The sequence below is a fragment of the Martes martes genome (genome assembly GCF_963455335.1).
Source record: "Martes martes genome assembly, chromosome: 7".
Classification (NCBI taxonomy): Eukaryota; Metazoa; Chordata; class Mammalia; order Carnivora; family Mustelidae; genus Martes; species Martes martes.
Genome location: NC_137894.1, coordinates 77,727,746 through 77,799,834, shown reverse-complemented (window position 1 = coordinate 77,799,834; position 72,089 = coordinate 77,727,746).

The following is a 72,089-nucleotide window of genomic DNA, read 5'->3' as shown; positions in this document are numbered from 1 at the left end:
TCTCACTTGAACTGTAACTCTGAAAGCATTGTAGCATGCCCACTTTTTCCATCAACCTGACACATAACTGTGAAATTATATGTACTACTTTTGGGCTTCCATAGATGGTCTGAAACATACCAGAGAGATCAGAAGGAAAAATAATGGTTTCTCACATTGTCCCAGATTGTATTGCAGCTAATGGCACTGGCAAAGTTGGTGGTCTGGTAATTAAGTAAAAATCAATCTACAGTTCATGTGTTTGCATACAGTAGTTTTCAATGAGAAATTCTAAGTGGTTACTTGAACTTTTGTGGCGGGGATCCAAATTCTTCTCTAAAATATGCACAGCAATTCTTGGTGCCTTCAACAAGCATAAATCTTATACTAAGTGGAACATTCTCCCTTTTCTCTCTCTGAAGATATGCTACAAACAATAATTTTTCAATGCCCTATAATACATTCATGGAATGAAAAGGATAGATATAAATAATGATGAAAGCCAATTCTAATGTCATTTGAAAAAGAAACCAGATGAAGTGACTGATTTCTCTCTCTCTCTCTCTCTCTCTCTTTTTTTCTCCAGGCTTATGTTTAAATAATTACATCTCGGTTTCTTAAAATGTTTTTTCGACTCTGACTTGAAAAGCAGCTCCAAATTCTTTTATTTAATTTTAGCCTTAAACAACTGTGTTGTTGCTGATAAAACATCAACTTAAACTGTGGGTTTCCTACTATATCATCTTAGTAAATAGAAGTTCTAAAACCCACTTGCATGTAGGAAGTGGATAAACTCAGATGAGTTTTGATCTAATCTGTAGGTCTTTGCTCTTTTAAATGTCTGTGAGAAAGATCATTTTAACGTCTTGGGTCACTTCTCCCCCGCTCCAAGCTATCCTCAAGTAACTACTTCAGTGTGATAAACAATTTAAGCATAACCCTTCAGACACTGGTTCTGCACTTTTCGTTTTATCTGTTGATCTTTTCATACAAAGTCATTCAGATTTCAAGTCCAAATGATAAATCAAAGTAGAGAAATTTAATTTTTATTATTGATAAAAGAAAAAGTAAATAAATGATTGAAATATATTCAATAGTCAGGAGAAATTTAAAAGAATACCTCAAATGTTGTAATTTATGTTATTTTAAGTTTTTGTATGATTGCATGAAGTAATTTCGCAAATTATTGAATGGTTCCATAGTAATAATGAAATTTAGTCCACAGCATTAAAATCCACTTATGTTTCTGATTTATGAATTGAGAATGATAACCCCTAAATCATTGTGAATAGTAGGCAAGATAGTATACAAAGCACAGTATTTTTTTTTAAAGACTTTATTTATTTATTTGTCAGAGAGAGAGAGGGAGAGAGAGCGAGCGAGCACAGGCAGACAGAGTGGCAAGCAGAGCCAGAGGGAGAGGGAGAAGCAGGCTCCCTGCTGAGCAAGGAGCCCGATGTGGGACTCAGGACGCTGGATCATAACCTGAGCCGAAGGCAGCCGCTCAACCAACTGAGCCACCCAGGCGTCCCCAAAGCACAGTATTTTTGTTTGGAATATTGTGCCATGTGCTCTGATTTTCTTATTAGAAAGAATAACGCTATAATTTTAGAATATGTAAGTCCTTGTAGCACTAAAACGTGGATAAATTTTACTGTAATCCTTCAACACAAAAGCAATTTTAAAATTTATTAAAAAAACAAAAAAAACACAAATTCTGTACTAAAAGGTAGATATTTTATCTATCAAAAAAAGTAGAAAGATAATCTTGTCTGTAAGTTGTTAAAAAGACAGGCAGAGGCCAATAAACAAGAATGTTATCTTCTAGTTAAGTAAAGGTATCTGAATTATTACATCATCTCACACCTTTTTTACGTAAAATTCTCCTGTTTTCAGTTGAAGTCACATTTTCTCTGATACCCCCCCCATGCTTTTTGCTTCCACTTTCAGTTTTTTAAAAAATTATCTAAACAGTCATCCTTTATTGAGTTCTACTGTATACCAGACATAATTGGAACCCACCAATTTTCCCAGGAAACCAGAAACACTCAGACAAGAAGTATAGTGTGGTAAGTGCAAAGTCCATATATATAAAGTCCATATATATACAGATATGTGTGTATAACAGAAAGGGGAGAGCAACCAAATCCAATGGAAGGACCAAGGAATGACTTGGCTCTATTGAGATAGTAAACAACATCAAATTCAAGTTGGGTTGCCATTCAGGAAGCCAGACTGAGCAAGCCCACCCTCTTGTAGCCTCCTTATCTGGAACACAAAGCTCAAAGTTGACCTTAACAGGGGAAAAATAGGGCAGGAGGATCACATTACTTCAGCTTATAGCCCATCGATCAGGACTTGTCAGTCAGTCTTCCCACCAGCCTCCAACCACCCCTAGGCCCAATCTACTGCAAGATGTGGCTGGGAAATACAGACAAATAGATTTCATATTTGGTAAATATTACTGTCTCTACTACATAATGCTGCAGAAAGAAGATGAAAGCTGGGCCTTAATGATTCAGTCAAATTTTGACAAAAGAAATTGTGAATAAGGGACAGCATAGGTAGGGGAAAGAATGAAATGCAAAGGCGAGAAAAATTTATAGTACTTGATGCAAAATTGTTCATCATTTCCTCTGTGCCTGCAACTAACAGTTATTCTACCAATAAATATCTCATCTCTTTTTCTATAGTAACAGAAGCTTTACCTGAGCATGGTTAATCTATCTAAATAATTCGTTGTGTAGCCCCTTTGGCATTCTGGTGTCCCATGGGAGTAGTTGGTTCTTATCTGTGAAATATGAGAGAACTGATAAGTGTAGCTTCTGGAATATGCTCCCAGAGGGAAGTACTGTGTATTCCTCTTCTCTGTTCTTTGCATCATACTGATCTACAAATACCTTGGGAAGCCATTTTGGTCAAATGTATGAGAGCAGACTCTAGTAGTAGTGGAACAAGACAGAAGTAGCAAGAATCCCTGGTACCATCAAACAGTTATACCCTTCTTGACTAGTTACCTAGGGTATATATTGGGGGTTGGGGGATGGGGGTTAACAGGCCAGTGTGCTGCCCTCGTGTTGATGTAGAGGTCATGGATTAAAAAATAAAAATGTTTCTTTTAAGGGGGATTATACTGGGGAGTGGATCTGGACAGGGGTGACTTCATTTCTCCCATGCAGCACTTTTTTCTTAAGGCAATTTTTTTGGAATCACCTTTTACAGCAGCCAAACCTGTATCTTAATACAGACTATTTTAGGTAATATCAATTCCCTCTCTCTCTCCTTGTGATATCTTTATAGCTATAAAGAGTTTTGCAATGAATATACAATTATAAATTTAAAGCTATAATTGCAAAAAATAACCCTGCTTTGAGGTTGATTACACTTTCAGTATCAGAGTTGTGAAGATATAGATTAAGCAGCACATTTTATTTCAGAAACACTACAGAAGGTTTTCAATTCCTATGCTGTGAGAATAGTATGCATACAAGGCAATGGTACAGGTTAAACAGAATAACCGTCATATTGCGGCAGGATTGTGAGAGGCCCTGTTTGAAAACATATCTGCAAAGGGGGACTGTATTACATGCTAAAAAATAGAAACCACAAGGGCTTCTGGGTGCCTCAGTCAGTTAAGCGTCTGCCTTCGGCTAAAGTGATGATGCCTGGGTCCTGGGATCGAGTCCTGTACCAGGCTCCCTGCTCAGCGGAGAGCCTGCTTCTCCCTCTCCCTCTGCCCTTCTTTGCCCCCACTTGTGCTTGCTCTCTCTTTCTGAAATAAATAAATAAAATCTTAAAAAAAAAAGAAAATAGAAATGAGAAAATGGCATTGGTGGGTGACAAGGAGGAGTGATTAGTGACTGGAGAAAATTATATGAAGTGAAAAAAAACACAGAAAAATATTAAGATGCTCTCAATCTAGAGCAGCATGATAGGCTATAATATGTCATCTTAAGAAAGGTGGGACTTATGTACATTATAATAAACCAGAATATTGGGTTAATTTTTTTAAATGATGACAATGTTATAAATATATTGCATTATCTCTCTGTAGCTTTAACATACCATCTGTAAAACAGGGATAACAAGTAATCCTATGATCTCATCATCCATTCCCATCAACTCTTGTCCCCACTGCCACTACCTGCTTCTCAGTTGTTAGTGTGGGGATAAAATACATGAAGGGGCATTTTCCAGAACACAGTTCAGCAATCGACTTAAAGCATATTAGAGCTGAGTAAAGAAAAAGAAACCCTCAGATTTATGCATATTTAGATTTCATATATCCCATAACCACACATTATTATTCTCCCTTTTATGCCCCATATGAAAACAGTTCTACTCTGCTCAAATCTCCCGCAGCTTCCCCATCACTTTCTTCCAAGGTAATCATGCATCTGCCACCTTGTTCACATTTCTGCTAATTCCACCGTGAGCAATATCATTTAAGCAGGTAGTTGTATATCATTTAATTTCCCTTGGTTCTTCCATTTTGCCAACACGCAACAGACAAAACAAAAACTCTGTTGCATTTGTGAGCTAAATAACAACTTTACAATACAACTGTTAATGATATGTCTGCATCCTAATAAAAGAAAACCAAATGTTCTGAAATAAAATTAAAATAATAAAGAGCCACTAGATCAGTATTCCACAAACCTCAGTGAACATGAGAAGCTCTGAGGAGCTTATTAGAAAGGATATCATTGGGCCCTAGCCCAAGTGATTCTAATGTATTCTCTGTGGTTAAGGTCTAAAAATTTTGCATTATTAATCATCCCCCTCCACCCTGATGATTCAGACGTAGGTGTTCCAGAGGGCACACTTAAGAAACAGCGTACTTGATTACAAATTTTGTGAAGGCATGGCTAGCTTTACCTCTGCCTCCCTTGAACAATGCCTGCGATTTAGTAGGCACAAACAAAAAATGTTTGCTCATGACCACCCCTCTACCCACACTCTGCCCCAGTCTTTGCCATCTCAGCAAATAGAAGTTTCCTCCACCAGTTGCTCAGGCCCAACTCATTAAGTCATCCCTGATTCCTGTCTTTTGTGCATACTCATTATCCAGTTCATTATCAAATTCTATCAGCAAGTCTTCAAAACAAATCTTACCTCTTCTCACCACCTCCCCATGTCACTTTAGTGCAAGCCATCCCGCTCCCCAGACTCCAGCCTCTTAGCTGGCCATCCAGGTTGTGTCTTTGCTCCCCGTATTCATTTCCTGTGACCACGTTAACAAATGACCACAAACTTAGGGGTTTAATGCAATATAAATTTATTCTCTTACCATTTCAGAGGCCCTAAATCCAAGATTAGTTTTAATCTTGGGCTAAAGTTAAGATGTTGGCAGGGCTGGTTCCTTCCAGATGATCTGAAAGAAGAATCCATATCCTTGCTTTTTATGGCTTCTAGAGGCCACCTTCATTCCTTGCCTATGACCCCTTCTTTGTATCACCCAGCTTCTTGTTTCTAGGTACACATTAGTTACTACTCACTCTGATCTCCTGACTCCCTTTTTTAAACACTGTTGTGATTATATTGATCTGCCTGATAATCCAGGATAATCCCCCCATCTCAAAATCTTTAGTTTTATCACATCTGCAAAGTCCCTTTTGCCATATAAAGTAACATTCACAAGTTCTGGATATTAGAACATGTACATACATCTTTTGGGAGGACCATTATTCATCTGATCATGCTCTTTTACAATCAATTCTCCTGAGAACTGTTAGAATTTAAAAAAATAAATAAACACAGGAGATAATCCTAGTCTCCAAATTTTCCATTTGCTTGCCATTTTACATAGCATGAAAAATGAAGAGTTTACCATAGTCTAAAGGCCCTGCATGGCCTGAGCCTTTATAACCTTTCAACATTATTTAACAGCACAGACCCTTCATTAATTGTGTTCCAGCCCTGTCAGCCTCTTTGCAGTTCCTTAAGTATGAGAAGTGCACTTTGATTTCAGGGCTTTTGCACTTGATCTTTTCTCTGCCTGGAATGTTCTACCTTCAGATATTCACATGCAGTCTTTCCAGTTTCATTCAGGTTTATGATTAAATATCATCTAATTGCATGTCTTCTGTGAGTACCCCATGGAAACCTAGCACCCCCTACTCTCAGTCACCCAACCTTTACCCTGCTTCCTTATTTTTATAGCACCTAGGTCCATCCAAAGTTATGTGTGTGTGTGTGTGTGTGTGTGTGTGTGTGTGTATATATAGACATATATATATATTTGCTTATTATCTTCCCTCCATTATGAGAATAGTGTTTTGTTATTGTTGCTGTTCACCATGACCCCAGCACCTAGAATAATGTTTGAGACAGAGATGTACTCAAGTATTATTTCTTAAATAATAAATGAAGGAATAAATGTTGAATTAATGATTTCTAAACCAGGGTTACCAGGTACCCTCTTGAAAATCTTCATTTGTTTTGCTATTTTCTCATTATTTTCTTATTAAATATAAAATGTAAAGATAATCTACCATCTCTTCTTCATGGTAAAACCAATGCCATTTTTCAATATTTTACTGCAAATGCATATCATGAGAGGGGCAGAACATTATAGGCTTGCATAGATTACTATTGACACTTGCTACAGGAAAATATGTCCCAAATTAAACATTAATAACCTTCCAATAGATTTTTGAAATATAATTTGTTTATAAGTTTATAAGACTATTGGCATATGCCTGATTCCAGAAAATACATACCATGTGTATTTATAGTTTAATCAACTAACAAGTTTGAATTCATGGGAGGTTGCTCAAAGGATACAACTGTATTGAAGTAATGATAATAATATTTAGAATTACTGTAGCACTTTACCAACATTAATTATTGCTCATTCCTTCTTTGCATTGTTATCTCTTCATAGATTTGGGGCATAGAGGATAAGGAGATGACCTACCTAAGTCACTCAGGAACCTCATGTTGAGATTAGAACTCAGTGATTTCTAGCCCTTAGAATGTGTGCTGCTACCACTAGGCCCCATTCTTCTATCCAGAGTGATATATCAACATGGAATTGTACTGGAGCAGAGATGTTAAATGGAACTATTACAAATCTATCTAGTGGGAGGGTCTGGAGAAGGCAAATCATAGGCCACCACTATATTTAGAAGTCCCCTTGACTATCCCCATGAAGTAAAGGTGGGAGAGATGAAAAATGATCTGTACTATTTAGAAAACACAGCCATCTCATACCCTTGGAAAAAGTACATTAAAACTTCTTCATATGACTTGACCTCCATTTTTATGGATAATTATTTTATAACTCACTTTCTTACCTCTTGATTGTTCTGCAGATCTAGAATGTATAAGCAAAACCTGATCAAATCCATTCATTTAATTTGAAGATTTTGCTTACATAGAAAAAATAGTAGGTTAGCATTATTTCTCTTTAATAGCATGCAAAACACTTAAGGCTATAGTCTAACTTTGACTATTGAAATTATACACAGGCATGTGTTTTTATTAAGCAATGATTCTTTATACCTTACCCTTTAGTAGACACCCACACTTCTTTAAAAATAAGTTGGGCAAACACTGACTGTGAATGTGTTTTTGTTTTCTTAATGGAATATCAATGGGAGTTGTACACACAGATCAAGAGCTGTACACATATTATTATCTCTAAATAATTAATATTTGTGTATTATTTCCCTTAGCTGGCTATACATGAATACAGAGGCACTGGTACTACTCATCCCAAAATACAATGTTAGCTAGTTCCAGGGGTGCCTTTGTGAATACTCCCCTGCCAGTGGTTGAAGGGACTAAGGAAGCACCCTGCTGAGTCCCCTCCCATCCTCCTCAGGGAGTATGTGCTAATTCTATCTTCTCCTATTGGGAAAGCAGCCAAAGGCAGAAACAGGAAGGACAGCACTGTATTCCTAGAGAGAGTAAGGTGCCAACAGTCAGGAATGGAGGAGAAAATGTGAATTTTATAGAATAAGGATAAAAGAAACAGTGATTACAGAGCTCAGTCTTTCCATTACAGTTGAAGAGGGAGGTCTCCCTCCTGTGAATGGCAGACAAGGTTAACAGTATCCAATTGCAGCCTTATGTTTGCACCACACACATGAAATAAAATAGAGAAAGGAACTCATCTGAAGGAATTAAGCCATGGGGCAGAGGCAAATGTGGGGACTGAAATGGGCTTATTACCCACTAGTGTCTGTGTCACACTTCTACAAGATCTTACCAGCTATCTGGTCTCTGCTTGCTCTTGACCTTGAAAGTTTGGCCAGTAATTTAGTCTCTATTATTGAGGGAGAAAAACTAACTATTTTTTAAGAAAAAAGATAATGGGAGTTACTTGAAAAGATAATTTATATGTGTAGATCCATTAATAGATCAAGTTTTACAAGGCATTTGGTTTTTATACAGTGGGAAAAGCATATGGGTGGGGGAAATTTCTACTTCTAAATGAACTGTCTAAAAATGAGAGAGTAAGAAATATGTCCAATGGCAAATCATCCTTCAAAAATAATACTGTCTTGTTGGAAAATATAGCTAATTATGTGTCATATATAAATTCACCTGAGCATGAATGCATTTCTGAACACCAGACCTTTTCAATATGGTATAGAAAAAAAATATGTCCCTGCAGAGCCATCTCTCAATGTTTACAGTTAAAAAGGAAAGGTGAATATTAAATCTCATTTGGAAATTACAATTCTTTACACAGCTGAAAACTTCCTTCAATATTGCAAGAACATTAAATGATCATTACGTATACAACTATATAAATGCCACAATAGATGTGGCATTTTTTTCCCTTAAGCACGCTGCTAAAAAAGAAATTCATAAAATGAGGGGAAATTAATATACAACATTCTTTTAAAATTAAAATCTTTCAGTTCCATGGTAACAATGTATAATAAAGTTAAGCAGCAATCACATGTATAATTAAAGCAGTAATTACATGTATATTTAGATCATCAATATACAGTACTCAATTTGTTAAACAGAAAACACTGCAAAAATGAGAAATTTTGTGTTTTCTTCATTTAACTCTGTACGCTCCCTAATTGTAATTTATAAATTCTATAACTTAATCCCAACCCATAATCCAGGAAAGAAAATATATAAGAAACAGAGTATTAATTCGAAGGAGGTAAAAATACTAGCTGTGTACTATTTCCAAGGCAATCAAAGAATGAAGGCACTTGAAGGTATTTGAAAGTAAAAGTTACCCATAATTTTAGGCTTTTAAATGAAAAACTCTTAAAGAGAATGTAAACTTGAAAAGCCATCCAGAGGCTCTGAAGTCTTTCCTGCATGATAGAGCTCTGAACTTAGATTCTGCATCTGCTAATTTGAAGACTTGTCACTTCAGAAACCTGGGAAGGAACTGCTGCTCTGTGGTCTGGCCTGTTTGGATTCATGAATAGAGGTATTTTAGTACCATGCAGCTAGGAAAGGTTGCTAGAAATAGTTCTCCCTGTAGAAAAGATGGCTCTACCACACCCCCCCCTTTTTTTTAAAGATTTTATTTATTTGACTGACATCACAAGTAGGCAGAGATGCAGGCAGAGAGGGGGGCAGGGAAGCAGGCTCCCTGCTGAGCAGAGAGCCCGATGCGCTGGGATTATGACCTGAGCCGAAGGCAGAGGCTTTAACCCACTGAGCTACCCAGGTGCCCCTCTACCACCCTTTTTAATGATGACAACCTGGATGGTAGATTTCAAAACAGTGGGCTGCAGGGACCAACTGTCTCAAACCGACTGTCCAAGAAGCAGACAGTCTAGACTTTGAAGTAGAATTCAAAGTAGAAGTTACGGCTCCTCACTATTCCAGCTTGGGAGAATTATCTAATCTCTCAATGCTTCAGTTTCCTTATCTACAAAATGTGGGTAATAGCAAAATGTATTTGATAGGTATTTTGAGAGGCTCAGATCAGATAATTATGGAAAAGTGTTGGAAATACAACTATTTAAAATATTGTTAATTTCATGTTTGTTATTGATGGTCTCACATTAGATTTCAAAGTGTGCTTAAGTATAATCATTTACAGTTCTAGACAAACCCATTATTTCCTGAATTAGAGGATTGTCAATACAGTATCTATGATGTAATATGATACAATACAATATAATATAACCAATAATTTTAGAACCAGAAGGAACTTTAAAGATTTTATAGCACAACACAATTACAGCTCAGCTTAGGAAGCTGTAGATGTGAAAAGTATCTTGTCCAAAAATCAAAGTTTTTTTTAAGTGTAACCAGATAAATTTCCAAAACTAGAACTTAAGTCACTTTTCCTTTCTCTCAGAATCAGTACATACTTTGAAAGCTTGCTGTTCCTTGGGACTCAATATTAACGTTTTCTACTCATTCTGTTTTCATTAATTAAAGCAATCAGCCTATGTATAAATGGGCTCATATAACAAACTATGTAAGGCCTGGTGAAGACCTGTGCTTATGTTGATAATGTCAGAAGTAGTGTTAAAGAGACATAGCTGCCCATTGGGAGCTGAGATATTTTCATATTATTAAACACAACTATAAAATTATCTTAGGAAAGTAGAATTAATATTACCACATGCATTTGAAAAATTAAATTGTTATTAGCTTCCCCAGGGCATTGATTCTTTCAATGACACCTTAAACAATTTTGTCACTGTAAACTATCACAATTTATCCTCATAAAAATTTTACCTAGTGCTTTGAAGACCTTTGTTGCTTTAAAATAAAGGATGATTATTTGCTTAACAATTAGCAGATGATTGAACTATATAAATCAAGTGTAAACAATAAAACTATGGAGATTGAGTTATACAGACCAGCATGCTTGAGCAATCAAATAAACTGGATAGATGACAACTTTCTCCATTTCGTTCCACTATCTGGTGCTGCATTCTGTTCAGTTATCACAGAATAAGTAGGAACAGATTATAACACATTCTAGTTTGAAGAAAAGTAAATATGTGAATGATGTACTTGATACTTGATAAAAAGATAGGTAGAATATAAATTTTACAATAGAAGTAAATTATTAGTAGAAAAGTTTGCATAGACTTCAGAGGATTGCAAATGTTTTAAATGTAGGACACTTCAGAATACATTACAATATTAGTGTTCAGGCTTTAGATGAAGAACATTCTCTTTGGATTATATATTGGGCTATAACTGGGTTGGGAAAGCAACCTAATGAGCTGGACAGAGAAAAGTCTGACTTAAAAGCTCAAGAAGACTCAGATTGTAACAAAATGATGGCACCTAAAGAGGAGAGAATCAATTAATGCATTCAGTCTACTACAAATAGGTAGATGAGTAGACAGATGGAAGAACAAGGATTCATACTACCTGTGACTGTATCAATAATTAACACTTCAGTCATTATAGCCACTGTTTGATCAATCATTTTTGTTAGATCAAAGTGTTTTATTCCCACCCAAATAGGGAAAGTAAACTTTTCCATGCAAATCTCCAATATAGATACATAAGGCATCATTTTTATTCCAACCAAATGTGTTAAGCTATTTTTTACTTTTTAAATTTGTTGTTGTGAATTTTTAATGAAACCAACTTTGTTAAATTTACCTAACATTTTTCAGTGCTGGCATTACCCGTCATAATATAAGGGACACGGAACAACAACAACAAAAAGTTACATATTTTCTTTTGTTTGATCGCTAATAATTCTTAATTAGTGAATTAGAATCAGTGTGAACAGGTGGACCTTTTGAAACATACATTCTTGGAAGACTTATTAGTTGTTGTCGTTATAGAGACAAAGTGCATATAAACCTGTGCCAAAGTCCTGCAAACAGATAATACAAAGTGTTCCAGTCCAAATCCTAATATATTTGCCTTCTTCCCTTCCTTCTATTTTTCCTTCCTTCTTTCCCTTCTTCATGTCTTTCTTCTTCTGTGCCTCCTCCTCCCCACACTTTTTGCTTTCACAAACATCTATTTAGTAAAGTTGAGTAACATATAGTTCTTTCAATAAAATGTTTACACTCAGTTGGGGTTACAGAAATATATTAATATGTATACAAAGAATAATGACAACACAAAAGAGATGCTGGTTATTAACTGACTCTTGGGAAGGGCTGAGGGAGGCTGCGAAAACAACTGATATGAGTTGAACATTAAAGGATAGCAAGGTGTCACCAGGAGGATGAAAGATAGAAGATTTTAGGTAGAAAGAACAATTCTTACCAAGTCTTCTCAGAGAACAGAGTGCTGTTCTTCCACAAATGCCATGTAACCAAAGTAGCCACAGTTGGGTTAAACCTTGTTCATTCAAGATAGGATATACCTTGGGTATTCTTTTTCCTCTAGCAGGCTTATTGGCTTTCTAGACTGCTCTTCTCAGGAAATGAAGCTTGAGAAGAAGTAAACAAAAGAAAGGAGATTGATTATTGTCTGTAGCTAAGTGAGAATCAATCTAAGGAATGCCATAGACTAAGAAGAGACTTGGGACAAAAATACACAAAAGTGAGAGAGAGTTAAGTTCCCAGAACTTAGCACCCCCAGTAGTCACTGCCCTTCAGTTTGTGAGAAAAATGTAAAAGAAGAAAGAAACTGATTAATTGCCAGAATTATAGAAGATATATTTGGACATGATTTACAGTGTGTTATGTTAAGATTGAATTCAGAGATTTAAGATTCAAATCAGAGAGACATTTTAAAGATTATTATAAGCCAAGATTGCCTAATCTCCTCCCAATTTTACTTTGTTCTGAATAAATGTTAAGGATGGAGCATAGGCATAGTAGTGAGATTTTAGATAACTCCAAGTAATGGTATAATAAGACAATATTATATGTATTTCTATACCCCCAAATTGTCCATTACTCTAACTCCTGTAATTTAATTATCCTCTGAGTACCACTAGGATGAGAATCTTTTCCCAAAAAGAGTATAAGACACCTTATTTTGCAGTCAGAAATCTTGCTAGCTTACTCCGTTCTCCATTCAGATGGAATCATTTGGGGGATACACACACACATACATACATACATACATACATATCCCCAAAGTTTTCCATTGAAAAACATGATACCTTTAAAAAGCCAGCTATTTTACCAGCAAAGAGTTTATTTAGGAATTGCAGAGAGCTGCACCTCAGGACAAGCAAACATTATGGCGAACCACAGGCAAGTCAGGAGAATCAGAGGAGAAGGGCTTGCTTTTATAGGCAAAAGGAGGAACCTAGGAGGGAACTGTAACAGCTTCTCATTGGCTGAGTGTGGTGGTTTCTCATTGACTGGGCTGTTGCTGGGCAAAGAAAAATTCTTCCTTCCTCATTCTTCCTGTTGGGGAATGAAAGTTGTGCTTCTTACAATGGGTGTTAATGTGTGAGCCCCTTCAGAGCTTCCTGACTCTATTTTAAATGAGGTTTCCTTTATTTATTTTCACATTCCCCCCCCCCTTTTTTTTATTTATTAAATTTTTTATTTATTTTCAGCATAACAGTATTCATTGTTTTTTCACCACACCCAGTGCTCCATGCAATCTGTGCGCTCCCTAATACCCACCACCTGGTTCCCCCAACCTCCTGCCCCCCACCCCTTCAAAACCCTCAGGTTGTTTTTCAGAGTCCATAGTCTCTCATGGTTCACCTCCCCTTCCAATTTCCCTCAACTCACATTTCCCCTTTTTGATCAATATCTTTCTTGAAAAATGTCACTGATCAAGAATCAGGGTTTTTTTGTTTTGTTTTGTTTTTGTTTTTTGTTTGTCTGTTTGTTTTGTATTCGGTAGTCTCATCCACTAGCGTGGTTTCAACCCTTGGTACCAGGAAGGACCCTTCCTTCCTGGTTGTCATGTCCCACACTGAAGGGAAAGTACGCAGTCTGGAAACAGTTGGGGCCATGTTTGAGTAACAAGAAAGGGTAAGAGGGAGAACTCTCAGGGGTTTCCTATTTGAGATCTAGATCTTGAGCATTGGAAATCATCTTGAAACTCAGAGCTAATTTCACCCTGTTGGCACATTGTTTCTATAGAATTTGACAGGCAACAGATACGGAGCCTAAAAATGATTCTACAGAATAAAATGAGGAGTATACATTCTGCAAACCTAAAGGGGTCTTTCCTAGAAGGCTTGCAAAGAAGATTTTGCTTGTTTCTGATTCTCTTGAGTACAGAGGAATAGATTAAAGATCAAGGGATCTCTGACATTATGGACAGTTGAGATTTTTTTTATATGTAAATGTCCGAAAGTTTTCCCCCCTTTGCGATAGATTGAGTGAAGAAAGAGAAGGAGGAATTAAAATAAAAAGCAAGAGTGAGAAGAAGCCTGATATATATAAGCCTGATATATATAAGCCTGATATATATAAGCCTGATCGAGTCATCTTTGGAAAGCTGTCTCCTTTAGCTATTGTCTGCTTCAATTCATGGAAATTTTTATTTTCAGGTTACCAGTTGGTATGTGGTTTGATGCTTTCTTTAGATGTGACACATGGATCCAGGAGTCGATTCCTTGCAGTTTGGTGGCCAAGGTTTGATTCCTTTCTAACAAGGTTGAAGAGAGTCTTTCTGGAGGTATCTTTTCATTAGACAAAATCTCTAGACTGGGGTGTAATATTTAAGAGATTCATCTTTTGGAAGTGTGCTGAGGAAAAATCATTCTACTAAAGCATGGCCATTCTCAATAGAAGCAAGCAGGATTTTGTAATATTGAAGTATATCTTCTTTTGCCAGCTGTGGATGAAAAGAAGCAGGAAGTATATCTTCTTTTGCCAGCTGTGGTTGAAAAGAAGCACTGGGCATCTTGTGATAATCTCAAAGAGTGAGAGTTTATGGGTTCCATAAGGGGTACACCAGAAGGACTAATGGCAGTGCTGTTGGCCAGGATATTTGAGCATCTCTACAAATTTTGAATGGCGCCATTTGTGTTCACCTAAGGATTGAGAGTGGTGGGCGCAGTGAAAGTGTTATAAAACTGGCCAAACAGCAGTCCTGACCTGTTGAAGCTTTGACTGGTGAGATGAGTTCCCTGGTCACTATGAAGTTCAAGGAAGTGAGGTCCCCAGTAAGGAATAAAATTTTAGAACATACAGACCATTAATAAGACATATTTACATGCATGAGACAGAGAAAACTGTATAAAGTCTATTTCTAAAACTTGAATAGTCCATTGGGCAATTTAAAGTGTCCTGAAGCAGACAGGTTTTCCTGAATTGTACTTCAGGCAGGTATGGCAAGCAAAGTAGACACTTTGTGCCTTGTTAATACTTCCCCACAAATACTGATTCATGAAGGTTATCATTTTATTAATAGACCAATGATTTAATATATGTACCATCATCAGTAGTGGAACTTTAGAATTTCTGGCAGGACTGGAATTATTATTTTGCCCAAGCCAGAGTTTTCTTGTTTTAATTGAGCCAAGAGCTACTAAATTTACGATATTGTTTTTCCTTTTCTGGAGCTGACTGTTGGACATCTCTAGTCATTTTCTAGATCATCATTTGGGGGAACATCCCTTTGGAACATGAATGGTTTGGTTGTTGGTTCCTTTAGAACAGTGTTGTTTATGGAAATATCAGTGAAGTGGTTTCCTTTACAGTGTAATATTTACCATTTTCACCTTTTAAATAAGAGCCATTGGTAAACCATGAGAAACATTTATCAGGAGGTAGTCTGTCTGAGTCAGACACAGTCATCAGGAGTATTGTCCAAACCACATTGGTTTGGACAAATATTACACTGAGTATTCTATTGCAACTCCTTATGAAGTTGTTGAGGCAACACCTTTCCCCTCAGCTACCTTAGCCCAAACCATATTGAGATACCACCTTACACAGTTAGAATGGCCAAAATTAACAAGACAGTAAACAATATGTGTTGGAGAGGATGTGGAGAAAGGGGAACCATCTTACACTGTTCGTGGGAATGCAAGTTGGTGCAGCCACTTTGGAAAACAGTGTGGAGATTCCTTAAGAAATTAAAAATAGAGCTTCCCTATGACCCTGCAATTGCACTATTGGGTATTTACCCCAAAGATACAGATGTAGTGAAAAGAAGGGCCATCTGTACCCCAATGTTCATAGCAACCATGGCCACAGTCACCAAACTGTGGAAAGAACCAAGATGCCCTTCAACGGACAAATGGATAAAGATGTGGTCCATATATATACTGTGGAGTACTATGCTTCCATCAGAAAGGATGAATACCCAACTTTAGTATCGACATGGAAGGAACTGGAAGAGATTATGCTAAGTGAAATAAGTCAAGCAGAGAGAGTCAATTATCATATGGTTTCACTTATTTGCGGAGCATAAGGAATAACACGGAGGACATGGGAAGATGGAGAGGAGAAGTTAGTTGGGGGAAATTGGAGGGGGAGATGAACCATGAGAGACTGTGGACTCTGAAGAACTAACTGAGGGTTTTGGAGGGGAGGGGAGTGGGAGGATGGGTGAGCCTGGTGGTGGGTATTGTGGAGGGCGTGTATTGCATGGAGCACTGGGTGTGGTGCATAAACAATGAATTCTGGAACACTGAAAAGAAATTTAAAAATAAATAAAAATTAAAAAAAAAAAAGAAAAGAAAAGGAGTATTGTCCATGGAGAAGGGAAGAACGGTGGCAGGGTTAAGATTATTACAGAGAGAAAGAGTTGTGTGAGGAACAGTTGCCAAAAGGCATTGAGTATGAGGAGAATTCAGAAGAGCTTCTACTGCATGAGGTACAGGCTTCCAGTTATGGAATGAGTAAGTCATCGGGATAAAAGGTATAGCATATGGAATATAGTCAATGATACTGTAATGTGACAGATGGTAGCATTGTGGTGAGCATTACATAAGTTATAAACCTGTAGGATCACTGTTGTACACCTGAAATTAATGTAGCACTGTGTGTCAACTATATATCAATTTCAATTTCAAAAAAATTAACAGAGAGGGGTAATACTCGGGAATTCTAAGCCTCTAGGCCAGTATCATTTCTTAAGCTGGTGGTGAATATGTGGATATTTATTTTATTATCATTGTCAAATTGTGTGTATATGTGTTCACATTTCTTTGCATATATATTCCAGAATAGAATTTTCAATTAAAACAACAACAAAAACAAAAATGGTTAGAGGGGATTCCATAGCTATCTTTTTAGTGGTCTTAATTAAAAGGGTGTTAACAGGAGTGGTTCTGAAGGGGGATATCCTTCAGATATCCACAAGGTCTGTCTGTTGGTTTTGGATTGATGGTGGTCCCCATGATTTTGTGTGAGTACCCCAAGGGTGTTCCCTTACCTTTCAAATGCAAAAAGAGAAAGAGGGGGCGTCTGGGTGGCCTTGTAGGTTAGGCACCTGCCTTCTGGCTCCAATCATGATCCCAGACTCTCTGCTCATTAGGGAGCCTGCTTCTTCCTCTCCCTCTGCCCCTGCTCTCTTGCTGTCCCTTTCTCTGTCAAATAAATAAAGAAAATCTTAAAAGAAGAAGAAAAAGAAGAAGGAGGAGGAGGAGGAAAGGGAAGTTGATCCAAGGACAGGGGGATTAATCAAACTTTTCTTTAGGGCTTGAAAGGCTAAGTCATGTTGATCTTCTGAAATACTAGGGTCATGTTTTCCCCCTTAATTTTGGGTTTGGAGAAGTTCAGGAAGCCATGATCTAAGTATAGCCCTTGTTCTGAGATTAGGTGCCCCAGTATGGAACCTGGGCTTTAACAAACTGCCGTTTCTCCTTCCAGACTTTGCATCTCTTTAAGGTTAAAAGTTTTAAAAAGTTTTAACTGTATATGCCGTCTTTCTGCAAAGAGGCCTAAGCATCCAAATCAGTTTTTAAAGTTGGGAGGAAATAGGAAGGACTTCCTTCCTTTCCAAATAAAGGCAGAGATATTGGCTGGCATTACCCAAAGGGATGCTAGAGAAGGCAGTACATAAATTAATGATAGTGAAAGAATTTGCTTTCAGTGGGGATGGAAGGTAAGGAAGTATGGGAATTTAGAACAGCAGGATGATAAGAGATACTAGTGCAGGGATAATGAGGCCCCATGCCTTATAACTTTCTATTGGGGATTTGATGCTTTACAGCTAACCCAATAGCGACAAATAGTATCCTCAAAATTAACTTTAGTGTTGTCAGAGATGGAACAAGTAGAAGATATTGAAGGGTCATTTCCTTCACCTGGTTGACTATTTTGGTTGTCACTCTCAAATTCTAGATTTATTTTCCCTTTCAGAAGAATGAAATTCTTCTAAGATAATATTCTTCTAAGAAATTGCAGCCCAATAAATGAACAGGGGTGGGGGAACTAAGGAGAACCATTTTAGTACTCCGAGAAACTGTTTAATAACAGTGTTTAATAACAGCGCCAAGACTATAGCTCCAGTGTGGCAAAGATTCACTCCCAATCTGGAGAGTTATTTCTCTAAACCAGTTAAGAAGAAGGACTGGGAAAAGTCCCTGTAACTGGTCACAGTCCTATAATTGGGCCAGTGTCCTGGCTTTTACAGTAATGACAAGGACCAGGAGGGGTTTGATTTTATTTAGGGGACTCATTTTTTGAAACTGAAAATTAAGGATTTTAATGTTCTTCCTTGTAGGTGAATCATCTAGAGGGCAGGCCAACTGATTTGCTAAATTAACTAACTCTGGTGTGGACATAGTTGCACATTCCATCCTGGCCTTTTAACTAGAAGGGAGAGATCGCAGTTCAGCCTGTTAATGAACATAGAGTTGAAGGGTACCAAGTAGATTCAACATCCTTTAGGAAGGTCAGAATTTTTCTTAAAAAGAATTTGGAGCTGACCATAATAATCAGGTATGGGCTTGGAGCTGACCATAATAATCAGGTATGGGCTTACTGAGGTTCTGAGTATTAAGCCTGAACCTTATTCTAGTCAATAGGTTTTGGGAAACCCCAAGGGATTGGCAGGTGAAGTCATTTAGTGATTGCTGAACCTGATTATATAACAAGGTTCATTTGTGACCTATTTAAAGCTCTAGAAATGTTTCGAGATCATCCCAGGTAGTTGTTTTTATCCTATGTTGGGCGTGGATTTGGGCTTGGCCTTCACCAACAAGCACGTGAACAAGCTAGTATAAATCTGGAAACTCTGGTTGGTAAGTGTGGATGATATCTTCAATTTTTCAGCAAATTGGTCAGCATTCTCAGTTACTCTGGGAAATCTGACTAAGTGGAAGATGTAGTAGGGGAAGATGTTGGTGATGGGGGGAAGGGGTTGAGGAGGGCTCTGATGCCTTTTTATTTATTTATTTTTTTCCTGTTGTTTGCCTTCGTAACTTAGAAGTGGTATTTTGTAAAGAGGTGATTTTAGGGAACTGACTAGGCTTGGAAGCTTCAAGATAACAATTGAAATAGGTTTCTATTAGTGAGAAGTGTGTATGAGGGAATAATTTTTTTTAAAGACTTATTTATTTGAGAATGAGAGCATGAGCAGAAAGGAAGGGCAGAGGGAGAAGCAGACTCCTACCGAGCAGGGAGCCCACCATGGGGCTCCATCCCAGGACCCTGAGATCATGACCTGGGCCTAAAGCAAACATTTAACCAACTGAGTCACTCAGGTGCCCCCCCAAAAATTCTGTTTCTAAACATAAAACCAGCAAGGGTCCCGGAAGGAGGATGAGAATCTAGCAGCCTGGGATCCCATTATTCAAGCCAGATTTTAAAAACAAAAACAAAACAAAACAAAAAATGAGTACCCGAGGACAAAGCCTTTAAACAGAAAGGATGCAGCTTTTAAATTCCTACTAAAGTTGGAGAGCTCAACCAAAAGGAGCAGCCTCCTTCTGAGAGGAGGCTTACCAAATCAAGGGGGAAAAAAATGACTGATGAAAGTGGAGAGCATAAAGGGCTTGACTGGGAGACTCATGTTCCAGAGATCCTTAGTTCCTTAGGGGTTTATCTCCTTCAGATCCCACTTCTGACCACCATGTAATGTTGGCCATAAGGAAACGGATATTGTCTTAGGATATAAGAAAGCTCCAGTTTTCTAATAGTTTTCCTCAGTGTTGGGAGATTGAGCTTAGTGTTTTTGGAGGAAACTTTTACAAAGAAAGCAAAGCCTTGGTTTCTAGCAAGTATTTTTATTTGCATTAAATTATCCCGATTATCTACTCAGCAAACCGTTTGGGGGCCTCCATTATGCTAGTCACTGCACTGAGTCCTGTAAATAAAATTCTTAAATTTTTCAAAATTTAAAATGAAAAAACGCTTAGGGAATTTAGTATTTGTTCAGTGAACCTTTCCCAAAGGGAAATCATGTAGTTAAACAGTCTCTCTAGGACAAGAATGGGAGATAATTTTGGAGATGCTAAGAGGTCTCTGAAGAGAAAAACAACCTGCAGCAGGGTAATGGCTTACAGCTGAGCCACTCTTTGGGTTGATCAGCTTTGTTTTGATTTAAAAAATAATTAGAACAATACTAACCTAGTAGTTTGAATCCTAGAAATGATCATATAGAAGATTCTTAAATAGTAAAATTTTTCAGAAAGGATAATATCAAAGGGCAGCATCCTTCAAGTAAGATTGAGGTAAAAAGCAGCAGCGAAAGAAATTTGCTGGTACTTTGACCTATTTACCCACAGGAGGCTTTCTTGGAGGATATTCTGAATAGATTAATGTCAGGTAACAAAACTTCACGAAAGGCAAAGCTGAATAACCCAGACTAATAGGTCCAGGCGACATCTTTGATTATCACTTTGTATATCCCTATCTCCCTGAGGTAGAGGATTATTTAAAATTCAGATATTTTGAGATCTTGTCTCTCTCTTATACACACACCAGAAAACGAAAAATACATAGGAAATGACCCAGAATTCTTACTCTCTAACTAAAGCCTTAGTTGAAATATATGGACTTTGGTGGCTAAGTCATCAGAATAGAAATCCTGGCTTTCCCATTTATTATGTGATACTTTTCTCTCATCCTCATTTTCTCATTGGTCTAAACAAGGCTAATGCTGTTTTTAGTTTTGTTTGCAAGAATTAGAAGCTATGTATATCCAGAGCTACACACAGTGCTATACCTAGTAGGTATTGATGACTATATGACTAGAGGTTATGTAGTAAACCAAAAGGTATCCTTTCAACTAATATTTTCTCGGGGAAATAGGATAGATTCAGCTTAGAGATTTTTTTTTTTTCCTACGATCCTACACAGAAATTTATCAGCTAAAATCTATGGGTAATAAGTTAACAGTGTCTGGACGTAAAAAAAATGAAAACTCTTCATTATTTGATTTCAAAGTTCACTCGTGTTGTTTTATGTTCATACTAATCTGTATTAATCACTTGGGTTTTCGAACAGTTTTTTTAGAAAAGGATTTTACAGAAGATTTGCATTTCATCCCTTAGATTCCTTTAATTTCAATTCATTTCAGAAAATGTCTAAAGTCTTTAATGAAGTACTATCTTCATTTAAGTGCACTATAATTTGATGAACTTCAGCCTAAAGTACAAGGATGACATAATCAATTATAATTGTTTCAGAAATGTTTTTTGTCTTAAATTTTTTTTGAGCTCCAAGGTAATAATAGTACTTCTCATCACCAAAATACCTTACACAGGTGAACTAATAAGAAAGGAGTGTTCTCTGCTGGCTCAAAAAGAAATTGAGAGTGAAGAGAACTAAGTTCTATTTCTGTCCCCTCCATTGACTTCAGTGATTTTAGATAAGTCACGAAACATAGGCTGTGCTCATTCCGTGTAAAATTTCCTGCTTTAAAAGAAGTCAAAGAACTACTTCTTTACTACTGCTGGGTAGAAAAATTAGATAATTCCACTCCCCATCCATTTCCCCCCACTTGTTCCTTGTCCTTTCTTCTGTTTCTTCCAGTTTTTGTATATTTTCCAGTATTTTATATATGGGGGTCGGGAGGAGCAGATAATGGTGGATATTACTCAGAAGTAAAGATTCTGGTTTGGAGACAGAAGAACATGAATTCAAATTCTGATTCTTTAATTAGCTGTATGGCCTTGAGCACATCCCTTCACTATTCTGAATTGTTTCTTTGCATTTAAGGTATAGCTGGTGATACCTGTTTCTTGGGGTTCTAAGGAGTAAATAATATTTGAGGGGCACCTGGGTAGCTCAGTCATTAAGCCTCTGCCTTCAGCTCAGGTCATGATCCCCAGCTCTTGGGATCGAGCCCCACATTAGGCTCGTTGCTCAGCAGGAAGCCTGCTTCTCCCTCTCCCACTCCCCCTGCCTGTGTTCCCTCTCTCGCTGTGTCTCCGTCAAATAAAATCTTTAAAAAAATATTTGATATGCATCATATCACCTTACTTAAAAATGCTTCTGTTCAGCTTCCCCATCTGATATAATCTTGACTAAAAACCATAAAAACTTTCCAATCGTTTATAAAAATGCACAGTCCTTACAATGAAACAACAGCACCAAATTTTCTAAACCCACTCCAACACACACACACACACACACACACACACACAGTTTCTCCTGGTCTTCATCATCTTAGATCTTGATAATTTATGATCTTTCTCACTGGTTCCTTTTTAGTCATACCGGCATCCTTGCATTCTTTTACCTTATAGAACTATGCCTGCCTGAGGGTGTTTGAGCTTACTCTTCCTTTTTTCTATAAAATTGTTACTGCATATATAGTGACCATTTACCCTCTCATTTCCTTTGGGTTTTTGCGTCCATGTTACTATCTAAGTGAATACTTTTATGACCTTGCTGTTGAAATTTGCCATCTTCTTAGTCCAGGACTTTCAGTCCTACCTATGGCTCTTCTGTACCTCTCGTCTCTCTTTCATTATCTATTATTGAAGATCATATCAAATTACCTCAAAAATCTAGTGGCTTAAAAAAAAACCCAAATATTTAAAGTTATTTTGTCACACTTTCTGAGGGCCGGGATTCCTGGCATAGTGCAGCTGGATGCCCGTGGTTCCACGTCTCTTAGGAGATTTTCAGTTGAGCTTACAGTTGCGGTTGTGGCCTTATCTGAGGTTGCCTGTAGGAAGATCACATTTCCAAGTTACTTACACAGCTGTTAGGAAGATTCAGTGCTTTGTGGACTGTTGGCCTGAGGGACTCCATTCTTTCTTGTATGTTGGCCAGAGGCCGCCACTAGTTTTGTGCCACATACACCTTTCCATAAAGCAATTACAATGTAGCAGCTTGCTTTCCTCAGAAAACAAAAAAGAGTGAGAATTCTAAGATAAAAGCCACAGTATGTTTGTAATCTCTAAAGGGACCCTTTTGCCATATTCTATTAAAATATCACTAGGTCCAGCCCACATTGAAGGGAATGGTTTTATACAAGTAGGTGAATACCAGTAAGAGGAGATCACTGGGGGGCCATCTTAGAGGCTGCCTACCACACAATACAGGTAGGGAATTTTGTTTTGCTCACTGTTCTGTCCCCAGGGCTTTTAATGATGCCTGGTGAATAGTGTTTTTTTCCATATGTTTGTTGATTGGACAAATCTAATCCAGATTCTGACATAGTGTGTAATAAAGGATTGCTACTGTTATGAGTGCTTGAATAATATGAATGACTATTATTCCTCAGATAATTTGAATTCCTATGATGTCAGTGAGTTAGACAATATGAAAGAACACCCTAGGATGCTTTCCCTAAAATTTTCATGTTTTAAAAACAATAAATTTCCTCTAGCTATCAAACCTGCAAATAATAGGAAGGCCCTAATGATTACATGAAAAACAGACCAGGAGGAAAGAAAACTAAAGACAGAGTACCTATCAAATTATACTATATAGCAGTTGTTGGGAAATGAGGTTCAGTTTGTGGGGGAGGGGGGCATTTGAAAGTTACTTATTCTTTCCCACTGTATAATTCTGTCTGTTTCTGTTTATGGAAAAGTGAATTGCTATTAAGAAATAAGTATCCATTCCTTAAAGGCTCTTCTTTGTGAAAAGACGGTCTTGCCCTCATATAGATACTGTCTACTAGGGATTTATGCCTTCTACGGAAAGAAGACCTTGGAAAATCGTAGGACTTAGAAATTAGCAGTAGGAAGAACATCCATAGCAGAAAGAACATCTTGTTCCCATTTGAAGCTAGGTGAGATTCAGCTGAAGAAAAGTGCAGTTTGATGAGCTCAACAACATCTGTTTCTCTGGTTTTTAACTGTTCTTGTGAGTAAACGAATAAATGACAGGTGCCGAAGAAGAAAAAGAATGCCAGTAAAGCCCTAACTAAGGATAAGATGCTCTCCCATCCTGAGGGGGCAGCTGTGCAATGGCAGAGAGGCTGGTGTTCCTAAGGCTGGCTCAGGAGAAGCTGGGAAAAGCCCACAGATACCCAGTGCCCATCCTGTGAGAGAGACCCTATGTGTGATCCAAGGTGGTAAGCCCTGAGGAAGAGCTGAGAAATCAGACCTAAAACGGTTCCTGAGTGGATGGGATAGGAAAACAGCCACCTTTTGCTCTGTCACTTTGGTTCTCCTTTGCTCTTTGTAGTTATTAATTACTTGAGGTTAGTGATCTTAAGTTATTCCAGAAAATGGGATAGTCCTCTGTTGAGGTACTGACATATCTACCTTTCTGTTGCACTGGAACTCAAACTGCTTAAAGATCTTGGTGGCGATTGAGCAGATGATGCTCTAATGACCATTGGCCCCAAGATATGAATACCAAAGTTTATGCCCAAAGCAGAAGGCTACAACAACTGGGTAGCCATCCTTGTGCACTTTTCTGGGCTCACTGATGCAGCATAAGCGGAATCAACTGCACAGTGTGTCCCCACTGGTGCTGATTTGGCCCATGTGAAAGCTTTAACTCCAAAGGGGTGGAGATCCCTCTCTGGAACCCAGGTGGGAGGTGGTAAGGTTGAAGCCCCCTTGACTCCCTCTGTGATCCCTGTATACAAGGGAGGCAGGGAGTGTTTCTCTAATATGCCTCCCTTGGAAGAAAAAAGACCATTGAGGTGATTAAGTGACTTTCTTAGAACGATATGGCTTATTAACACCAGAATTGTAATTTTAACCAACCAGGGAGTACTGGGAAGGAAAAGAAATGTTGAAGTGACTGTATCAAGACTAAGAATACTCGGGGCACCTAGGCGCCTGAATCATCTGCCTTCAGCTCAGGACATGATCCGTCATGATCCCAGAGTTCTGGGATCCAGCCCCACATAGGGCTCCCCACGCGGTTGGAAGCCTGCTTCTCCCTCTCCCACTCCCCCTGCTTGTGTTTCCTCTCACTATCTGTCAAATAAAATCTTTAAAAAATAGTAAGAATACTCTCTAGGAGCCATGATACTATAAATGACATTTTTTCCTCTGATATCTGGAATTTGAACTGACGTCTAAAGAATACATTTCGCTTCTCTGCAAACAATGTATTAGATCATCTTAACTATATTCCTGTGTAAACTGCAATGGCATTTGTGCAGCCGTGATGGAATTCACAAAAGTGTAAGTGCGCAGGAGTTGAAGGCTTTAATTGGAATTGGAAAACAAGAACACCAATGTACCATTCCTTTTAGAATAAATCTAGCTTCATTTAATTTAGAATTAGAAGATTTGCAAAAAAAAAAAAGAGACAAATATGGTTAGGCTAGAGGTAGCAAAAAAGTGTAAAAACAGTCAGCAAAAATATGCTAAATAAAAGCTGTTATTTACATTAGCACTTAACAGAGTAAACAAGAAAAAGATTGTTTTACTAATAAAGACAAAGGTAACAATGCAGTTCTAACAATTCAGGTTTTTAAAACTATATTTCAATCATTTAAGGGGCATTAATGAAAACTGCTGTGAAACCAAATGTAAACAACTGTGAAAGCGAAGAGGTAGTGCTGTCTAGTGGATAGAACATGGAACTGAAAACGCCTGGCCTTGGAAATTGTATTCAGCTGGCCTCTGACTCTCTCTGGAACTCAAGCAAAGGCACTTTCTCAGCAACACTGTTTTTCTTAACTGCAACACAGAACTCATGAAAACCTTAACTATATTGAACTCCTATATATACTATATGATGTCCTAGTTCAATTACAGATATGCAGAAACTTGTACAAAAGTATTAAATACATGTAGTCCTGCTATTTATTCAAAAAATAAGACCAGGGAAGCCCCGGCATATCAGACAAATCAAAATCAATTTGATCTTGTGGAAGTGAGCAATGTGCAAAACACCCTTCTACCCACTTACCTACCTGCCACTCTTCCAGCCTGGTTGTTACTAAAGGAAGTCTAACAATCCCACCATTCTGTTGATGACAGTTGAGAAACACTCTTCTTCAAGATGCCAACAGACCTTGCTTCTGGGGTTCTAGCTCTGGTTCCTACACTTATTGCCCGTGTGTTTTTGCAAACTTCATATAATCTATTTCCTCTTAGGTGAAATGGGGGTCACATCAAAAAGATAGCCTTAATAAAGATAGTGTTACAATGATTTCTGGAGTCAGGGCCCTTGACCTCCTTGGTTATTTCAGTAAAGGCATAGAATTTTGATCAAATCCGGGGCACCTGGGTGGCTCAGTGGGTTAAAGCCTCTGCCTTCGGCTCAGGTCATGATCTCAGGGTCCTGGGATAGAGCCCCACATCAGGCTCTCTGCTCAGCGGGGAGCCTGCTTCCTCCTCCCTCTCTGCTTGCCTGTCTGCCTACTTGTGATCTCTGTCAAGTAAATAAATGAGATCTTTAAAAAATTTTTTTTGATCAAATCCTTTGTTAACAGGAGAAAGAAAAGCAGAGAGGAAAAATACATTGTTCTCTACTGATAGGTTTCTGATATGGAGATTCCTCATGCCTCTCTGAACTAAGACGGATCATTGCATTCATGATTGTTGACTGGGAAAAAAAAATGACCATAAAATGAGGCAAACCCAAAAATAATTGTATTGAGAGCAATAGTGTATTATTCACATGAGCTTGGCACCCATCTATGTCTGAAGAGAACTTTAAGTTGTAAGATTCCATTCTGTATTCAAATTTTTAATCTTGTCCAGTTTCTTCATACCATCTTCCATCTGCCCACTGACTTGCACCCTCTCATGGTACCCCCTCTTCCTCCTTCCACCTTCAATTTCTTCCTTTCACCTTTGGAACTTCCCAGCTCATGTATCTAAGCTCTGATTGGTTTCTGGGTTTTCTGCAAAACTGCAGTTGACTTTATCTTAACTTTGCTCACACTAAGTTATAGCCATATAATTATACTGAAATGTGAATAATTTAGTCAGTTAAAAGAATTAATGCATAACTCTTTAGATAAGTAGCTCTTAAATGAGTAGCACCAAACTGGGTGTTGGCATTCTTCTGTACTTAAATCCCAGAAAATTAAGATCATCAAAAGAGAGCAGTTCAACTGTCACTAATACATTATTACTCCTGTCCTGACCAACACTTCTTTGTGTAACATTCACTTTATTATAATTATGACTAAACAATAGACCTTGCATTAGCAGTCTTTATCAGATCTTATTAAGGTATTTTGAACTAAATGCCTTTAAATTGTTTGAATGTAAAAATAAGAGTTGTTTCCAATTGTGTAGGTGACATCTTTTTCACTTGAAAAATATCAAAACAAAAATTCTTAAATTTTAAACTTAAATCTTTTTTCAAATGAATGCAGAACATTTTTTAATATACATGAAAGATTTCATCATGTTTTCTACAAAAACTTCAAAGTCTAATATATATTTTATATATTTATATATTTATATATTTTTAAATATACTTAGTAAACAACCTGTAAGTAACTCCATTAAGGATAAACACTCAGGCTGGAGTTAAAAGAAGTACATTGAGAAATATGGTAAATTTTAGGGGGCACCTGGGTGACTCAGTGGGTTAAAGCCTCTGCTTTTGCCTCAGGTCCTGATCCCAGGGTCCTGGGATTGGGCCCTGCATCCGCTCTCTGCTCAGCAGGGAGCCTGCTTCCACCTCTTTCTCTGCCTGCCTCTCTGCCTACTTGTGATCTCTGTCAAATTTTTTTAAAAATCTTTAAAAAAATTTTTTAAAGAAAAATAAGGTGATTTTTAGTTATACCTTGGGAAACATTTTTGTTAGTGATTGTGTTAACATTGGCTATAAATAGCACTGCATAAGTCTTCAATTTCTTAAACTTCTGTCCTAATTACTTCTGATTAATTTTAAATCCTACTGTCACTAAAGGGAAGCACTAATTGGTGTCAAATACTCGAAGAGAGATAGCAGTGTCCACCCATATCATTGAGTTCATTTTCCATTATTATCTTATAAAATATCATTATCAATGTAAATACTATGATCAAAATATGGGGAAATGATATCAGAATTCAGTGTGAGTAGTGGCCAAAGGTGGGATGGCTCAGTTTAACACAAAAGTTACTATAACAAAACCTTGAAAATATTACTGGGTTCTTTTCTCTCCATTCTTTCTAAACAAAGTTCCCCTCATCCAGAGTTCTTTTCAGATCTTATTCTGCTGTAATGCGAACACATTTTCACATCCTCCTTCTTTGGTCTTCACATCTAGTGGGCCGTTGTAATAGGTTCATTCAAACGTGACCTTCTAACCTGAACACTTCCAAGTGAATAGGAAAGACATTAGCCACCCACCTTTGATACTACTGAAGGACAACAGCTGGTAAATGGTGCTCCCTTTTTCTAGTTGCATAGTTTCAGGGAATTCACCTCAAAAATAAAAAAGTGTGTTCCACTAGTCACCTTGGAATAGAATTTTTAGAGAGAAGCATCCGTTATACACTTGCACTGTTCAGTGCAGCACCTAGCACTTCTTGGGTGCTTAATAAATATTGAACAACCCAGCAATCAAGCCTTCCAGGCAATGGCTGCAGTTGTTAGTTGACACATACACAGACTGTACACAGTAGGAATTGCCAATCAAACAGCCAGATCTGAACACACAGAAAATAGCAGAGACAATAACAGCAGCATCACCTTCAAATACAAAGGACAATTTATATGTATATATTGTGCCACAGATGAATTTAAAAGTATTCATAGTTTTTACATAACTTATGGTGTGTGAAATTAGCCAAATGCACACTCTTGCCTTCAGTTAATGCGCTTTGCAAAAGGTCAACAGTCTCAAATTATTTCTAAAGTAAGGCCTCTGCCTGAACTAAATCCAAAATTGTCCTGGGTGCAGGGTGTCTAACTCTTTTATGCCCTAAGATGTGGAATTGCTTTTAACTCTATAGACTTTGAATTACTCACTTGTGAGTCCATGGTGTGAACTCACTGTCTTCACTAACATGTCCACATAAGAATTAGAGGTGTAAACCTTACCTTTAGCACAAGGTGGTTACTTTGAATTTCAAGCCTTTGTAATGAAAATTCTCATTTGTGTTTCAGACCATTAAGGTGCTATTAACATGGTAAATAGTGTTGTTGCCTTTTTCGTAACACCATTTTCCTGGTGGCTCCAAAGAGTTAATGACTCTCCCTACCCCTAAGTTTTGCGCAAAAGCCTCGCTTTTCCTAGGGGATCTGACCCAGTTATTAAAAAAAAAATAAAGGGTAGATGGAGAGGAGAAGGGAGTTGAGGGAAATTGAAAGAAGAGGTGAACCATGAGAGACTATGGACTCTGAAAAACAACCTGAGGGTTTTGAAGGGGCGGGGGGTGGGAGGTTGGGGGAACCAGGTGGTGGGTATTAGGGAGGGCACGTATTGCATGGAGCACTGGGTGTGGTGAAAAAACAATGAATACTGTTACACTGAAAAGAAATAAAAAATTAAAAAAATAAAAATAAAAATTGAACCCCATGTAAAAAAGCAAGATAAATGAGGGTATGACTGTACTGAGATGATGGGAAAAGCCTTTGCATGTGTATCATTGTTCTTCTCACCTACTTTTTCCTGTGATCCTTGTTCTTGTGTCAACCCTTTAGTGAATACTGCTTGAGCTGCTTAAAATTATATATTCAATGTCAGCTTTATGCTCTAAGGAATATTTAAAATGAGACATCATTCACTTTTGCATAGAAATTAGCTCTGCAGTGTGAAAACTGGCCTCAGGTGAATTCTACTTTAAAAAAAAGAAAACTGTAAATGAGAACAGGAAGGACCTGGAAGCAAGTACCACAGTCTTAAGAGAATCACCACTAGCAGGTGGAGAGTCCAGTCTATTCAGAAAATTATATTCAGATGAATAGAGGCTATTTACAAAAAAGCTACATTCAAATTAAGGAAAAGAAGAGTCCTGGTATATCTAAGGCATGCATAGAATATTTTTTCTACCGTAAATTCTCAGGAACATTATGAACTTGATTCACCCTTTGACATTTAAGAAGTCACTCAAAAACACTGAACATACTGAGTAGCTAGTCTTTTATTTGCTCTCTAAAATGTATCTTGATATATATTTTTTTAAGATTTTATTTATTTATTTGACAGAGAGTGAGAGAGATCACAAGTAGACAGAGAGGCAGGCAGAGAGAGAGAGAGAGGAGGAAGCAGGCTCCCTGCCGAGCAGAGAGCCCAATATGGGGCTCGATCCCAGGTCCCTGGGATCATGACTCGAGCCGAAGGCAGAGGCTTAACCCACTGAGCCACTCAGGCGCCCCATCTTGATATATTCTTATTTGTCCTGACCAGCAGTTAATATTGAGTCCACTCACCCAAACGCAGCACTTGGCTTGACTTGGATTCAGCATACACGTACAGATCATTACAATGCAATGTGGTAAAGGCTAAAATAAAAGCATGAACAAGTTTTTTGGAAGCACAGAGCAGGGAACAGTTAATCAGGGATGGCCAATGAGAAGGCAAAGAAAGAAGGTTTTGAAGACATTTGAAAGAATGAGCAAATTCCAAGCAGAGAAAGCAGTTATCTACATCCTCAAAGGCCTTTTCCACAGTTCTTTCAGAATATCTCATTGTAGGGCCACACAGATCTCCCTCTCAAGTGGATGGGGGTACGGAGGGATTCTTCACTCTAAAGAGTAAAAATACTTTTGGGATATCTCTGAAGGCCCTGATATTAATCTTTTTGCTACTTGCTAGCAGTGGGATTTCTACTGATTTCACCTAACATAAGCAAAAGTGGTAGAGGTCATTTTAAGCTTGGTACTAGATATATAAAGATGAGTAGAATTTGGCCTGTGATCTCTAGAAGCTTGAGGTACAGGAGAGCAACAAACATAATTGAATACCAGCGCTATTTGTTAAGTGTGGTTATAGAGAAAGGCATTGGGTGCAACAGGAACATAAAAGAAGGAAAATTAGCCCTTCTAGAAAGGCATTAGAGAAGCAAAGTGTCTTTGAGCATATGGTGCTTGACCAGAGTCTTAAAGGCTAAGACATGGACAAAAAAAGATTGAATGGGAAACCAAGGAGAGGGAATAAAGTGGCACATGGAAGTATCAAACAGCATTGCCTGTATCAAACTCGTCGAAAAGTTAAGGATCATGGAATATAAAGAAGAGGGCAGGAAGGAGGAATGAACCTGGGGAGGTAAACAGACAACACATACTTGGGAGCTATGATATGATTTCAGAAAGACCTCTATGTCGAATTGTAACTGGTGAACAGGCATTTTATAAATGAGAAAACTGATACCTCGAAGAGTTGAGTGACTTGTCAGGGTTGCAGAAGTAAATAGCAGAGCCAGAGGTTAGATTCAGGTCTGTCATCTTGCAGAGCCCACTCTCTTGACCACTACTCCATAAATGACCATCTTAGAGTTGGGGAGCTGTTTCACATCTTCTATGAACTTAACTCTCAGTTTCATTCCTCTTGTTATCTATCCATCTATGCTAGGATAGAAGGAGTAGGGTTGTGGAGGGAGAAGGTCCTGCTATACCAGCAATGTGTTTGGGATTTACAAATATGGCAGATGCAAAATTGTGGGGAAAAAGCATGCCACACAAGTCCTGATGTGGTATCAGAAGCCAGTGATTTTATTTTCCCACTAAAGCAACAGGGTATTATGAAATTAAAGTCCTAATTGGGCCCAGAATGTTAATAGGTACAGCTGTATAACCCAATCAGTAAACAAAGAAGATGATAGAGAGAAAGGAAATCAAATGTAAGAATGCATGACAACTAAATATGCAGCCTAGATAATTTGAAGAGGAAGAGGGATGGATGTAATGTTAGCGTAAAATATATAAGATAATGCTTCTCAGATGGAGGGAGTTATTTTTATTCTCTGGCAATGATATAATCAAATACTGGATTTAAGTTGGTAGAGGACACTAATTTACATAGTAGAAAACACTTTGACAGAAAGGTCCACCACTGAATACAAAACCTTGGATATTTGTGAAAGAAAAAAACACTTAAATTTTTAATTTTTTAGTTTTTCAGGCTAATTGGCTCTATCCTGTACCCCCCGAAATCCGTCAACATTCTGCAGGCTGATGCATGTGGTTGACATCACAGGGGCCCTATCTGCCTTAAGTTTTCAGTGTTGCTGTGACATCATATCAAGTTTCACTAAAATACTGTCCAGGAAAATGGTTTTGCTGCACTCTTTGAAAGAGCAACATCATGTCAATAATAGCTGACAATTGAAGGAAATCATGATTACTCTCGAACACAAGGACAACCCACCTGTCTCTCTTCCTCCTCCTCTGAGTGAAATGTAGGAGGAACAAAAAGGTATCAAAGTTAAAACAGGAATTAAAATCTGCAGGAGCTACACATGCTCTTTTGAGCTTATGTTACTTAACATCTCCTCTGTCCAGTAATTGATCAGGTTAAAAATCTGAGAGGAGTGGAGTTAAGTATCTTCATGAGGAATGGAGTTTGAAAGCTTCCGGTTTGAACGCAAAACATGTGTTATTAAGCTGGGTTTGTCAAAGAGGAACATCCTCCTGAAATCATTTGCTATGGATTCATTTGAAAATGTAATGACAAATGCTCTGTTGAAGACCAGCATTTCAATCTGTGCATACATATTCATCAATTTCTTTAGGAAAACATTGCAGGTGGCACTAAAAGAAATTTGTGTTTTGGCGCTGATCTCATTCATTTCTTAGATGCCACATGTTATCTACAGAGGCTAGGTCAGTTGGACTACAAGTCATTCTCAGTTGAGAACATTGAGTGCCTTGTTATTTTAAAGGTATTGTTAAGGACAGCAGAGCACATGATAAAGTATAAGACGTCATCTGTGTCCTCGAGCAACTTAGAAAATTTGGGAAGGCATAGCTGAATGCAATACAAAATTTTTTTTTTTTTTTAAAGATTTTATTTATTTATTTGACAGACAGAGATCACAAATAGGCAGAGAGACAGGCAGAGAGAGAGGAAGGGAAGCAGGCTCCCGGCCGAGCAGAGAGCCCGATGCGGGGCTCGATCCCAGGACCCTGAGATCATGACCTGAGCCGAAGGCAGAGGCTTTAACCCGCTGAGCCACCCAGGCGCCCCGCAATACAAAATTTTTATGTGAAATAGAACAAGTTATTGATACAGAAAATAAGAGTCAGTAGAGGGATAAAGACAATAATTCTTCAGACTCTGATTCAATCCACATAAAATAAGAGTGGTTTGATCCTACATGTGCAAATCTCAACTAGACTTAATTGCCTAAGGATGTTCACTTTCAAGGTTCCAAAACAGGCCTTTGGCATCTTTTCTTTCTCCTCAAACCATCTGCTCCCCACCCTAGCTCATCCCCTTCCTTCATTAACAAAAAAGAAACCCTCATACTTCAGATGACATCACTTTCCCACCTATAACTATATAATAGCTTCCCACTCCTTTAAAGTAGAATCCAGACTTCTACCATGTCTACAGAATCGCAGATGGTATGTCACCTGCCTGCCTCTAGTACCCTTCTCTACCTCTTTCTACTTTGCACTCTTGACTCCAGCCTCATCAACCTGTTTCATGTCCTGAACAGTCCCTACTTGTTACTGTTTTGTGCCTTTACACCTGTAGTTGCCTCTGCCTGGATCATCCTTCCCCTAGACTTTCTCAGGCTCGGCCTTTTCTCATCCTTCAGTTTGCAACTCAAATGTCATCTCTTAAGAAAGGCTTCCCCTTACCATCTTATCTAAAGATGTTCCCACAGAACCCCTTCCTCTAAACCAAGCATTTTCTACCACATAAGCTTTTTTAAAAAAAATCCAAACTGAGGTTTTATTGGAACAATTTTGGTCAGTTTTTTTGACATTAAAACATAGGAGAAAAACAGTAAGTAATTCCCTCACTATAAAATGAATCCATTATTTCAAAATTTATAGATCTCCTGTTTCTCTTTACTCCTCAATATCTCATCAGTCTATTCCCCAAAATTTCTGTAGCATTTATAACTGTTTTTACATAAAAATTGAACATATTTAACATATAGAGCATGTTTTGTTATAGTGAAATTATTATTACAGTCAAGCTAATTAGCATATCCATCTTCTCAGGTAGTTACCATTTGTGTGTGCCCATGTGTGATGAGAACACTTGCGATCTACTCTTAATAAACTTCCAGTATATAGTATAATACTAACTGTAGTAATCACGTTGTACCTTTGATCTCTGAAACGTATTTCTTTTAAATAATTGTGACTTTGGGGGTGCCTGGGTGGCTCAGTGGGTTAAAGCCTCTGCTTTCAGCCCAGGTCATGATCCCAGGGTCCTGGAATCGAGCCCTGCATCGGGCTTTCTGCTCAGCAGGGAGCCTGCTTCCCCCCCTCTCTCTGTGCCTGCCTCTCTGCCTACTTGTAATCTCTGTCTGTCAAATAAATAAATAAAATCTTTAAAAATAATAATAATAATTGTGACTTTGTACTCTTTGACCAACATCTCATTTTCTCCACCTCTCCTCCCCTTGTAACCACTGTACTATTCTCTGCTTCTACGAATTTGACTTCTTTAGATTCCACATATGGGATTGTGCAGTATTTTTCTTTCTGTGTCTGGCTTATATCTTGTTTTCTCCTGAGCACTATAGTTCTCTTTTGCCTGCCTTATCCTTTTGGAATGGAAATTCTAGTGGGAGAGGGACCTTTCTGACTTCCTCAATTCCTCACCCTATGCCTGGCATTCAGGGCTCAAAGTACACCTGCTGTTTGGATGAATCAATGCATAATTTTAAAAATAGCGAAACTTGAAAGTATATGTGCAAAAGAAAAAAAGTTAGAAAGTACATTATTTGCAGGTTCATCCTTACACAGGGCTTAGAGCCATATAGGCTTCCAACTCTTCTATTCAGGTGTGGAAAAAGTATTCCACCTTTGGTGTTTGTTGTATGCATGGTTATTCTAAAGCATTAGATAAATCCACCGTATGTGTGGTTTGAGTTGATGGAGAATCAAAAGGATCAAAGAATATTTGTAAAATGATAGACTTTAATTTCTACCCACTAATTTTCCATCCATGTATTTTTGGTGAGGTTTCCTGCTGTCCAACTGAGCTGGACAGATCATCTACCAATAACTAATTTGTGAGTGTGATATAGCACAATGACCTATTCATAAGTATGCTGAAGAATGCAAACACTGTTGAGTAACTAATATTCTATTACCCAGCAACCAATGGTGTGACACCCTCCTCTAAGCCCCTAAAAAAGAAGTGGATTCTAACTTAACAAAGCTATGCTACCAAATAAGAGTATTTACTGTTGCAGTGTATCCTGGGACTTAATGCTTTTCTTAATAGGAATGAAGATGACAGTCCCTAAAATATGTGTCCCTTTTAATATTTCCTAATTTAAGATTTAACATTCATTTAAGTGGACTTAGGAGAAGAAAAATGAAGTCTAAAGGGTCTGATTCAGAGCAAGTAGTCAAGGTTATTAAAATAATTCTCTACACATTTTTTTCTTTGCACACATTTAATTTAACTTGAATCTTGACAGTAGCTTTGAAGAGTATCTTTTAAGAGACTTTTAGTTACTTTTAGAACCACTCTCTGGGTCCTTCTAGTCACTTTAAAAATTAAGGTGGCTTGGGGGAAAACTCCTATCATTCCTGAAAAGAAGCTTTTTTAAGTAAAAAATCTTTTTCTTTTCTTAATTTTATTCTTCAGCTATTTCCTTTAATGTGCTTACTGATATAATGTAGGATAATGTTGCTCCTAAGTTCTGAACATGTAGTTATGGACTGATAATTTCATAGGTTAGAACATTCGGTCAGAACACTCATTAGATTAGCATGTCCTCTCTCCTATTCTATAATTTTTCATATATCCATATGTCTATCTAAACACAAAAGACAGTGGCTGCTCTCTGCTGAGAGATGAAACGGAAATCTCCATTACAATACATTGTCTCCTGTATGAATGCTCTACATTTTCAGCTGTCTTCACTGTATTAACTGATGTCATCTTGCAGATTTTTAGCCTTGTCTAAACTGCTCTTGCAATGACACTAATAATGAAAAGATAAATCATGAGGAGCAGTTATTAATATATAGCACTAATTCATAAGATACTGTTTTGCCTGGCACTACCATATTACATGAAAAACTGCCCTATCATGTTCATTTAATGTCAACATAGTCTATACATGGAGGAATATATTTTGAAAGGGAAGTTCGTTAACTCTTTTTAAAGTCTTATGAAAAGTGGTTTTGAAATTACTATATATCACCAACCAAGCCATTACATAAATTTGCTTTTGTGAATGAAGATCAATCTGAGAAGCAAAAGTTTAATGATACAAAATGAATATGAATTATTCAAAAAGGAGCAGGCATTTAATGTTTTCCTTTAATGAAAATGCTGATAATAAAATTGGAAACATCTTACCAATTTGGAGCTTTTTGCAGTTTTGTACTTCCCACTCATACGAGTATAACAAAATACACTGTAATGGGGAAAGAGCATAGAAATCACCATATTGAAACATACTGAATCAATATATGCCTTTATTGGCTATAATTTTTTTAAGATTTTATTTATTTATTTGACAGAGATAGCAAGTAGGCAGAGAGGCAGGCAGGGGGAGGGGGGGAAGTAGGCTCTCCACTGAGCAGAGCCCGATGTGGGGCTCGATCCCAGGACGCTGGGACCATGATCTGAGCCGAAGGCAGAGGCTTTAACCCACTGAGCCACCCAGTACCCCTATTGACTATAATTTTTCTTGCTAATTGTATACTCGAACCTTTTACAGTCAAGCAATAGAAAGGGAGACAATGTAACACATTTTATTAATCAGTAACTAATAGTAGAAGATGAAATGTTTAAAGTTGTGTTAGGGACCCCAGTGAAATGTGTAAAATGGTCATGGCCTTTAAGAAACTAATTTTTTTAGTAAGCCCGGCCCACTCTAACAAGGCCACAGAGGGACTGTGTAAAAAAGCACTCCAGTTTTGGGCACCAGAATTCCCTTACTCTCTCCCACATCTCTGTCCCACTATTTCTCACCACTGGCTTTCCTGGTTTCACTACCTTCTAATTCTTAAAGTTTAAACATCAGATCACAATCACTGCCTGCTCCTGTGGTTTGGCAAAGTGGTTTCAATTAGTTATCCTTGCCAAGTTCAGCACCCTGAAGGTCATCATTTCCAGTGCCTACCTGGTGACTTTATGAACTCTAATCATAGGCAAGAGGGAAGGTTTTCCCCCCTCATGGTCCTTTCAACTCCTCCCCATAGGCCCTCCTCACTCCAGCCACTTCTGTTCTCCTCTAATTGGTCCTAGATGGTCTTTTTTCGTATGATAGTGAGGAACAAACAAACACATGGAAGTTCTGAGGGTGGTAGAGCCCTCTCTAAGGGCTGTGATTTAAGTAGAGGGCTATCTCAGGAGCATTCTCAGAATACATAATGGGTAGATGGGTACTTGATTAGAGGCTGAGGAATTTCTGGTGACTCAAACACATACTTTACTAATAGAGAAGAAATGTGTTATAACTATCTGCAAATGTCATATGAGGCAAATGAGTGAAAGTTCTGCAGAAGAAAACGGCAAACAACAGGACTCCATTTCCATAAAAATGCTACTTATGATATGGTTTAGATTAAATGATGTATTTTTCAGTCTAGAGCAAAAAATTGACCTCTGGCTCAGGTTGTATCTGAGTAGAAAGAAGATTCAAGCAAACATTGCTTGATGAACTATGAGCCTAAATAATTTTCTATCTCTAGCGCTTAGCACAGACCTGATATACAAAGGGTACCTACCAAGTTAATAAGTGCTACATAAAAATAATGGAATGAAAACAAGGTTGGAATCTAAGAAGAAAACTGTAATTTCAATAAGGTCATTGAAGATTATATTTTCCAAATAAATAATAAAGAAATTACATAGATCTCATTTAGATATTAAAGCAAGAAGAAAATAATATATGTAGGCAGAAATAAAGGCGGTCATCGTTTTAAAATCAAGGAGTTAAGCTATAGAACTGGCTATAAAAATGGATGTGGCATAATGTTCTTTTTAATCCTGTTGGCAGATTAACTAACTTTTATTTATTCTGTGTACTCTGAAAGGCTGAAATCTGAGGAGGTAAATTCAGTAAGGCTAAAGAATCTGTGAGTCACTAAAAAAAAAAAAATCAAAGAGAAAGATGAATTTTGATTGGCGTAAGTGTGTATCTCTCAGAACCCCTTTGAAAGAAATAATTATACTCCATACCTATCTCAAAGATGTAGCTTGTTGTAAAATTTTTAATTCAACAAATATTTCCAAGTAGCTAAAAAGATTGTAACTTTATCGGTCTAATAAGTTCTGTGTCAGGACTGATTCATTTGCTATTTATTGTATTAGCTCATTTGCTATTCAGTGCTATTTGTACTTTTATCATCATAACTTAGCATTAATTACCACAGCATTAAAATAAAATGCCATTGTAATTCTATATCCAGACCATAAATGTCTCAAAGTGACATCCATGCTTAGCAGTTCATCTACCAAAGAGAAGTCCATTTATACTTTGAAGACCTGTCCTATAAATTAGTGTCGTGATTATTTTTACTTATCTGACAATATAGATACTAATATATTTTATACTTTTAAAAATTAGTTAAAAAATAGGGGACCAGAATTTCATCATTAATTGAATCTTGGTGCTACAAGTAAGGAAGAGAAAATAGTTTGCTTTTGGGGAAGAGCATTATCTTTTTCTCCCTGGAATACATTTAGTTAATTTATACTTGGTTAGAGAATAGAATTATCTTCTCCAGTGATATTTTCAGTATGACTTAGAGGTGCTCTTAAGATTAAATCCTACTATAATTCACCTCCATTTTATGATTACCTATTAAAAGCATGAAATTCAATATATTCACTGTTCCTCTTAATCTGTTCTTTATTTTGGTCTCCATTTTGTCTGCAAACATGATTAGTCAACATATTGCTTAATTTTTGCCTGACTCTAATTTTAATTCAATAATATAGCTCTATCAGATATTGGGGTCTATATCACAGTGGGACTTGCTTATTGAGAATCCCATTTTGTGAGTAATTCCTGGGCTGTTCCGTACTTCTGGACTGGGGAAACCAAAAAGCACCATGTCACTGATGAATATCAGTTGGGCCAAGCGTCCAGATCCAGGAGAATTTGACTAGCAATCTCTTCATACTGATCTCCACCCACTGTCTAAAAGTGCTGTATTATGGAACCTTTAACCGTCTCTCATTTTTCTGTTAGTAATTAATGAACTGTGTAGTGCGAATCACCAACTTCCACTGCCAGAAGTTCTGATACATTGGTCTGGTGGGTAAGGTCCAGGAGCTGCTTTTCTAACAATGAGTTCTATAACACCAATGCTGCTGAGTAATGCTCACCAAATCAAGAAATATCCTAAAACTCTAGCAAGTAAAGGTATTTTACTGGAATAAAGCCATTTTATGAAGATATGCAAATGAATCCTGTTTTAGCTTCTTGTAAGACTAAACTACAGTTTCGTCACATTGCTCAGGGCTTCATAACAGGCTAACGGGAGGAGCTGCAGAAAGGCACTTGGTCCCAAAGTAAGAACCTGGTTTCTGAACCTGAAGAGAAACCTAGAGTTCAGAAGAATTCTTATGAAAGACCCATCCCTTCTCCATCTACTAAGTTACTTGGGCGTATCTAAAACTAGTTTTAGGGGCGCCTGGGTGGCTCAGTGGGTTAAGCCTCTGCCTTCGGCTCAGGTCGTGATCTCAGGGTCTTAGGATCGAGCCCCACATCGGGCTCTCTGCTCAGCAGGGAGCCTGCTTCCTCCTCTCTCTCTGCCTGCCTCTCTGCCTACTTGTGATCTCTGTCTGTCAAATAAATAAATAAAATCTTTAAAAAAAAATAAAACTAGTTTTAAAACCCAAGAATAGACAAGACTCAAGAGACTCTTGTCTATGACTCTAAACTTTTCCAAATAATTTTGAGAAAATGACATATGCTTAAAGCTTTTAAGTATCAGTGATATTAATTGACAAATATTACAGCACTCTGTAGAACATAGCGTGAAGACTTACACCAAGTGTGTGTGAATGCATTCGTCAGTCCTGCCGCCTCAGTTTTAAGATGTGTTATCTGCTATGATTTACAGGTACAAGGACCTAAAAAGAAGACAACACCACTTCACACTATGAAATGGTCCAGTTATACCCTGTTATCTGTATTAGCAATTGACAATTGCAGAGACATAAAGATATGAGTCTACAGTTCTACATTGTTAATTGATTTATGTGTGAATATGCTAATACAATCCTGATGTTGTTTTAAGGTTTCTAGTGAGATTGAACTTGATACTGTTTGTGACCTAAGATATTTTAAAATAAGATTGATAATCTACAGCTACTATTCTGCTTTTCCTAAAACATAAACATTGTTTAGCTAAAGCTAAATATGTCTCCTTAAGCTAAAATAAAATGCTTACAATCCAAGTGAGTTAGATGAGTAAATATGATAAATAAGAAAAATCAATTCAGTAGGCATGTAATAATTCATTTAATTTCTGGGAGAATTCATTTAATTACTGGCAGTTTCTCCTTTTAAGAACTGGATAGATGTAGGCAGCAATTTAAGAGTTGACTGGTATATTCTAAAGCATTTTCCCCAAATAAACTATACATTTTGATGCATATGTGTATGTGACTATATATATATATATATATATATATGGTATATGATATTATATACCATATATATGTATATAGTCCTATTGATCACTTTTATCTTCATATAAGTCTATATAGATATATAAGTATAATAGTCATATTGATCATTTTATACCATTTTATAGATATTATAATCTTATATGGATTGTTAATAATGTCTTAAAATCTTGGGCCAGATTAGCCCAAAACACCAACCAAGATATAAACAAAATTCATGAAACTTATTTTGGAATAAAATTACCAGATATTTTAAAAGCAGTGTTAGGAACAAGGTAATATTATGATCTGTTTTTCTCTCTTATGAAGAGATTTGACTTCCTGAAGACCACTAGGCAGAAAGGAGAAATAAAAGAATCAATTACTGCCTAAATGTTCTTTAAAAAATATCTTTAAAAAACTAATTGGCTAAAGATAATTAGTCATACAAAGTGTTGTCCATGGAATTAGGTAGCCAATCTCTCAATGAACTGGCATGGGAAAACTTCATTTAGGAAGCTACTACAAGAGAGACAAGAACAGAACACAGAGAACTTAGTGAAGAACTATGAAGAGACCCAAATAAGGGCCTCAGGAGCAAGATAATGGGGTGGCCCATTGCAAACATAATATGATATTAAAATCTTGGTTGTCAAATGAAGAAATTCAAGTTGGACAGGGAGGCTTGCCTGGCAGAACCAAAATTAAGATCTAGGGTAAAGCAAGAAATAAAACCTGTTGAATAATTGGGGAACATACTGGGGAAAAAAGGATTTTATGCCATTTTGAATGATAAACAAAAAACCAGTTCATCACCTTTGGCTTTTAGAATTGGATGACCTATGACCTGAACTAAAAATAATGTTGTTGTGGTAAAATTAAATGGTGTGGTAGGTAGAATGGACCAACACTCAGTATCCATCCCACCTTCCTTCCAGCGCATTGTGTTTTCCAGACTCCCTTGCAGCTAGGATCTAGATATGTTCTGAATTAAAAGAATCAGAGGCACTTACATGACAATTTGGAGGCAGAAGAAGGGTGAAGCTCTGCTTCCCTTACTTCTGCTCTTTTGGTAGCAAGCATGATCATGGTGGCATTGTATTTCCCCGTGGCAGCACTGGCTGCCTGTCAAATCAACTTCCATAGATGTTGAGAGGTAAGGTGTCAGACATTGATTTTGGTGCATCTTCTCCTATGTGAATTTATAATGTGGAATTTGATGGTGTCTCCTCTTGCAAAAATTTCCTTGTTCTCACAATTTCGACCTCTACTAGTTTAGGAGCTATAATATCCAAGAAAATAATGTTTATGCCAGATGACACACTGGTTTCTAGACCTGGAAAATGAGTCTGCTGTAAACCATTTCTGGGTTCTTTATGACCTTAAAGTAACGGGAGAAGAAGAGAGGTTTCTCTGTTGGATAAGATTAATGTTAATTTTACAGTGACATAGACCTGCTACTAAGATGTGTCAGGGACAGTAATATGTGAGTATCTGAAATGGAAGGGATATGTACAGATGTGTCTCTATATTACTGTGTCCTGAGGCATGAATTCATATACAATTCCAGTAATCCAAAAAAGGCATGGCCGGTAATGGCTCAGGCTCATCAGGAATGAAGGTTTGCTTTAACTCACCGGTCATTACCGGTCATTTAACCTCAAACAGCTGAGGGCAATGGAAACCTGAAATTCAGAATATGTAAAAGGATGTTCTAAATAGCAAACATAGTTTTATAACCATTTGGTGAAACAAAAGCTGGAATAGCCTCTTGTTCTTTTATTTATATCCATGTAAATTTATTTCCTTTCTCCCACTCACTTTCCTGCATTCTATATTGTAAATTATTCTTTGATAACTTTATTAGATATGTAGATGGGAAGGTTAGTGAACTAGAGGAGGAAGGAGCATCATCTAGGGAATGATTCTATGACTAATAGAAGCTTAGATTTCTTCTCTTGGGGGCAATGTAATATATTTTCATCTCTATGTGTTGGATGAAAATCAGTTGTTGCTGCTACTGCTGGGAAATTTATGTATGGGAAGAGAAACATGAATGGTCACAGAACATTGCTGGATAGTGGGAGTTATCCTGCTTTATTGCTCAATATCCACTCACCCTTTTTCTAGTGTGCTTTCTGATGCTATTGCAGTTGAGAAGCTAAAAATCTGCATTTATAGGTCTCTTTTGCAAACAGGGCTCAGAATGTGGTTTAGATTTGGACAGTTAGACAACATTCATGTCTAAGGAAGGCAGAGTAATGTGGAGGCCTCTGGTCTACCATTTCAGCCATTTTTTTTTTTTTTTTGGTCATCATATTCATACAGGCCCTGGATTTTCTTGCAATATCAGTTGCAGAGATCCCAGCGCTATAAAATTAATTTGTGAATATTGAGAAGACTCAGGGCATCCATTTTTGCCAATATGTAGGTGTAATGTGACTCTGGAGTCAACATACAGTTTTCTAACCTAGAGACTGCAACAGCTAAAAAAGTACATTCCTGGATTCTATGGTTGCAGTGACAGTGCTCTAAATTCTTAATTATAATAGAGGAAGAGATTCACCTGGTGGATTCCTTCTATGGTATTGGGACCTGTCCACCAGGCTTTCCAATAAGTTTGCACGAACTGAGTTCTTTTATTAAATCCTTTTCTGCTTAAAATAACCAGAGTAGTTTCAGTTATCGTCAACTTAACCCTGACTCAGACAGATGGTATATTGAGAAAGAAACACAATTAACCAAAGTAAACTATTCAGTGTGTTGAAAATCCATTCTCTGTGAGCATAACATGAACTGGAAACAATCATGTATTGGAAGAAGAGAGAATTTCAGTATGAAGGGTGTTAACTAATTTATTAAGACCCCAAGTGTAGTTTGTAATATTCAATAAGTTCTTGCTTTTTTTCTTATTGTCTTACAGGCACAGCTAGGTAAAATGGCTTCACCTGGAGAAATAGTTCATTCCTAAGTTTGAATCTGGGCTGTCAGCTTTATCTGTTAGAAAGCACATGCATGGGGCACCTGGGTGGCTCAGTGGGTTAAAGCTGCTGCCTTTGGCTCAGGTCATGATCCCATCGTCCTGGGATCAAGCCCGGCATCGGGCTCTCTGCTCAGCAGGGAGCCTGCTTCCTCCCTTCTCTCTCTGCCTGCCTCTATGCCTATTTGTGATCTGTCTGTCAAATAAATAAATAAAATCTTTAAAAAAGCACATGCATTTTTATTTTTCATATTAGTTTAATAGTCACAGTTGTTTACTTGCCACTTGTAAGCTTCATATAAACTATATATTTATCAACAAGTTTTGACACCTGAAAAGCAATGATGAGTATCCATATGGATGTTTTCATAGTATATAGATGAAAAGATATATGTCATATAGATGATAAAATCTAATAGTTTAGGAGAAAACTTCCTCAGAAAGAAAACTCAAAGTTAGATTCAACTAAGATCAAGCATTAAATCTTTATATATTTTGATTTATTTTTGTTGTAATCGCATCCGTTTTTAAGTTAGACTGGGATATTTAAAGAGACAGACACAGTCATGGGTCATGTACATTTCTGAAATAGTGGCCGATTACAAAGGTCCAATCTAGGAATAGGTAGGTAGGGTAAGTCACCCATACTTTACTCAAGAGATCAATGTCTGATCAATCTATGAGCTAATCAAGTACAATGTAGTATACTGTAGATTTTGTCTAGCTCTCCTGCTTTCACTTCTTTCCTTCTCAAGGATGCCAAAAACGTCGAGTTGTGCAATCTTTATATACTGTTGAGGTACATAGAATCACAGGTATTTGAGCCATTTGGTTGGGGGGAGCATATATTCACTTTACTTAGCTTTGCAAACCTGACCTGAAACAGAATTGACTTTCAGATCTAAATTGAAAAAGGCGTAAACACCCACCTTCAGTTGCAATTCAGAATCTATTCTCCACAGATTCTGAAAACCCATATTACTGGTAATTCTAGCATAGAAACAATTCTGGTCACCAGAAATTGTGCATTTAAACATCATTCACCGACATCATAACTGTGGGATATTTTCCATCTTTCCCATATAGTATCTAATATGTTGTGTCCTCTATACTTAGAGTTACATGTAATGACTGATATATTCACTCTTGTTATAATTTATCAGGCTGACTTATTTTTCTGTTCTCTGGGGAGCATAGGCATGTATATGTATTTGGGAGGCAGCAGTTTCTTTTTAATTATAGGTACAAATAAATTTGTCCTTTTTGAGCCAGACAAATTACTTGTGAAAGGTGAAAGTTTTAATACATTATTAAGTTTATTTCCTATTTTGCTATTTATTACTAGAAGCATAACATGAGAAAAAAAATGCTATAATTTTAAAAAAGGGTAAAAAGCAATTATTAGAATATTTCTTGGAAATAAAAAGAGAAAACATTTTATATAAACAGAAGTCAAAAATCCCCCCCCCAAAAACCAGCCCATAGACATGAAATAATTAGATGTTGAATAAATGAAAAGTATATCATTAGAAGAGATTTTTATACAATGGATCCAGGGACTGTTACTTCACCCGAAGCTTTGTTTCATTTCAGAGGTTTCTGGCTGCTTAGAGTATAGAAATAAATTTTATGATAAAATTACTTCTAAATATCGTAGAGCAAACAGTATTCACTGTGACTTCGTGTTTTCTCATCCCTCTGTGTCCACAGACAGCAGGAAATCCTCTTGTTGACTAAGGCTGTATTTGATAATAACCTTTCTCTCCTTGTTATATTACTTGGAGTGCTCATCATTTGAGATATATAATGTGTTGGGAATCTCCTACAGTCCACTTCAATTGCCAGGCACCATACCTTCCATATTCTCTCTGCACGCCATTTTTTAAAATCCAACTTTCCAGCTGAGTAGATTGAGGCACACACTATTTCTGAGTATCCCATGAATTTCACATATGGAATTGGCAAGAAAATGTGTGCTGACCTGTCACCCCCTGCATATAGTCATACAGGATGAAAAAAATTTTTTCACTTGATATTTTCCCCCTTTATCCAGAGTGCCTCCAAACACTTCAGAAGGTTAAATAACATGTTTGAAAGAGGGAAAAAAAATGAAACTAGAAGAAAATTAAGTTGCCTAACTCCCAGGGAGAAATAGCTTTTAAGATGAGATTTTTAAAAAATTAGGAGTAAATGGAGATGTGCCTAGGAGGTGTGGACCTGGAACTTTTGGCACCAAACGTGGTGTAGCTGTCTGAATAATTACGTGGCAATTCAGTTTCTGGCTAGCTAGTCAAAAAAACAATTCTATTGAAAGAGACCTATCTAGACTCTTCTGGAAGTGGGTAACAAAGTATAATTTTGGTATAGATTCTAAAGACAAGATATAACTGATATACGGCATCTTTAAATTATCAACACACAACTCTGTTTATACACCTTGTGGGCTAGGGAAAGGTAATTGTGATTTGCTCCTGAGTCCTTACTCAACTGCACATAAACATGCAAGCATGTATAAAAAACTTATGCACATATTAACACACACATAGACACAAACACGTTTATATGCGCACATTTGCCCACACTTAAACACTCACCCATATATACACATACACACATAGTACACATACATATATACCCAGACTTGCATTGCACTCTCTCTCTCAAAAGAATGTATGGTAAGGTATTGGCCTAGCCCTAGGTTTATGTCTTTCTAAAAGCTTTATTCCTCCTCTTCACCCTCCCTAGATATTTTATATCACTAAGATCAGCAGTCAGTAAATCTCAACCTATGGGCCAAATCCAGTCTGCCACCCATGGCCTCTAGTATTTTTATTACCAGTGCATATGCATTATGTTAAAACAGAAGAAGGGAAAATTGGACTTAACGCTGTATTTTTAAGACACAGTAGAGTAGAGATTATTTTGTTACTGACTTAGATCAATAAATAAGAAATTTTAAAAACAAAGCTTCAACTTCATGCTGGAAATTCCTCACAAGAAAAAAGATCCAAGATGTAGCCACAGTAGTTTATTTTTGCTGTTTTTTCTTTTCCCTCGGGAGGCATATCTAGAAAAATGTTGCTATGGTCAATGTCAGAGAAATTACTGCCTGTGCTTACTTCTAGGATTTTTATGGCATCAGGTCTCACATGTTGGTCTTTAATCCACTTTGAGTTTATTTGTGTGTTTGGTATAAGAAAGTGGTCCAGTTTCATTATTTTGTATGTAGCTGTTTTCCCAACACCATTTTTGAAAAGACTGCCTTTTCGCCACTATATCAAAATAAAAATCTTCTGCACAGCAAAGGAAACAATCAACAAAATAAAAGGCAACCTATGCAATGGGAGAAGATATTTGCAAATGACCTATCCAGTAAAGAGTTAGCATCCAAAATATATAAAGACCTTCTACAAATTAAATCAAATCAAAAAATAGGCAGAAGATATGAACAGACACTTCTCCAAAGAAGACATACAGATAGCCAGCAGACATATGAAAAGATGCTCAGCATCACTCATCCTCAGGGAAATGCAGATCAAAACCACAATTCAATGTCACCTCACACCTGTCAGAACAGCTAAACTCAAAAACAAGTATTGACACAAATGTGAAGAAAAAGGAACCCTTGTACACTGCTGTGAATGCGAACTGGTCAGCCATTGTGGAAGGCAGTATGGCGATTCCTCAAAAAATTAAAAGTAGAACTACCCTACAATCCACACACTAGTGAATATTTACTCAAAAGAATATGAAAACACTAGTTCAGAAGGATACATGCATTCCTGTGTTTATTGCAACATTATCTACATTAGCCAAATACGGAAGCAGCCCACATGTCCATTGATAGAGGAACAGATAAAGATGTGATCTATAAATAAAATGGAATATTATTCAACCATAAAAAGGAATGAAATCTTGCCATTTGCAATAGCAGCTACTGTAGATTACAGGTGAATCAGACTGATTTATACACTTACCATAATATTAGATTTAAAACAAGATGCAAGACGTCTATCTTCACAAAATATTTTAATGGTTATATTTTAGGAACTCAAACTACAATTTCAGTAGCATTTTTAGACCTCACCACAAGTGCCAAAGAGATTTCTGTATTTCAGAATCCATTTAACTATGCAGTTGAGGAGCATCCATCTAATTTTCTTTTAGAAGTGACTAATCTGCACAGTAATGACATGGTAAATGGTTGATGACCAAAGAGTAATAGAATTCTATAAATGCCTTCCAAGTGAAAAAATACATTTAAGGTCATAACTCATGGGCTGCAACCAGTATTTATCAATACTGATCCGTGTGAAAAAGTTTTTTTTTTTTTAAAGATGAAATATGTAAACATCTTACAGATCAGCTTTACCAGGTGAATATTTATGGTTGATTTTGGTGGTAGAAAAAATATTAACTGAAACAAAATTAAGCAAAATGCTACCCCAAAATAGGATTTCATTTATTAGTAGCCCTGAATTACACAAAGTACTCAATTATTATATTTTTAATTTGTCAATAATGTGGAAGTTTGTTTTCTCTGTTGTTTATTAAAGATCTACATAATAGCTTCGATTTTGCCTCTTGGCCCAAAAAGCCAAGATATTTACTGTCTGGCCTTTTACATGAAATCTTGGCAATCTCTGCCCTAGAGTATTTAACACCTTTACCCTTCTAACTAGAGCTGCTACTACTCTCCAGGGACCAGAAGAAATTCTAATTCTACTCTATGGATGAGAGTTAGGTGAATATGGAATGGGGGTTTCTTTTCTCCATGCCATATATTGTAATATCAAAGTTGTTGTTTGGAATATATTTTCACATAAAATCACTGGGGTTAGTCTCTGAAATAGGTGAATTTCTACCTATAGTTCTACCCCACTAAACAGTGAATATACTTTGATGGGAGTACCTAAACAGCATTTTAAATAAATTTCTCAAGAAAATGAATACTGCATTCCTTAAAAATGACTAGTAACCACACTTTTAGAACAGAGCTCTACTGCAATTCAAAAACTACCTATAATATTTTATGAGTCCTTTAAAGAAGACAGTGTCATGGATAGTTTACACTATTTTCTAATTCCAGGGCCGTCATCTAACTTCCCTACTTTTATCCTCACAAAGTACCTTTTTCAAAATTATGTTAGTAACTGGATTCTCAGCTCAGCAAACAACCTTGTTAAATATAAACAGTTAATGTTGATAAAATACGCTGAGAATTATGAGCATGATATTATGTCATTTATATTATTATCTCCAAGGAGAACAGAACTGCTGGGATGGAATAATGCTGCTCTTCGCTGGTAGCCAGATTGACTCCCAGGCAGGAAACCACCTCATTCCCTTAAGGTGGATAATTACACACTGAAAGCCACATGAGTCTCATTAATGAGCAGGCCAAGGTAATAAACAGATCCCACAACATTCTTATTAGCCTAATACAACTGCGCTTGGGGTAAAAATAATTCCACATTGAGTAAACCTGATAATCAAGAGTCTTAAGTTAAGCGAAGTGTCAGGTTGAGTGTATGGAACAAAAATGTAAAACCAAAGGCAGGAAAAATAAGCAAACATAATAAAAATCACTTACTCATCTATCCATCCACGTATCTAATTATTTTACAAGTTTTCCTTATTTCTTGCAGGTATAGGTCAGCCTCCATTTTTAAAATTTATTCTCCATTTTATAACTGCTTCTTCATTTATTTATTTGGCAGACAGAGATTACAAATAGGCAGAGAGAGGAAGGGAAACAGGCTCCCTGCTAAGCAGAGAGCCCAATACGGGGCTTGATCCCAGGACCCTGGGATCATGACCTGAGCCGAAGGCGGAGGCTTTAACCTACTGAGCCACCCAGGCGCCCTGACAATTTTTTTTTTTTTTTCACTAAGTTCTAGGCAAGTTGTTAAAAAATAAAACTACATCCACAATATCCAATACTGGAAACAGGTCACAAATGTCTAATTATGGAAACAAATGGGTGGTATTTCAATTCTTACATTAAAAAACTTCTTCAATTAAAAATTATTTCAAGGTAGGGGCGCCTGGGTGGCTCAGAGGGTTAAGCCTCTGCCTTCGGCTCAGGTCATGATCTCAGGGTCCTGGGATTGAGCCCCACATTGGGCTCTCTGCTCAGCAGGGAGCCTGCTTCCCCCACCTCTCTCTGCCTGCCTCTCTGCCTACTTGTGATCTCTCTCTCTGTGTCAAATAAATAAATAAAATAAAATAAAAATTATTTCAAGGTAAATAAATATTTGTAATCCACAGCAACTCTCTTAGATTAGAATTATTTCCTCCATTTTACCCGTGAAAATTGGTACTCAAGTTAAATGACTTGTGACAAGCTCTACAGTAAATGTGAGTCTTCAGATTCAAGGTCTAAAACTTTTTACACTACATCAAATCTACCTTATTCATTTTGATAATATTGATTTTGAATAGTCTGCTGTCTCTTCATCCTCAACACTTGAATAACAACTTTATCAAATTTCCCTGAAATACAAGTTTCCTTTAATGTACCTCCAGAACATCTTTGAATTCCTTTTCATTCATCTTCTCCTCAAATCAAATGGAGCAAATGCTACTGCTTTCTTGTATTGCATTCACTACCTTCTTCTCTATCCCTTTGAAGCATTGCTCCTCCACATTTTTGCTGACTTCACTCCTGTTTCATAATGCTCCCTTTCACTACCACTCAACCTGGGGACTAAACACAATTCCCCCTCACAGTCATCACTCTGTTATAGTGAAAAATGTTTGTCTAGGAATGAAATACCTGATCTTCAATAGTTACAAGTTTCTCCTTTTGATAGATCTCCAGGTCCTTAAGATTTAGAGAAGTCACAATGACTGTAGACTGCTGTGGAGCTGTCACATGAATTTTAGGTAATGACCTTACGTTGGAAAGAGTACTAGTAAAACAATGTCTAACATTCAGTTAAGTGTGTTCTATGTGCCAGCATTGTGTTAATCAGTTTATAAATGTTATCACTCATAACCCTTAATAAAGCCCATGAAGGCAGATATTCTCACTCTCCAGTTATAGAGGTGGCCCCAAAGTACTGTGATTAGTAGCATGGATTCTATAGCCAGGCATTGGAGATGTGCACCCTACTCCCATCACCTCTAGCTTTTGTCCATGAAAATTCTGATTCTAATCCTTTTGGATGTTTGCCAAATATCCTTCTAAGAGGACAGGGGCATTTGTGTATATGCATTTTATATGTACATGTGCAAACATATATGAGTGTATATGTGTGTTTGTGTATAAATGTATGTTTGTGTTTTCATGTGTGTACTTGTGAGTGGGTGTATATGTTTTATGTGCATGCATTTGTGTTTATGCGTGGTTGAGTGAGCGCTCGGGAACAAATGTCACCCTTCTCCCACAAAGCATATGTACAGATGGTGAGTTGTGTGCTGATAATTTGGAGATGCCAATGCATTAGCTATATCTTGGCTTCTGAATCTAGTTCAAAGTATGTCATATAAATTCACCATAAATTGAAATGGGTGTGGAGAAAGTGGAGCTACCAGCTTCCCATATTTCTGCCTCCACACTCTGTTTCCATGTATGCCATATTATTTAGCTGTTTATAGAGGCTTTATTTTATCATTTTACTGCCTTGGATATTTTTTGCTCGATTTTCTTGAATTTAGGTATACCGTGATTTTAATCACAAAACTCTTTTTCTATTCTTAATTTTTTTCCTGTATTTGTATCTTAATTACTGCCCTTATTGGATAGTTATGGCTTGGTATATTCTAGTATGTTATTAAGTAAGAGTTGGTATAGAGTATATTCTTATGTTATTCCTGGTTTCATATTTAAAATTTTTTTAAAGATTTTATTTATTAGAGAGAGAGGATGAGCAGGATGAAAGGGCAGAGGGACAAGCAGACCACCCATTGGGCAGGGAGCCCAAAATAGGGCTCAATCCCAGGACCCTGACATCATGACCTGAGCCAAAGGCAGACATTCAACTGACTGAGCCACCCAGGTGCCCCTTTGTTTTTAAAGAGAACAGAAAAATTCCTGTTTTTAAAGAAAATAACCATGTTTCTCTATTAAGTATAATGTTAGCTCTTGGTTTAAATATGTATTCTTTGTCATGCTAATAAAAAATAGTCTAAACGTAAGTTTTCGTGTTTTAATCAGCAATAGTTGTGGAATTTTATCATTTTCTCATCATCTATTGAGATAGTTGGGGTTTTTTTTTACTATCTTCCCTACTAATGTAATGCATTATATTAATTTCTCCTGTGTTACACCAGAATTTCTTGGCTATGCTAAATCCAGTCATAATGAAAATATGGGTTTTGTTTTTTTTTTTACCCTGTGAAATTAGCTAAAACGTTATATATAATTTCAATTTCTCTATTAACTAATGAAGTTACATGCTACTTTCTGTAATTTGGTCTTCTTATGTGATTTAATGGTTTTTGTTTTTGTTTTTTTTTAAGATTTTATTTATTTACTTAACAGAGAGAGAGAGAGCACAAGTAGGCAGAGAAGCAGGCAGAGAGAGAGAGAGGGGAAGCAGGCTCTCCACTGAGCAGAGAGCCTGACACGGGGCTCTATCCCAGGACCCTGGGATCATGACCTGAGCTGAAGGCAGAAGCTTAACCCCCTGAGCCACCCAGGTGCCCCGTGATTTAATGTTTTTATTCCTAATGTAACAAAGATAAGTTTACACCCATTCTGTGTATTAGAATCATTTTCTATATTAAGAAACAATGTTCTTAGTAAAGGGATCTTTTTCTTTAGAAAATTAAATAACAATTCTCTAATAAACCTATCTGAATTAGGACTGAAGTAGAAAAATCCAGTATATAACTCAAATGTTGTCCTAAGTGTTACCTTCTTCAAAATCATTTGAGAAAGTTTGTAAGAAAGTCCATCTCAGACTTATTCACAGGGCTACTTTATGACTTTTATGGGCCTTACCTAGTTTTTCCCCCATGGGCCCCTTTCTCTGTAAGAATATATTAAAAATTTGTTACATATATGTTACTCTAAAGACAAATATATTATACATTTAAAATTTTATCTTTGACCTAAAAACTCGTATTTTTTCTTATGATTTTTAAAAATATTACAGTATTTTCATAGCCCCCTAAAAATGTGTAGGCCCTGGGCCCTTTGTTCACTGTGGCTAGTAGGTATATTGGCCCTGCATGTTGAATAGGAGCTCTGCAGGTGTAGGGGCCAGAGATGTGCATTTGAACAGCTTCTGTGGTTCATGTGCCCAGTGTTCTGGTGGCTAAGAGAACTAGGTTCACTGAGGACCAATTCAACCTTTGCCACTATCTGAGAACTTAGAGCATCATGGGGCTGGTCATTTAAACTCTTCAGGTTTTAATGATTTTGTCTGTAATATCTCTAAATTCCTCTTGCTACAAATTTTTGTGAGGAGGTACTTTACTGAGAACTAATGACCTTCTCATCTTCTATGTAGTCTTTCTTTTAACAGCTAGGTAAATGGATACATCAAAAACTGTGCCAAGTAGTATATGAGGTACTAGACCCATCAGTCACTAAATGAGGTAAATTTGGTCCCTAACCTGTTGGACTTACAGTATAGTGGAAAAATTGATAGTAATTGTGAGGAGGATGTTAAAGTATGGAATGATAAGAAGGAGCCTTAATCTAGTCTGGAAAGCCAGACAATGTCTACTTGGGATGAGTGGGAATCAGCACATCAGGGATGGTACTGATGTTTATAAATGGAGAAAACATTATCCTTGACTGCATTAAGACAAGGGAGTACGATGCATTCAAAAAATGTTGAAAAAGAGCAGGATGGCTGGGCCAGAAAGGGAAAGACGAAGAATAGCATTTCATGTAGATGAAGTTCATTTTCCACTGTTTATTTGATTTCATTTTACAGAATTAATTTATTTTTTAATATGTGGAGTATACAAAGTCTTTTGGAATGCCACCTTTATTTGGGGGGTGCAATTAATCTTTTAATTTTTGTAAGATAATTGTTACTGCCATAGTTAGGATCATTTGTTCTCCTGTTCAGGTAATGTTGTAGAAGCCACCTTTGGAAGTGATTTCTTCATGATACTGGAATCTTCACCTCCCCCTTTCTGGCACAATAATGATTTGTAGTTAGGTAAATGGGAAATTTATTTTTTCAAACTTCCCAATTGTTAAGGTTAATTTTCTGGGAGTGGGTTATAGTTTCCTTTGTTTTGGGATTTTAAGTATTTGTTGTATTGCTGGGATGGGGTAGAGAAGTTTAGGAGGAGAAATCTGCATTGTCAAACATCTGTCATTTTTCTACAAAATCATTTCTCATTGATTTTAGAATATATACAGTAATATTTTAGGTTCACATCAGCTGTTGTAAGGAAATGGCTGATGACATTAATCTCTTATTTCTAAATCCCCTTACATATTCAACTTAATGATTGCCAGAGCTAAAGAGCACTGAAATTATTCATTAAAGTTTTTAATGTGAAATTTTCAATTGCCTTTTACCCAAATTTAAAACAACTAAATAAATGGAATTCATTGTATTTACACTTTCTAAAAAACATTATAAATAAAGACTAGTTCCACCAACCCCCAAAGTCTCCTATAAATTGAACAGAGACACTAAGTCAAACATCTGTATTCAAGTTATTGAGTTTTTACCACTGACAGATGTTTTCTTACAGGTATCACATTACTATAAATTGTTGGCTAGGTATTCACCTTGTTTTATCTTTATTTTCAGATATCATAAAAATACGCTATTTTTATCCTATATTATCTTATGAAACATTTAGCCTTTTCTGCTAAAGCCATCTCCAAAGGTAAAAGAATAGGTAGATTTATCACTTGTACAAATGAGGACGTGAATCCAGGTACAACAAGTTTAATTAGTAAAACCCTGTAAAACTATCCTAAAATTTTAACTGCAGTCCAAGGATCTCAACATCCAGTATAATGTTGATTTTTTTTTTTTTAATGAAGTAATCTGCCCTCCATCTTGATGAGTTATAATAGCTACTCTCATTCTAACAAGATTTTGCTAGATCAGGTCAACTATATATTCTCAGTTTTATATAAACAATGTAAATTCCTTGTATGTTCTCACTGTATATACTAAGTACAATGTTTTGTTTGTTTAAAACAAACAAAAAACCCAAAAATCAAGTACATGATGAGTGGATCTCTATAATGTGTTAGCCCATGAGCTTTTTTTCTTTTTCTTTTTTTTAAAGTTTTATTTAAATTCTAGTTAGCTAACATATAATACTGGTTTCATGAGTAGAATTTAGTGACTCATCACTTCATATAATACCAAGTTGGGCTTTTTTTATAAAAACTTATCTTAGGCTTAATGTTTGGGCCCCCCAAAAAATGTTGCTGTGAAAACTCAAAACCAGCTTACTTAAATTCTCAAAGCTTTAAGTTTTGTAAAATGCCATGACATCTACCTCCTTAGCCTTTTGAGATGATTCTCAGAAGATTCAATTACATCTTTACATTTTTGTGTGTTGAAATAAAGTTTAAATGACTGAACTATACAGTAATAACTGATGGAATCATGACCAAAATCTGGTCTGGTTTTTGCGGGCAAAATTTGAGATTATTTTTCCACAGTCATAAACCAAGAAACAAAAATTATGAATCTCATTTTAGACTGCGGCATAATTAGGTCAGATCCCCAATCAAACGTCATACTTGAAGGGAATGAAATGGCTAGCAGGAGTCATTTATGTATCTTTGAGCTAAACTCCTTTTAACGGGTTTAATGAAAACCAGAAATTTATGCACATAACTCCAAGTTTAGGAAATGCACACATTTCAGCAAATGTGTGCATCATGGAACAACAGTCATTCAGGATCTTAAGAAACAATAGGCACCTATTTCTTTTTCTAAGAAAGGAGAAATCAATGTAAATTATTAAAATATAAAACATTTAATTACTCTTTTACGTATTGTCTTTTTATTGGCACTTCCTTAAATAAGGAGTGTGAGTGGTGGTGATTATAAAGCCAAATACAATGACCACTGAAAATTTTGTTCTGCCCTGTGGGATTTGAGGGTGTTTGAAAGAAATGAAAGCAAATCTGCATTATAATGCTATGTATCCATAGGTAGGAACTCAGCGGAATAATCTTTAACCACCTGCCACAGTATACATGTATAGGGGATTAATATGGTGTATGTGATTTGAATCTAAAATGCTTGTCTACTTAGTTATAAAAAAATTTTTAAAATATTTTTTCTGTTAAAGTAGAAATTACATAAATTAATAATAATCAGAACCATTATGACCTAAGCTGTAGACTTTTATCCCTTTTTCTGGTTGTTTTTTGTTTTTTGTTTTTTGTTTTTTTTTTTTTTGCAGGAAAATATATGTAAGTTCTCAAAACTAGTCTTTTAAATGTTTTGGTTCTTTTTTTCCCCATTTATTTACATCAGTTTTGCCGAATTTGAACTTACGGTCCATTTCCCCTTGCTATTAATGTAAATGCTTTTGTGGTCACATTTCCTATGTCCTACCATACTATCCTGAGCAACTTTTATTTGGCATTTAATTGTACCTTATTATTTTATTTTTCCTTCTCTTCCCCTGTGTTCATCTGTTTTGTTTTTTAAAACAGGGAGGCAAACCTTAAGAGACTCTTAACTATAGGGAACAAACTGAGGGTTCCTGGAGCAGGGGGGTGGAAGGATGGGATAAATGAATGATGGGCATTAAGGAGGGCACTTGTTAGGATGTGTACTGGGGGTTTTATGTAAGTGATGAACCACTAAATTCTATTCCTGAAACCATACTACACTATATGTCAACTAACTTGAATATAAATTTTTTAAAAAGAAATTAGAAAAAAGATAATTGCACCTGTTATAACTCTTTTTCTTGGCCATTTTTTTTCTTGCAAACTATGAGCTTTTTGACGGTACAGTGCCTATAATAGCATCTTGTATGAACAAGAATTGCAATAATTAGTGAATTAATAAAATATTTCCCTCTTGATTATAACAAACATAGTTAACACATCTAGTGGCTAGAATAATTTGCACACTATAACTTATCTGGTCCTCACAACACTGTGAGATATGTACTGTTTCCACAATGTAGAAACAAGAAAAGTTGAAACACAAGGGGTTAAGAACCGTTCTCAAGGCCAAACAGCTAATGCATATCAGAGCCAAGAGATGAATCCATAGAGCCTTACCTGCACTTAATCACTGTACTGAGATAATATTTTAGGATACCTATCTCACATAGGACTTATCAGCACAGATAAGGCATAATGGTGAGTGGAGATAATTCTGAGTCATTTCATTAAAATTCTTGCATCCTGGGGCAAGGAGATATTCAAGAATCCTTGACATACAACTTTTTTTATGTACCATACTAGAGCCCTATTGATGTCTACAAAATAGCAATAGCTACAGTTTCGTTTAATGTTACAAGGATTGACGGTTAGAGAAGGAAATGGGCCCTGAGAACATTTAAAAATTAGGAAATATAATACTTGAAATCAAAGCTCTTAAAAATAATACCACTGTGTCATCAATTTACTATTGTGTGTTTAGCCCAGTACCCCCAAAGAATACAATCAGTTTTTATAAGCTTTAAGTACTTTACTTTTATTTTCCTAATGATCTTTAAAACATTTTTGTTATAATGTCAATGTAGAAGTAATATAACTTCCTGGAAAATATCCCATTGGAAAAGTAAAGAGTGATTTGTTCTTGTCCTAGCCAAGATACACTGACTTTTATTTTAATTTCTCAATCAATGACACAAGTTGACTCCAGGAATGATTAAAATAAAGTCTAAAATTACAGTGCTCAAACTCACAAATAAATACAAGAATAAGTAGAAATGCTTCTTTATGATTTGTCTGTTTCAGACTGAAAATGTTTCATCATTTGTTCTTAATGTACAACAGCTTATTTGGCTTTTTCTCCCACGTAAACAACATGGATTTGTAAGATACCTTCTGCAGAACGTGTCACAATTAAAGCATCTCCATATTCTTTCTTTGGAGACATGTATGTATTTCTTTCAGTATGACATCTTAATATTCATGCCTTGAGGACTTATTACTACATTCATCTCAATTAGAAATATCTTTTCATTTCTCTGAATCCTTTATTATCACTTTCTTTCAAGCCTGTAATAAACTTCATGATTATTGTTCTTTAAGAGGCATTTTCCTGTTACCTCATTGATACTGTAGCCAATACTGGCCACTCCACGTATCTTTTTTTTTTTTTTAAGATTTTTTTTTTAATTTATTTCACAGAGATCACATGTAGGCAGAGAGGCAGGCAGAGAGAGAGGAGGAAGCAGGCTCCCCGCCGAGCAGAGAGCTGATGCGGGGCTCGATCCGAGGACCCTGGGACCACGACCCGAGCCAAAGGCAGAGGCTTAACCCACTGAGCCACCCAGGAGCCCCCACTCCACGTATCTTAAGGATTTATTGACTTAAAGATATCATTGACCAAAACTCTTTAAATTTTAAAATTAAACCTTAAAATACTGTACTCACCTAAAAAATAAATAGTATCTCCATCCATAAAGTGTCCTACTGGACAGAATGCAAATGTAGCCTATCCCTTTATAGAACTTAGTCAGTGATAACCAATTAGTTAAGAATGCTTTGGAGGGTTTTTCTTCCATTTGAAGAATTTGGTAACACAGTCAGCTAACTGCATCTTTATATCCAGGATTTTTTAATGGAAAGGGTAGTAGGTATTGATGTATTTTGACAGCATTCCCAGTAGTAAGCAGGTGAATAATAAAGTCAGAATAGCAAATTTGCAGAAATATCTGGAAAGTTGTTCCATAAGTGAGAATGAGGAGAGAGAAGACAAGTTGTTTTTCTAACCTAAGTCGTAAGTTCATGTGTTGCAAACCAAGTATTTAGGTATACTGTATATTTATATTAAATGTCTGTATAGGAGATGAAAAAGCACTATTGCCAGAAGCTTTGAAGGGATAAAAACTTGGGTAAGGGTGCACCTGGGTGGCTCAGTGGGTTAAAGCCTCTGCCTTTGGCTCAGGTCATGATGCTAGGGTCCTGGGACCAAGCCCCGCATCGGGCTCTCTGCTCAGCAGGGAGCCTGCTTCCTCCTCTCTCTCTCTGCCTACTTGTGATCTCTGTCTGTCAAATAAATAAATAAATAAAATCTTTAAAAAAAAAAAAAAAAAACTTGGGTAAGAAAACTCCTTTTCTTGACTCTAGGAGTCACTGATCCAGAGACAGAGTTCTGAACACAAATAGCTAAAATACCAGTAGAATTCAGCAAGTAAAACTGATAGCCTCTCTGCACTTAAACGTTGAAATTTGACTGTTGTACATAGGTCACAAACAAGAAGAAGGTAAGAAGCACTGAGAGTTCAGAGGAAGAGAATAACCCATCATCCTTAGGGAGAATTCAAAGTAGGAGGCACATGGGCTCACCCATGAAGAGCCATCAGTACTTCACAGAGAGATGATGATGCAGGAGCAAATAGAAAATGAAGAAAAACACTTGTTGAGTGAACCAAGTGTTTGCTGAAAGGCAAAATTGTTGAATTTGACTAAACATGTCAAGTGTCTGAAGGGGCTACTTACTGTGATGTGAAGAGCATTCGTTTTATGGGCAGATAATAGAAGGCCTTCAGTGCTTTGATGAATTAAAGGCTTTAAGCAGATATATGTACTATGGGTTCGGCAAATAGCTAGAGAGTCTCACCTGGCAGGTAGACCCAGAGATAGTGATTTGGAGATTATACACCTAGAAATGATAAATGTACATAGAAATGGTATGTAAAGAAGGAAGAAAGCATTGAAGAAAAGAGAAGAGGGCTCAGGATAGGTTTATGGTAAGCACCTACTGTAAAGGACAGGAATAGAAAAAGATACAGAAAGAAGAGGTAACTAATGATCAGAGAGGTTGAAGGAGATGGTATTGGAGATTAAAGGAAAGGCAGCATGGAAAACAGGTTGGCAAAAGATGAAATACTCCAGAGAAGTCTTTAGTCACTTTCCAGAAAGTAGTTTCTGAAGAATGGTAGGAAAAGAAAGACAATTGTGTGCAGAAAAGAGAAAACTATAAGTGGTTCCAAGTTTCCCAGGTAGTTTGGCAGGACAAAAAAACAAAAACAAAAACAAAAGCAAAAAAACAAAGAGGAAGAAACCAGAGTATTTTTAAGCTGGAAGATTCCTTAGTCTCTTTGTAGATAAGATAATGATCTGGTGAGGAGAGATTGATGATGCAATGAAAGATAATTCACAAGGGGGATAAATGGGAATATACAAGAGCACAGGGACATGGTCAAACTCACGAAGGAGAAGGAAGACCTTTTCTTCTGAGAAAGAATCTGAAATAGAAATCATAAATACACAGAAATATTTTAATAAAGAGGAGGATAGAATAGGGCAGAATATACTTCATTGCCTTTGATTTTTTTAAAGACTTGATTTATTAGGGAGAGAGAGAGAGCACGAACAAGGGAAAGGGCAGTGGAAGGAGTGAAGTGAGAAAGGGAGTGGAAGAAGCAGGCTTCCCACTGAGCAAGGAGCCCTACGTGGGGCTCCTTCCCAGGACCCCAGGATCATGAACTGAGTCAAAGGCAGATGCTTAACCAACTGAGCCACCCAGGTGCCTACCTTTGATTTTAAAAATAGGAGATGAACTACTTTGTTGTCTAGGTATGTTGAGAACCAATAAAGTTTGGTTTTTTTAAGGGTTATGTGAAAATCTGAACCCACTGTAGTTAGCAGGGAATAAAAAGCTTTCTGAGAAATAAAAATACGATTGTTCTGCTATGGATCAAGGTAAAGTTAACTAATATGCATTTGTAGTGGACTTTATACATGTGGTTAATAATCTTAAATACAGCTGTCCAGCTTGGGCATGGAGTGTAACACATGGAAGGTGGAGATTATTTGAGGTAATGTTGGTAATCCTAATAAGTCTGGAGATGCAAAGTCAAAGAGAAATTTGATAATGCTGAGTTTCTTGGCGATAGAACTGGCTGGGGTGTAGTTACTTAGAGGATATACAACATCAAAAGTGACTCACCTCCTGCCAGATACAAAGTGTCTTTAGAAAATGGTTAGATTATGGTGAATGTATTGATCCATTTTTGAGGGGTGAATGATTAGGAGGAAGTTTGACTGCTGAGTAGATATTCTTAGGTATGAAAACAGGGAGTAAGTAATAATGAGGTGGTTCAATTTAAAACTTATTTCGGAATCAAAACCCCTTTGAAGGGGTGTAAAATTGCCTTCCATGATTTCTTTCTGTATCCAAAAATAGCCCACTAACTGTGAATCCCAGCTTAAAGCTTTGTATACCTGGGGGAGGGGAGGAATGCAAAACTGTCCTACAAATAAAATAGAAAAAGTTGTTGCTCTTATGTTTGAAATAATAGATACAGTCTAGTGATTGTAAAATATAGCACTGCATGGAAACATTTTGTTTTGCAGTGTTTTGGTTTCAATTATATGAGAAAACAGTATGCATTTTGGAAAGTGTGTCAAAGCAATGAAAGCTTCTTAATAACAGAAACTGGAAATTGCCTGACAAAGTGAAACATTTAATGATGTCAGCTTTTCTGAAGCAGAAACTAGTCATTGTGAAAATAGAGAGAATTTATCTTTTAATTCAGTAATAATTCTAGTCCATTTTAAACTATATTCTTTCATAATTCTAACAATAAGAGGTAGTTTGCTGAATATTACTTAAAAAGAATATTTCTTTATCTTTTTTCTATTGCATTTTTACAGCAAGGAACATTTAACACAGTTATCTTTGGTGAATTATACAAAATTAGTATTTTACCATTCCAGAAGTCACACACATTTTGGTCTCCATTCAAGATACTTGAGAGCAGCATGAAATTAAATTCTTAGTAATAGAAGACTACTTCAAAATGGTGGGGAATCCAGAAAAAAAAGATAGGCTTGAACAAATTGCATGAAATAACAACTTAGAACAAATTACATAAAATAATTTAATAAACAACCAGCATGATATTTTGGTGATGTAATCTTTGAAAAAGTAATTTTGGTAGAGAGAAGATGCACACAGCAAAGCATAGGTCTAATAAACTTATCCGTAGCTTAGATTCCAAATTCCATTTATGGAAACTGGATTCCACCTCTAACATTGAATTAGTGAATATAAGGGTATATAAACAAGGGATTCAGCTGACGAATTTAAAAATTAATATGAATTAGCTCTCAAAATAGAGGATCTGTATTCATTTACTACTATAACAAGTATCTATAATATCTGCTATACATCAGACACCATGGTGGCCTAAAGCTACAAAATTTAGTAACCCATGAATTCTACCTTCAACTTGCTTGCATTTTAGTTAAAGAGAAAGACAAAGAAAAAATAGGTATGAATTTCTGTTTAGATTCATTTTCTTTTGTTATATTTATACTAATGTACATACACAAAATATACTACATTGTGAAGATAAAATACCAGATATGTATAAAACAATACAAGGTAGAAATTACATCCATAGATTTAAACTGCTGACAGTCTGACCTCAACTTCCACTTCTACTGGTAACTAGTTTTAAGTTACTTTAGGTTTCTCATCTTTTTTTTTTTTTAAGATTTTATTTATTTATTTGACAGACAGAGATCACAGGTAGGCAGAGAGGCAGCCAGAGAGAGAGGAAGGGAAGCAGGTTCCCCGCTGAGCAGAGAGCCCGATGCGGGGCTCGATCCCAGGACCCTGGGATCATGACCTGAGCCAAAGGCAGAGGCTTAACCCACTGAGCCACCCAGGCGCCCCTAGGTTTCTCATCTTTAAAATATTATAATAGTATCTATCTCACAGAGTTGTTTTAATAGGGGTTAAATGGGATAATGTGTTCAGCACACATATTCAAGTACATTTGGTATTAATAATCACTTGATAAATGTTGGTTAAATAATAATTATTTAAGGTAGAGGTAACAGTAGAGGTAGCCTTTTTTAAATTTTTTTTTAAATTTAAAAAAAATTTTTTAAAAACATATAATGTATTTTTAGCCCCAGGGGTACAGGTCTGTGAACTGCCAGGTTTACATACTTCGCAGCACTCACCATAGCACATACCCTCCCCAATGTCCATAACCTAACCACCCTCTCCTGACCCCCCTCCCCCCAGCAACCTTCAGTTTGTTTTGTGATATTAAGAGTCTCTGATGGTTTGTCTCCCTCCCAATCCCATCTTGTTTCGTTTATTCTTTTCCTACCCCCCCAAGCCCCCCACTTTGCATCTCCACTTCCTCATATCAGGGAGATCACATGATAGTTGTCTTTCTCTGATTGACTTATTTCGAGGTAGCCTTTTTTATGTTACAGATGATGGAGTATGCCAAGCAGTTTGTGAAGGTGTTACTGTGCAAGGAATCGATGTAGAAAAATGTGGCAAATGTGGTAATATTCTTGATAGCCCCTTTCTCTCAGACTTTAAAAACTGGAGTTCCTCCTCCCTTCTTCTTCAGTACTTTCTTTCTGGGACACTTCAATTATTTCCTTGGTCGTAAGTGCCATCTAAATCTTTAATATTTTCAAACATATCTCTAATGCAAACTTTAAAACTCCAGGGTCAAATATGAAACTTCTCACTACCCAGGTCATTAACTGGCATCAGTATCTACACAGTAGCTCAAGCCGGAAACCTGGCAATCATCCTTGATTGTTTCCTTTGCCCATTCTCCATGGCCATGCATCAGTAAGTCTTCTTGATTCCTAATTTTATCTCCAAAATGTATCTCCATGGCGACTGTCTTCTCTTTTGGCCTACTTCAATGGTATCCTTGTTTTCACTCATTTCCTTCCAATCCTTCCACAAAGAAGCCAGTCCTTATCTTTTGCAAACACAAATTGGATTGTGTAATGCCCCTCCTTGAAATATCCGGTGGTCTTGTTGTAGCTAATAAAAAATCACTACCACTTATCAGATTAAGATCCAATAAGATCTATCTCCCACCAAATTTCCAAACTACTTCTCTCCCTTACAGAGGTTTAGGCACACTGACCATCTGAGTTTTGTGAAATAGGCAAGGGCTTCCCTTGTCAGAGATCTTCTGCCTGGAGTTCTTTGTACACGGTCTTCACTGGAGTAGTTCCTTCTGAGCGTACAAGTCTCTATTTAAAATATACCTGCTCAGAGTAAACTTCCTTAGCCATCTCGTGTTAAGTATATTTCCTATCTCTGGGCTTTTCGGTCTCATAATATTCTTCTTTTATTCCTAGTAAGCTCTTAGTCTTAAGACAATATTTGATTTTTTTAAAACCACTAAGATTCTATGCCACCCAACTAATAACACATTCATTCATTCATTCATTCATTCAACAAATATCAATTGAACTGCTACCATGTGCTCAGCACAGTTATATGATATAACCTATGTTTCAGAGGGCTTATTAGAGCAGATATATACAGATGAATTGAAAAGGGCGGGAGTGGAGGCAGGAGAACTTGCTGTTACATAATGCCAGGTGCACAGTGCTTGTTGCTCTGACTAGACTGATTGCAATTAAAGATTCAGACACATGGATGGGTGTAAACTATTGACTAGGGTAGAACACATAGAAATTGCTGATGGAATGAATGTGGACGTAAGAGAAAGTAAAGAATGAAGAATTACCCCAAGTTGCTTTATTTCAGCAATCGAATAGATGGTAGTGTCAAAACAGAGAATGAAATTGGTTTGAAAGAAAGATAGAAAGATTTCCGTTCTGTACATGTGAAATTTGATATGCTTTTTGACATATAAGTAGAAATATCAAGTTGCAGTTAAAAATATGTATTGGAAACCCATGTGGAAAGTTTAGAGTAAATATAAATTTGGTTGTTATCATCATGAAAATGGTACCAAAGCCACATTAGAGGAAATATTCTAAGAAGAAAGTGTAAGAGTGTAATAATAAGTTTCCCTAACACTAACACGACACAACAAGTGTCAAGCACTATCCTAAGCATTTTATTTATGTGGTCTCTCTGTGAAACAGGTCTTGTTAATACCCCCATTTTCCAGATAGTAAAACTGAAGCAGAAAAAAGAATGAGAGACTTGCCCAAAGTTGCACAGCTAGTAAGTGTTAAGTTTAGAATTTGAATACAGGGTGTCTGTTTCCAACATTCATGAATAGATAAGGGGAGTCTCAAGAAGAAGTTATCAGATGATTGAGAAGTAGAATCACCAAGAATTGAAAAAGAGGAGTAAGAAGGAATGTGAAGATAGGATCCCAGAATTGAGTCTGGGTCTGTCTCCCTGCTCAGCGGGGAGTCTGCTTCTCTTTCTCCTACTTCTCCTCCCTCTGGTTCTCTCTCTTTTTCTCATGCTCACTCTCCCTCTCTCTCTCAAATAAATAAAAAATCTTTTTAAAAAACAGAGAATGAAAAGAAGTGCACAAAAGGAGAATCAGGACATAGTGTCACAGTAGGAATGAATTTTCTTCAAAGGAGGGAGGAGTGATCCACATTGAAATCTGCTGATAGATGAAGTAAGATACAGACTGAGAAAAAGGAAAATGTTGACAGGGAGACTTCCTAGAAGGTGAATATTTGAAGCCAAGATTATTGCATAGACGGTTATATAACAGTGATGTTAAGGCATGTGATAATGTAGAAAGAATAAAAGAATAAATAAATATAAGAACGTAGTTTGATATGGGAGCACAGAAAGAGCATGAAGAATGAAGTTAGAGAGGTGTTAAGTGCTCCATCACAATGGCCCTTATTTTTCTGGATCTCTCCATGAAAATAATTGCAGTAATTGCTATTTTGCAAACAAATGTCTCTATTACTTCAGAATGGCATATGTTGCAAGGAAATCAGGCCGTCATTTATAAAGTGCCTTGGAATATGTAATAAATGATAATATTTAGAAATTTTAATCTTTCATTTTTCCATATCAAACTTTTGTTAATAGAGAATCTTCACATGTAGATTTTTTTAAATTGAAGTTAAATTTACATATAGTGAAATGCATAGATATTAAGTTTATCATCTGTAACTTTTGATTTGTTATTTATCCTATTGTGTCAGAAATGTTGAGTAATCCAGACTGTGGCCAATCTAATGTCTGTTCAAAATTATTTCTCAACTATGAATCTCTAAGAACTCATCACAAAAAGAAAAAGAAAAAAATGTCATCAAATTTAGGAACAGAGTAGTTAACACTTTGAAATCTATAAGTGCTACACAAATATGAGATACTAATATAAGGTAAAGTGGCAGAATCGCTTTTATAATAAAACCTTCCTCTTATGAAATTATGCAAAAACTGTTAGTAAGCTGGATATATGTATGAGAAATTTTTAAGAAAGCATCTAAAAGTAATAAGCCTCTCCATAGAAAAAATAGCTAAAAATCCCAAAGAAGAAAGTAAACTATTATTCACTGATATTTCCTAAAGAAAATTTGGGGGTTTCTTACTATGAACCATTTTTAAAAGCATTCTTGCTAGACCATTACTCTGCTATTGGTTGTCTCTTTGAACTTAAATGGTGGACTGTGAGAAAGGCAGGTTTCCACTGACCTCCCCCCTGTTGGGCAATGATTAATCATCATGAATACAACTTAAGATCAAGCCATGGGAAACTTGTCTTCTTCCATCTAATTTGATTAATGAGTTTTATGGCTGGGATGCATTGTGAAGAAGTTAAAAGTACCTGAGGCAAAGAACAACTATGGTATGTCTTACATAAATTTTTAGGGAAACAGAAACCATCCTGAACATAAAAATTCCATACTTACTGAAGTGACAAGATCATCTATCCAAGGTAGCTTTATATATGACCATAAAAGATTATAATATCTTTATATTCTGAAAATAACAATTAATAAATACTGTTTATTTTCTCTCCAAAAGCTATTAACATACTCTAGTAACCAGTGAGAGACTGATGCTTCTTTAAATCGTTATCTTTATAAGCTCAATAGTATCAGTCTTTCAAAAGTAATAAGGGTCACTCAAGTATTGACATTGTCAGTCATGCAGTTCCTTACTTACGTAGCAGTAGAATTGCATTTATGACATTTGAGAAAAGCCCATGACAGCTTTCGACCCTAGTGATTAAGTAAAAACTGTAATAAACTCTTAGACCAGTCAACTGATAGTAAAGAAAAGCTTCAGTGGTTTTTTTTTTTTTTTAATGTCAATACAGAACTACAAATAATATAAATTATTTTTGTCCTATTGTGGACAAAACCCTTGTTAGCATTAAAACTACAATATTCACTTTTTAAAAAATATGACAATTAACCTTCATTATTAGAGACCAGATACTTTTCTGACCTAAATTTACATATTTTTCCTAATATATTCTTTATAATTTCAACATAGAAGCTCTTTTGACATTTACTCATAGAATAAATTTTCTTCAAATTTTCTTCCAAATTTCCAGTCTAATTGACATGTGTGTATCAGAATTTAACATTTTAGTCTCATTATTCACAAACATGCATCTTTTATGATTTCACTTATATAGAAACAAAGAGGAGTACACAAAATATTACTAGTCCCTAATATATTCTCTCTTAAGCATTGGATTGTAATATAATTATATCCAGAAGTAATGACTGTGGTGAGTTTCCTAGGACTGCCATAACAAATTACCACAACCTTAGATGGCTCAAAGCAACAGATACTCTCTCCCAATTCTAGAGGCTAGAAATCCAAAATTAAGTTGTTGACAAGACTGGGTTCTCTCCAGAGGCTCTAGATGAGGATCTTTCCTTGCATCTTCCTGCTTCTGGTGGTTGCAATCCTTGGCATTCCTTGGCTTGTGGATGTGTCACTCCTACCTCTGACACATGGCATTCTCCATGTGTCTGTGTCCAGATTGCCTTCTTACAAGGACTCCATTCATCCATTATGACCTCATCCTGACTTGTTTACATCTGCATTACCTGTTTCTAAATAAGCTCACATCCACAAGTACTGGGATTTAAGATTTAACATGCCTTTTAGGGGAACACAATTCAGTCCCCAATAATCACCTATAGTAACTAGTCCTAAAATCCATTTTCTATTACTGCAAATCATTATTTATTAATACTTGATTTTCATATTTATAAAATATTTATTTTATTAAAAACTGAGCCAGTGTGTTTATGAAAGAAAATAGCTCCATGACCAAGCAAATTTTTAGTCCTGTTTTATAACATCAATGAACCCAAACCTTGGCCACTTTTTTAATCCTTAACTAACCTATCACTAAAAGGTAAATATACTAAGTGTGGGAACAAAGTTACCCTTTTTTTAATATTCTTTCTATTTAATAATTGATATTTCCTTCTTTTATACAATATAAAATTCAAACATGAGCCAAAACATTAAAACTTTGGCACAATATTGAATGTGAATTTCAGTATAACATCTGTTTAAAAGCAGGTTGTATCTATCTACTTACAGAAACTTCATTTGCACAAACTTTACATAACTTATATAACTTTGTAAAAAATATAAATATATTAGGTGTCTTAATACGTTAGGTGTCTTAATATTTAAAAAATATATTAGGTGTCTTAAAAATTCCTTTGGACCTATCTTCTGATGGGCTATAAATTTTGCTTTTAGCTTTCTGGTAGCTAGGGTGAAGAAGGAAACAAACTTAAACAATGGGCACTTTTAAAAAAGCAATGATTTCAGAAAATATATGTTTATTTCTGATAAGATTTGAAAAATAGTTTTACCATTAGTGATCATGAACTTGACAGTATGATTGAATGAACAACAGCCATAATTTTTCTGTAGATGTTACAATTATAACATTAAAGTAATACCTTTTATGGGACCCTTTTAAAAAATAATTGCCTTCAATTCAGGCCATAGTAGCTAAAAGAATGCAACCCACGTAGAAATCTCTCTGAAGGACTGGCATAATCCAAAGACAAAATTTTAAGTGTCTATAGATAATGGAAGGGATTAAATATTTAATACTAAATTTCCAAACATACTTTATCACAAAACCAAGCTTTAAGACAGGTTTTGAAGTGCAGAGAATTCAATTATACCTTACAAATTAAAGGCAGTCTGTATGGTTCAACAGGACTCCAATTGTTGTCAAAGGTGAAAACACATATAGTCCAATAATAAAGATGTGTAACTGGATGATAGTTTTTTCCTATTCGTTTGTAGGGTGTCCTAACACAGAAAAATATGCAAATAATGTGAATAGGAAAATCACAGAAGAATAAATACAAATGTCAAATAAACATATGAAAGATGATTAAATTAATGGTAAAAAGGTAAATATAAGTTAAAAGAAAGAGTATCTTTTTTGAGATTTATTTATTTGAGAGAGCCGGGGGAGAGGGGAGAGAGAATCTTCAAGCAGACTCCCTACTGAGCACAAAGCCCAACAGAAGGCTTGATCCCAGGACCCTGAGATCATGACATGACCTGAGCTGAAATCAACAGTTGGACACTTAAATGACTGAGCCACCCAGGCACCCCCAAGAGAGGATATCTTATCATCAGATTAGCAAGAATTAAAAAGTTGAGCTCCCTTGGGGTGCCTGGGTGGCTCAGTGGGTTAAAACCTCTGCCTTCGGCTCAGGTCATGATCTCGGGGTCCTGGGATCGAGCCCCACATTGGGCTCTCTGCTCAGTGGGGAGCCTGCTTCGTCCTCTCTCTGTCTGCCTCTCTGCCTGCTTGTGATCTCTATCAAATAAATAAAATCTTTAAAAAAAAAAGTTGAGCTCCCTTATGTCTAATACATACAGAAATAAGTACTATGTTATCCAAATATGAGAGTATAAATTGAAAGGACAATTTGACAGAATCTATATAAACTAGTAAACTTTCTTATGCACCCTAAGTAAAAATCCACACATATACACTAGAAGATACATATGAGGATGTTCATTGCAGCATTGTAGCACAAAATTGTAAATAACCTAAATATCTATTAGTAGAGGTATGGTAAATAAAGTATTATTTATCCACACCATGCAGTGGACAAAATGAGTGAAATAAAACTATGTGCATCAATAAAAGATTTTCAGGTTATATATTTATTTATCTATCATATAATAGGCTCTGTGCCCAGTGTGAAGCCCAGTGCTGGGCTGGAACTCATGACCCTGAGATCGAGACCTGAGCTGAGATCAAGAGTCAGATGCTTAACAGGATGCTTAACTGACTGAGTCACCCAGGCACCCCTCAGGATACATTTTTGAGTAAAATAATAGCAATTTGGTAGCACTATTTTTTTCTGGAAATAAATATAGAAGAGGATCAGCTTGTAAGTCAGAGCTCTGCAAGCTTATGAATTAAGATCTTATGGACAACATGTAGAAGAATGCCTATCCTTTCCTCCTTTATGGTAGGGAGTAGAGAGTAATTTATCCAACTCCTACTAAAATGTATTAAGTCATATGACATAAAGACAAGGGATCACAGAACGCAAAACTAGTTTATCCCACTAGAACATCTTCCATTAACCTTCTTGTCAACACTTACTTCACAAAGTAGTAAAAGGTTTTATATAAGCATCAATAACTAAGGACTTAAATCACATTATTATAGGTTATCCCAAAAGCACTCCCAGCTCATGGAGTCAAAGGTAAAGAAAGAACCCATCTCTAGGACCATAATCAAGGATGTCATTAAACACCATTGCTATTTCCTGAGGAGCTTTGGGCTTATGGTAATGAATTTATATGACCTCCATCTGACATGAAGCTAGTTGGGAAAATGCTCGTGTCCTTTGAACACATGAAGGATTTGGGGAGTACTATTATAATGACACATGTGATACCGTAAACACTGAGTGGCACAGCTCTAACTGAAACTATGTATAAACAGACTTCCTAACCAAGAGTTAAAGGTATAACAAAGTAAAATAAGAAAGTGCATGAATAAAAGACAAAATTTCTTAAACATGAAATATTGTAGCTATTCTATAAACTGTATGTTTTACAAAATCCATAAAATTATAAGTCTTCAAAGTTGACCTGTAAAATTTTCAGTCAAAGGACCAGTATTGTTTCCATTCTTATGTCAGGAGTCTTTCCCATTAAAGAGTCCCATCAGAGGCCTCAAGTGGAAATAACTCAGATGTAAACATCTGTGCCCTAAAAGCATTCCTCTGGCATATCTTCAGGTAACTCATGAATGCACCTTATGAGAAGGTAGAGAATTTCACTAAGTTTCAGTCCTATTAATCAATTAATTCATGCTGTATAACATCTTCTGACCGATGGCTCCAAAGATGTCCAGGTGCTCTAATCCCTGACCTCTCAGAGAAACACCCAACAAGGGACACATTCCAAAGTACAAATTGGAAATTTTGCCTTACTGTCATCCACAGTACTACCCAAACCAGTAGGTTTTATTCATTTCTACATTTCCTTGGAAGATGTTGAAAGAAATACATATCAAAGAGGAAAAAAATTGATTCATTAATTAAAATTAAAAGCATGTTAAAGTTTGAGGGTATGGTTTCCTCTGTAATCATATGCAACTCCCATTAATGAGTTGAGTTAATGTAAGTGATTTTCACAGAAACTGTCCAAATCAAAGAAGAAACTGAGGACATTTTAAAGAACTGAGAAAATTCTTTATTGATACAGCAAACAAAATAATAATGTGGTTACTGATGGAGGTTTGACAATAATAATTTCATATGCAAAATCTCTGACTTACCAAGGGCTAAGTACCTGACACTGTACAGAAGTACCTGATATAGATTTGCTCCTCATAACCACTTTGAGAAGTGGACATTACTTTTTTCATGTCATATATAGCAGGAAACTGGAGCTTAGCAAAGTGTCAAGCCTGGCCTAAGTTCATAAGATTAATAATGTTGATTCCAGGACTCAAACCCAATCAACCTGGCACCAAAGTTTGTGTTCTTTAATACATACAGAGTTGCTAAGGGAGGTTTTAAACCACATGTTTCTAAAAGACATTTCAAACTTGGTCTTCTTTGTACAGGCCTCCAGAAATTCATGATATGAATATTGATCGGTTATATACTTTCTGCCTGTGTGTTCTGGTACCAAGAAACAACAGTAACTATATGTTTTAAAATTTTAAACGTCCAATTCAGGCCACAGAACAATTTTATCTTGACAAAAACTAGTCTTATGTGAGCACTTGTGGTACAGGAAAAGCTGTTGTTCACTTTTATCTTTAGAAAGCTAGAAAATGTTAGCCATCCTAAGTACGTGTGCAGAACAATATGATAGCTTTGTAACCTTGCAGAGACAGCATGATTAATATTTAGTACTTTAAGGAAAATATATCCATTTAAAGTGATCTAGCATTCCAATCAAGTAGCACAATGAAGTTAAAAGAGGGAAAACATGATAAATATTGTCAT